General features: G+C 34.4%; 5 protein-coding genes across 6 annotated transcripts; 2 read left to right on the forward strand and 3 right to left on the reverse strand.

The window, feature by feature from the left end:
* Positions 1-15,401: 15,401 nt before the first annotated feature.
* LOC116004224 (NAC domain-containing protein 60-like) lies at positions 15,402-20,501 on the forward strand. Of its 2 annotated transcripts, XM_031244188.1 has the most exons (6): positions 15,402-15,768; positions 16,377-16,633; positions 16,912-17,178; positions 17,896-18,771; positions 18,856-19,123; positions 20,415-20,501. In XM_031244188.1, the coding sequence occupies exons 1-4, from the start codon at positions 15,480-15,482 to the stop codon at positions 18,358-18,360; spliced, it is 1,278 nt and encodes a 425-aa protein (XP_031100048.1). In that variant the 5' UTR covers positions 15,402-15,479; the 3' UTR covers positions 18,361-18,771; positions 18,856-19,123; positions 20,415-20,501. The 2 variants fall into 2 exon arrangements, with proteins under 2 accessions (XP_031100048.1, XP_031100047.1); XM_031244187.1 differs by lacking the exon at positions 20,415-20,501 and having other exon boundaries at positions 18,856-19,624.
* LOC116003884 (secoisolariciresinol dehydrogenase-like) lies at positions 18,734-19,243 on the forward strand. Its single transcript, XM_031243824.1, has 2 exons — positions 18,734-18,771; positions 18,856-19,243. The coding sequence occupies exons 1-2, from the start codon at positions 18,734-18,736 to the stop codon at positions 19,241-19,243; spliced, it is 426 nt and encodes a 141-aa protein (XP_031099684.1).
* On the reverse strand, positions 19,987-21,546 carry LOC116003885. Its single transcript, XM_031243825.1, has 2 exons — positions 21,342-21,546; positions 19,987-20,789 (listed from the first exon to the last, which is right to left on the reverse strand). Exons 1-2 carry the CDS (start codon positions 21,544-21,546, stop codon positions 19,987-19,989), a joined length of 1,008 nt encoding a protein of 335 aa, XP_031099685.1.
* Positions 21,547-23,156: 1,610 nt separating this feature from the next.
* LOC116003886 lies at positions 23,157-25,815 on the reverse strand. Its single transcript, XM_031243826.1, has 5 exons — positions 25,634-25,815; positions 24,892-25,538; positions 24,613-24,798; positions 23,332-24,525; positions 23,157-23,227 (listed from the first exon to the last, which is right to left on the reverse strand). The coding sequence occupies exons 1-5, from the start codon at positions 25,813-25,815 to the stop codon at positions 23,157-23,159; spliced, it is 2,280 nt and encodes a 759-aa protein (XP_031099686.1).
* A 5,015-nt stretch (positions 25,816-30,830) lies between these two features.
* Positions 30,831-44,576, reverse strand: LOC116003887 (replication protein A 70 kDa DNA-binding subunit-like). Its single transcript, XM_031243828.1, has 9 exons — positions 44,415-44,576; positions 32,655-32,711; positions 32,445-32,568; positions 32,266-32,362; positions 32,060-32,187; positions 31,585-31,672; positions 31,367-31,505; positions 31,001-31,288; positions 30,831-30,878 (listed from the first exon to the last, which is right to left on the reverse strand). The coding sequence occupies exons 1-9, from the start codon at positions 44,574-44,576 to the stop codon at positions 30,831-30,833; spliced, it is 1,131 nt and encodes a 376-aa protein (XP_031099688.1).
* Between the last annotated feature and the right edge of the window lie 27,513 nt (positions 44,577-72,089).

Raw genomic sequence — 72,089 nt, forward strand, 5'->3', positions numbered from 1 at the left:
TGAGGTAGCAACAATCATTGAATCATTCATAAGGGAGTTGGTCTTGTACTACTTAAAGAAGAAGATCTATAACTTGGGAAAATTTGCTAATTTGCTTGATGCCATTTGCAAGATTGATAATTGAAGAGGAAGACTTGGCTGGTATAGCTTTTTTTCTAATTTTGTATCTATCTCTTTTTTGTTACATGGCTATTGATTTGTGTATTAATTTTGAGAATGCTAGCTGATTTTATGTCTGGATGTTCTTTGATAAGAAGGAACTGACATGTGATTTTTTTTTCTTGTGATATTTTTTCATCCATACTCTTGAGGAGATTGGCGTGGTCAATCGCCGTTGTTGTATGTTTTAGTCAGTTTCCAAAGTGGTATACCTTCATTGTTAAGATAGGCATAAAAGTGTATAAGCAAATATTATTAGCTAACAATACTAAAATGGTATTATCATTTAGACCTTGGATTTTTGGTCCAACTTGTGTTTTCATTGAAATTGTTTTGTTTATAGTTATGTTAAGCACAAGGAGATCATTCTTCGAGAAGTTATTAGGTGATGAAGCCTTTCTTATGCAATAGTTTTTTTTTCCTGTAGACATGTATGTAATCCAATGCTAAGGCATTAACTTTTGGGCCATGTGGTGTTTAATCTAGTACTAAGGTATTAAGTATCATTTGTTATCTTTTCTAGCTTAACAAATTGGAAATTCAATAGTGTCAAGGCCTCTTTAGTTCAAATAGCCAATATTTGTGAATAATTGTATTATCGTTTCTGTAGTGTATGGAAAGAAATTGGTGTTCTGTTCATGATGTTATCTCTGACATAGTTTCTCCTTTCTCTATAGTAATGCAAGTGATGCACTTGACAAGGTAAGGTTTTTGAGTGTTGTTGAGCCTTCTCTACTTGGAGATGCTATAGTGTGCTTGATATTCGTATCAAAGCAAACCCAGACAATGGGACCATTACCATAATGTATGTGTTTTATAATACTTTCAATAAATAGATGTTTCATTCTATTTCCATTTGTAGTGATACTAGTATAGGAATGACAAGATAAGATCTCATGCACAGAGTGATAGAGTGGTACCAAAAAGTTTTTGAAAGCTCTTATGGTACTTTTGCTTATCAAATAAGTTTATGGTTGTTGAAATATTATATTAACTTTTATAGAGATCTTTTAAAGATATCTTTAGTAGCATTACTTTGTTTAGGTTGTAGCTTTTACTAAAAGCCCCATGTCAGACAAGTGTTGGAAAAATAGCATAAAATGGTATTTTAAGTGGCTATTTTGTGGTACAAATTTATGTGGGGTCCACTTCTGATTTGGGTCGAGTAAAAGTAGATTCGGGTTCTTCATAGTTAGACAAAGAGATTGATATATTGTACGCTCAAAACGGATAATAAGTGAATGAGAAATTGATTCTCAAAATTGACACATTTGAGTTGGAAAAATGAAGGGAAAAAGCTTTACAATAGCTTTAGTCCCACATTGGTTTGGGAAGTGGGTTTGCACCACTATCTATACAAGAGTCTCTCTAAAGCTTATTAAATTGTATAGCATAGAGGTTCTCTCTTGCGCAATTCCAAAAGATTGACTCATGTATGCCGGCACACAGTTATGCCACATTTTTGTATATATTTTCCAACACAGAGCTACTAATGATTCATGTAATGGTAGCACGATTCGACCTCACACCTCGGGGTAAAATGATTCGGCCTTCTGTAGCATGAATCATGAACCAGAATAGTTCGGCTCGCGGCTAACGTTCTTGTTCGGCCTTCTAGTGTCTTAATGGCTCGGGCTAACAATTCGTTCTCTCGGCTACCTATTAGGACGGCTCAGGTTTGGGAGAATGGTTAACCCCTCGTTGTCTCGTCTCGTCTCATGTACGATTCGGGTAGTGACCGTTCAGAGTCTTAATTCATCTGCTATGGAATTAATTCTGGAATTAATTTCGAATTAATTCCAAACTTAAATTATAGAATTAATTATCAGATAATGGTCTGCTGTTACAGTGGTTATATGACTGATATTATTATCAGATTAATGTCATATTAAATGTTATTTAATCTTTCAACTCCTATATAATTTGATTGTAGAGTAGCATATTTATATACAGACAACGAAAATCTATTTTCTCTCTCGAAACTCTGCTTCAACTCCTCTCTTTGCCAAACTGTGTTCATCCCTTGCTCTAGTTTGCTGAGTTCTTTTGTTTTTGTGCTCAAACATAGAACAGTAATATGTTTTATCCTAAGAAACCTAGGCTACAACGCTCCTAGCACTTTTGGGAGGTAGCAAATAAGGTTTTAAGGAAAGAGTGATTCGCTGGACTCATATTAACCACCTACCATAAAACCCTTTCGTTTCTTGTGCTGGTTACTATCCCAGTAATATTATTTTCGTAGTAATATTTCCTAACAACAAGCAATATGTTTATGAAACTGTTGTTGATAACAAAAAGCTCATATAAGATTAGGGAAGAGACTGACCCTGAAAAATTTCTGCGCAGAGGAACACAAATTACTCTCTATTTAAGGGTATTTATCTTCTTTATTTGACCGCTTTTTGACATGGGTAGTTTTTTTAATCAAATTTTCACATTCTAAAGATTGTATCTTTCATTAGTATATCAATTATCATGAATTTATATCATTAAAAAATATATTAATGAGTAACATTTTATAGTCAACTCAGTGCCCAATAGAAGTGAAGTCATAATGATTTTTTCTCATGAGTGCTAAATATGAGTTTGTTAACTAACTTTGATTGCAAGGAGTCAGTTTTCTTATAAGATTGATAATATCATAAATGATGCAAGTTTATAGCTCAGTAATTTGTATAGGAGAATGACAAGTATGAATTTGCAGAACCAAAGAAAATCCAAGATTTAGTGAAGATTTACTCACAATTTGTTTCATTCCCCATCTACATGACCTAGCAAGAGAAATCAAGAACTTTTGAGATAAGAAACTATTTCCACCCTGAGTAATTCTGTGACTTAAAACCAAGAGTTTGAATTTAGATGCAAGGTTTAGGCGTTCATTTTCAGAACTAATTGGCAAGTGGAAGAAGAGGAGGAATCTAAGGAAGGAGAGGAGAATACTGAGGTTATCCAAAAGTAACACTCTGAATCATACTTATTTTTCTAGTTACCCTAGTGTTTTTGTGAAGCTACCAAGTATGTGTGCTTTTCTATTGCATGTAACTGTTGAAGGCATGACTCTGGTTAAACAAGCAGAAGATGCTACAAGCAATTAAAAGGTTTGCATTTGTAATCCCTCTTTATAACATTCTCTGTGAACTTTGCACAGGATGTAAGTTTGGAACTGTCAAATTAAATTATCTGGTGTACTAGAATGGTGTGTATAGTTGTCTATTAAATGGTTGAGGAGAATAATTGGAACATTTGAATCTCTTATACATACTCCCTATTTCTTATACATATTAAATGACTTTGAACAATTATTTTTCAATGTAGGTATGGGATGAAGCAAGTGGCCATCAATCACTCTTCACGGGAGAATGAAAAGCAATATTCATCCTCTAGTTATGATTTTATGAATATAGTTTTTGCATGATACCATCTCATTTATATTTTTCATATCCAATATCAACAACTTCCTAGATTATAATATAGTCTTATTATTCCATGTACCAGTGTGGTACAGTTGCCTTCTTTTTGTTATAATTTGGTAGACCTAGAGTGAATTTTGGGCCGGGAATCTTTCTTGTGATCTTTGATATTTTCTATACCTTTGACAGGAGTATTGCTTTTGATTGTGTTTATTTTTATTATTATTAATGGGTTTGTAAATTACAATTTTTAAAGTAGGTACTAGATGAATGAAGTGATTATTAATTTTCATCGAGAGTGCATGAAATCGTCATATTGAATGAACTACTATGTTGTTTTATATTTTTCATCTAAAAATACTTTTCAATTATGTTTGCGGTTCAATTAATATGTAGACGGTTGTACATGAATATTGTTTGATACTAATTGACAAATATTTGTTATAATTGATTTTCTTTTCAACTGAATGCGCATACAGAATTTGTTTGTGGTTGCAATGCAAATTTGAATGTAGATGTTACAAGAAAAAATATAATTTAATAAGGATCATAAAAATAAAAAGTAAAATACAATGATAATTTTAAATGTAGTTAAAAATGACACTATTGACTCGTTGTGCCGATTAACACTCCCACATGGATGATGGGAGTGGGTTCGAGCCTCAATGGAGGCAACTGTTGACTCGTTGTGCTTCAGTAGGTTGAGAAAGTAGCTATGAACAGATACTACATTGTAACAGAGTCAGTAGTACTCAAAAAAAATGACACTATTATTATGTAAGAAAATAATTTTAAAATAAAGGCATATTTTAGAGGCGGTTTTATAACAACTGCTAATATTTAAAGTTAAAATTTAAATAAAATATTTAGCAGCGGTTATGCAAGTGTTGCTAAACTCTAAACAAAAATAACCAATTATTCATGGCGGTTATAAAATCGCCGCTAAATGCATTAAAAACTACCGGCAAATAATTGATAATGCTAATTCCCGCGGTTGTAAAAAATTTCCGCTAAAACCTTTGCGACACACTATTTAGTCATGGTTAGATAACCGTCGGGAAACACAATCGCGGCGCCACTAAATGCATTTAAAACCGTCGAGAGATAACTTATTTGGTGTAGTGTTGGTAGGGTTTATAGGAGACAATCTCATCACTTGAGGTTATGGTGGCTTTGACTTTCTTACCACTGCCACCGTCGTGTCTATTTTCTCGTCATTACTAATATAGTATAATAATGCGGAAGCGAATAATTGAAAATTGAGAATTATAGAAGTTAAATAATAGAAATGACAAATAAAGAAATTACTAAATTGGGAAATATAATATATATATATATATATATATATATATACTCTCTTTGTCCCATTTTACCTGTCCTATTTACTATTCATTGGTCAAACCATCTCTTCCTTCTTTGCTTATTTTCTTTAGTAATTATTTATTATTTTTAAATTTAATTTTTTGTGTTTAATAGTACTTTTAATGTAGTTTCTAAATATATAAATTTTATATATTAATGCTAAACTTAATAATATGAAAAATTGGATTAAAAATTACTTTAGTCAAGCCTCGTTAAACGAACCAGACAACCATTTTGGGACGGAGGTAGTATATATATATATATTATCTACGTGAGAAAGAAAGCAATAGATAAGGATGAATTGAAATTGATGCAAATGAGACTGAATTGAAGTACCTTCCGTCATACGAATTGTGTACAGTCGCTCCTTCAGGCGCAGCGTCTTCGCCAAAGATTTGTCCATGTAGAGCGAATCAAGCTCGGGCCATAAACCTGACGTAGTTGTCTCACCTACCACCTCACGTAGAACCGATTTAGACTGGCACAATTGAATGGTTGAACGTGCCTTGTCATCTAAATCTTCTCAATCTTCATCTGTCATTGTAGTCGGTTTCTTCTTCTTCCCAACTAGCGCTTTTTTCAAACTGTTCTAGGTTAGAACGGCTTCCATCTGAACCTTCCAGATAGAAAAGCTAATTTTCCCGTCGAACTTCTCGATATCGAACTTCGTAACAGTCGACATCTTTGAAAATAATTCTCAATTAAACCGCTCTGATACCACTTGTTCGGAAGCGGAATAATGCGGAAGCGAATAATCGAAAATTGAGAATTATAGAAGTTAAATAATAGGGAAATAATAGAAATAACAAATAAGGAAATTACTAAATTGGGAAATATAAAAAATATATATATTAATCTCTTAATAGAGAATAACAAGAATATATATATATATATATATATATATATATATATATATATATATATATATATATATTATCTACGTGAGAAAGAAAGCAATAGATAAGGATGAATTGAATTGATGCATAACAAAGCAATTCCCTAAGCCTATTTATAGAGAGAAAAACAAGGAGAACATGCGCAACGTAGACCACAAGAAAGGACAAACGTGTAGGCAGTTGCGGAAGTGGCTTTACATGGATGATGGAGCATGTTGCATGGTGAGTAGTCTTCATGCAATTTGAGCCACACAATTTGCGACACATTCTAACACCCCCTTTTTGGCATTATCAGCTACAATATTATGCACATTATCACCCAAGGCGTGGACCATTTCACAGAGGTCTAGGACCCTTTCAACCTTTTCAAGAAAAATTTCTGGATTTTGGCAAGGATAAGCTAGTTTTCATGGGTCATATCCACCTTCTCTTTAGTGACACTGATTTTTTCCTTCAACTCATCCAAGGTGCTCATTTTCTCTTGTTGAAGGTTGTCTTCTCTCCTAGGGTATCCAACTCATTCTCTATAACATAGATTTTATTCATGAAGGATTCGCAGAGCTCCCACATGTGTTCAAGTATCTGTCTTGCCCATCTGAGAGTATGGTTGGCATCCACATGTTGTTGGGACTATGATGAGATTAACTCCTTGAATACTTGACTTTGAGCGTTTACCAACTTGTGAGTTTCACTAGTGCTGACAACTTGAGCATTAAAGCACATTTTCATCTTTTTGAAGAATGATTTTTGCTCTTTAAGAAACTGTTTCATCAGAGCCAGAGTTTCCGAGTGTTGAGCTGTGTTTGGATCTCGAATTGGTACCTGCATATGCTCAACAAATTCAAGTAAAAAGTCATCCATGTGTGGTGCTTCTACTGGATCAACTCCTTCGTGAACTGGTAGTGACCAAATTGGCAAAATGTCAATTCCAATAGTTACTTTAGGTAACTGTTTGGTCACATCTTCTACAGCAGCTCCTCATGCATTCACTGGACTCTTTGGATGAGTCTCAGTAGCCAACTTCTTGTTCATGTGGAAGATGTGATCAATTTTCCTCTTGACATCCAACCTCTTGGTCCATTTGGGCAAGTTTTCTACTTTGAATTCACCACCTTGGTAAGGTTTGTAGGGGATAATCTCACCACTCGAGGTTATGGTGGTTTTGACATTCTTGCCATTGCCACCCCGTGTCCCTTTCCTCGTCCTTCCCTATTTTTGGCATCATCCGTGTGACACCCCGTAATAATTTATTCTGGCATTCTTCCCGTAATTATTTCCAAAAGGAAATTATTATTCTTCTAAAGCTTAAATCCTTCAATTGAGAATAATTCTTAAGAAAAATAATACTTTTGCCAAAAGTCCAATTCTTATAAGGTTGGATATATATATTCCTTAAGGAATTTTAACCCACTACCTTATGAACTTCAATTAATCCCTTATTGTTGGTTAAATCTTATAGCCCAATATAAATTAATATTTGAATTCATATAGACCTTATATAATTCAAAGGCCCATTTATATATGTGAATATATGTATACTAGTTTTACACATGCATTGTGCGAATGGGTTAATGCCCAATGTTTATATTTAAATAAATATTTGAAAGTATATCAATGCAAAATTATATAGGAGAAGTTTATACATAGGTAATTGAGTGTCGAATTTTTTTATTTAAATATGTAACTCAAAGTATATGAATATGAAATAATATAGAAAATTCATTATAATTGTCACTAAAATAAATGTTTGCAACCTGTAAAATCGATAGTCTAAATGCTTGGGTCTAAAAATTATAGTCTAAATAAATACTACTTTTGGTTTGAATTCCTCTAAGTATTCTTAATTCTCTTTTCAGTAACATTGTCATTGCTTTCATCTTCGCTATTTGTCATCTTCCTTTTTGTTGGTAGTGTGTTATTTGCAATTAGGTTACTATTGGTAGCATAGATGACAACGTCATGTAATGAGATTATGATGTAGGAAGTTATGGATTTTCCTTTAGGTGTTCTGCTCGGGGTTCATTTGGTTCAACCATTATTGTTGAATGAGTTATTGTGGATAAATAAATCCCTAGTTTAAGGAATAAGATTAAATTAGGTAGTAAAAATTTGAACATTTTAAATATGATATAGTTCAAAGATATTACGAGGTGGTTTCCCGCTTCAATTTGTTGGGTTATTTGAGTACTCTCATTGTCAACAAATCCCCCAAGTAGTTAATGTGATTGGCTTCAAACTATTCTTTTTTATTTTTTTTCATTGTATTAATAAAATAATTGGTAAATAAATATATAATATTATTTTGTATTATAACTTTGATATTTAATTACAAGATAGTGTAAAAAGAACATAATGGACAATGTAATGAATATCAATTGATGAACTATATTTGAATGTAAAGAATCTTTGCATTGGAGAAAATAAAGACAATATAATTAATGAAATTATTTTTCTTACTTAATTTATTGATAATGAATACTTGTTTTTAAAAAAATTAAAAAAAAATGCATTGTATGGTAGACACATAATTTTAAATTAAATAAATGCATATGTATCATTTTTTTTGTAACTAATAGTTTATTTAATTCAATAAGAGTAAAATAAAGTGATTCCGCTTCAATTTGTTGAGTTATTTGAATACTTTATTTGTCAACCAATCCCCAAGTAGTTAATATAATTAGTTTGAAACTATTTCTTTTTATTTTTTTCATGGTATTAATAAAATACTTGGTAAATAAATATATATCATTATTTTGTATTATAACTTTGGTATTTAATTACAAGGTTGTGTAGAAAGAGGATAATGGACAATGTAGTGAATATCAATTGATGAATTTGATGAATGCAAAGAATTTTTGCATTTGAAAAATAAAGACAATATAACTAATGAAATTATTTCTCTTATTTAATTTAATTTTTTTGATAATGAATAATTTTTTCAAATAAAAGAATTGTAGACACATAATTTTAAATTAAAGAAATACATTGTAGCATTTTTTGTTGTAGCTACTAATATATTTAATTTAATAAGAGTAAAATAGAGTGAGAAACTTAATTATGCTAAATTTGATTGGGATAAGGTTCGAACTTAAGACCTTTTTCTTATAAAAATTAATGGGTAAGTTAAAAGTTAACGGAATATTAACGGAAAATATTTAATGAAAAATTTAACGGATAATCATATAATTAAGGATAAATTAGGAAATCTCAAGGAAAAATATAAATCTAAACAATCTGAACCATCCATTTGATTTAATAATTTGACCGTCATTTTTTCTACTCATTATAGGCCTAACTCTTTTTGGCTTTTATTAGTATATATATAGTAGGATACATTAGAAAATCTCAAGGATATTTAATAATTTGACCATCATTTTTTCTACACATTATATGCCTAACTCTTTTTTACTCTTATTAGTATAGTAGATATTTGCCTTATCTTATCCACTTACTATATACACCTAGCAAGACCTAAAATATCACAAAGTCATCCACCCATTCTCTCTTCATTTTCACGCCACCCACCATGACCATCTCTACCAAATAATCATCTCTTCTCACACTCAAGAAACCAAGCCAAGATTCATACTTTATGTTTTACAAAGTTTGACTATGGTAAGTATTCACCTTTGTATCTCATTTTCCTTCTCTTATTCCACTATTCTCATGTTTTCTTCTACCTTTTCATGTTGGGTTTTGGGGTCCTATGATGATCAAGACATGAAAAATGTGCTAGGATAAGCTTTGAGGAGACCTTGGTTGAATAGATAGCTTCAAGAGGTAACCCTATGTCCAATAAAACATATTTCCACTCTTGTATATGATATGGTGTGTATTTCTTGTGAATCTTGAGTATATTGTGGTTGAATACCCTTGCTATTGTGTCTTGAAATTGAGGCTTTTGTTGTATTGTTGTTGTACCATTTCTTCTATTCTTGAAGTCATGTTGATGTGGAGTATTTATTTTAGAAAATCTGAGTGTTGATGTCTGATTTGCCTACTGTGTATGAATTCGTTGATTCATGTCTCGCCTTCTATTTTGGCTTAGCGGAACTGACCCACAGGACTAGCACGCCTGTGAGCCAGCCTCGCAAGGCTAGCCATGGTAATGAGTGGCGAAAGTTCCACTTCCGCTACCCCTGTTATTTTGTTCACGCGGTATAGTTTGGCGTGTGGTTCCGTTGGTTCTGTGATGGTTCTATTCTAGTCCTGATATGATCAGTATGTTATGGTTTGTCTACTGTTCCGTATTGTTCTATTTCAATATCTTGAGAACTCCTTATCTTTGCTTGTTGAGTATTATTCATTCTTGGATCCTTTTTTTTTTTTTTAATTTTTATAATCTCTATGATTTGTGAGTATTGAAAATTCATGCCTCTTTATTGATATTCATGTTCTATTGAGTATTTGTTACCCGTGATGTTTTTGTATAAATTCCTTTGAGCCTAGTATATTCCCTTGGAATTTTTTATCATGATTTGAGTATTGAGTTACTACACTTGCTCTACTTTGTATATGTATCTCTTGGAAATTATATATTGAGTTACTACACTTGTTCTACTTTGTATATGTATTCTCTTGGAAATCACATATATGTATATATATATATATATATATATATATGTATGTATGTATGTATGTATGTATGTATGTATGTATGTATGTATGTATGCATGCATGCATGCATGTATGTATGTATGTATGTATTCTTGAATTGATTGATATGTACCTCGTTGATTGAATCCTTTTTTGAGACTATTCTGTTGGTTTTGGACCGTGTGGGGTTTACTTGTGACACTATGATATTGGTTGAGATTGGCCATGCGTTCGTTTGTGTGGGAAGCTCCGTACAAGTCGATGGTGTGGAAAGTCTCGATCAATCATTGTGCATTGATCCGGTTGTGTGGGAAGCTCNCCTTTTTCTTATAAAAATTAATGGGTAAGTTAAAAGTTAACGGAATATTAACGGAAAATATTTAATGAAAAATTTAACGGATAATCATATAATTAAGGATAAATTAGGAAATCTCAAGGAAAAATATAAATCTAAACAATCTGAACCATCCATTTGATTTAATAATTTGACCGTCATTTTTTCTACTCATTATAGGCCTAACTCTTTTTGGCTTTTATTAGTATATATATAGTAGGATACATTAGAAAATCTCAAGGATATTTAATAATTTGACCATCATTTTTTCTACACATTATATGCCTAACTCTTTTTTACTCTTATTAGTATAGTAGATATTTGCCTTATCTTATCCACTTACTATATACACCTAGCAAGACCTAAAATATCACAAAGTCATCCACCCATTCTCTCTTCATTTTCACGCCACCCACCATGACCATCTCTACCAAATAATCATCTCTTCTCACACTCAAGAAACCAAGCCAAGATTCATACTTTATGTTTTACAAAGTTTGACTATGGTAAGTATTCACCTTTGTATCTCATTTTCCTTCTCTTATTCCACTATTCTCATGTTTTCTTCTACCTTTTCATGTTGGGTTTTGGGGTCCTATGATGATCAAGACATGAAAAATGTGCTAGGATAAGCTTTGAGGAGACCTTGGTTGAATAGATAGCTTCAAGAGGTAACCCTATGTCCAATAAAACATATTTCCACTCTTGTATATGATATGGTGTGTATTTCTTGTGAATCTTGAGTATATTGTGGTTGAATACCCTTGCTATTGTGTCTTGAAATTGAGGCTTTTGTTGTATTGTTGTTGTACCATTTCTTCTATTCTTGAAGTCATGTTGATGTGGAGTATTTATTTTAGAAAATCTGAGTGTTGATGTCTGATTTGCCTACTGTGTATGAATTCGTTGATTCATGTCTCGCCTTCTATTTTGGCTTAGCGGAACTGACCCACAGGACTAGCACGCCTGTGAGCCAGCCTCGCAAGGCTAGCCATGGTAATGAGTGGCGAAAGTTCCACTTCCGCTACCCCTGTTATTTTGTTCACGCGGTATAGTTTGGCGTGTGGTTCCGTTGGTTCTGTGATGGTTCTATTCTAGTCCTGATATGATCAGTATGTTATGGTTTGTCTACTGTTCCGTATTGTTCTATTTCAATATCTTGAGAACTCCTTATCTTTGCTTGTTGAGTATTATTCATTCTTGGATCCTTTTTTTTTTTTTTAATTTTTATAATCTCTATGATTTGTGAGTATTGAAAATTCATGCCTCTTTATTGATATTCATGTTCTATTGAGTATTTGTTACCCGTGATGTTTTTGTATAAATTCCTTTGAGCCTAGTATATTCCCTTGGAATTTTTTATCATGATTTGAGTATTGAGTTACTACACTTGCTCTACTTTGTATATGTATCTCTTGGAAATTATATATTGAGTTACTACACTTGTTCTACTTTGTATATGTATTCTCTTGGAAATCACATATATGTATATATATATATATATATATATATATGTATGTATGTATGTATGTATGTATGTATGTATGTATGTATGTATGTATGCATGCATGCATGCATGTATGTATGTATGTATATATATATACATACATACATACATGCCTGCATGCATGCATACATACATACATACCTACATACATACATACATGCCTGCATGCATGCATACATACATACATACCTACATACATACATACATGCCTGCATGCATGCATACATACATACATACCTACATACATACATACATGCCTGCATGCATGCATACATACATACATACCTACATACATACATACATGCCTGCATGCATGCATACATACATACATACCTACATACATACATACATGCCTGCATGCATGCATACATACATACATACCTACATACATACATACATGCCTGCATGCATGCATACATACATACATACCTACATACATACATACATGCCTGCATGCATGCATACATACATACATACCTACATACATACATACATGCCTGCATGCATGCATACATACATACATACCTACATACATACATACATGCCTGCATGCATGCATACATACATACATACCTACATACATACAGACATCCATACATCCCTACATACATACATATATATCTATATATCTATATATATATATATATGTATGTATGTATGTATGTATGTATGTATGTATGTATGTATGTATGTATGCATGCATGCATGCATGTATGTATGTATGTATGTATTCTTGAATTGATTGATATGTACCTCGTTGATTGAATCCTTTTTTGAGACTATTCTGTTGGTTTTGGACCGTGTGGGGTTTACTTGTGACACTATGATATTGGTTGAGATTGGCCATGCGTTCGTTTGTGTGGGAAGCTCCGTACAAGTCGATGGTGTGGAAAGTCTCGATCAATCATTGTGCATTGATCCGGTTGTGTGGGAAGCTCCGAATTACCTTTGTTTGTTGTGGGCACCTGGTAGAAACGTATCGGGTCAAAGTAACTCTTTTTTCTTTGTTTATTTTCTTTAATATTTTTTTAGTTATTTTTAAATTTGATTTTTGTGTTTAATAGTACTTTTAAATTTTTAATATAGTTTCTAAATATATAAATTTTGTATACTAATACTAAAGTTAATATTATGAAAAATTGAATTAAAAATAACTTCAATCAAGCATTATTAACCGATTCAGACACATAAAATAAGACGGAGGGGTAATAAATACATACATTTTAAAAAATAGAGGGCCCCACTTGCATGCAACTCTACTAGAAGGCACGTAGTCTGTCATCCCACGTCACTCTCACGTGGCCCACAAAAGCGTCCTCCGTGCGGCTTCATCGGCACCGCTGTCGATTCCCATCTCCTCCTCTTCCCAAAGCAGCCGAAAGTAAAGAGAATACATCAGCACCAAAAAGAAAACCCAACCCTGCTTTGCTTTTTCTTCAACAACCAATGTATCTACACACAATATATATATAGAGAATAGAAAAGCAGGAAAGCAGAAAAGTAGAAAAGCAGAAGAAAAAGAGAGAGAGAAGGCTGCCGGACACTGTTTTTGACTAGGGTGAAGGGAAGGGAAACATGGCGGATGGAGGAGATATATCTTTGTCAAGGCAAAACGAAGAAGATAATAGCATGGAGAGAATATCAGGAAGAAATAATGACCATAATAACAATAACGACGAAACTAACGGCAAAATAGAAATATCTTTAGCGACGGCGTCGTCGATGTTTCCGGGGTTCCGGTTTTCGCCGACGGACGAGGAGTTGATATCGTATTACCTCAAGAAGAAACTGGAAGCGTTCGATGAGTGCGTGGAAGTCATCCCTGAGGTCGAGATTTGGCGGCATGAGCCTTGGGACTTGCCAGGTTCTCTTTTCCCTTTCCTAATTTCAGTTTCGTATTGCAGTTATGGAATATGTTCATGGATAATGAAATAACGAAATACAACTCTACTTGGAATAGGAATAATGAAATAATAAATCTATTTTGCTTTCATAGTTCCAGTGGTTCGGTTTTTTTTTTTTTTTTTTTTTTTTTTTTTTTTTTTTNTGATATTCATGTTCTATTGAGTATTTGTTACCCGTGATGTTTTTGTATAAATTCCTTTGAGCCTAGTATATTCCCTTGGAATTTTTTATCATGATTTGAGTATTGAGTTACTACACTTGCTCTACTTTGTATATGTATCTCTTGGAAATTATATATTGAGTTACTACACTTGTTCTACTTTGTATATGTATTCTCTTGGAAATCACATATATGTATATATATATATATATATATATATATGTATGTATGTATGTATGTATGTATGTATGTATGTATGTATGTATGTATGCATGCATGCATGCATGTATGTATGTATGTATGTATTCTTGAATTGATTGATATGTACCTCGTTGATTGAATCCTTTTTTGAGACTATTCTGTTGGTTTTGGACCGTGTGGGGTTTACTTGTGACACTATGATATTGGTTGAGATTGGCCATGCGTTCGTTTGTGTGGGAAGCTCCGTACAAGTCGATGGTGTGGAAAGTCTCGATCAATCATTGTGCATTGATCCGGTTGTGTGGGAAGCTCCGAATTACCTTTGTTTGTTGTGGGCACCTGGTAGAAACGTATCGGGTCAAAGTAACTCTTTTTTCTTTGTTTATTTTCTTTAATATTTTTTTAGTTATTTTTAAATTTGATTTTTGTGTTTAATAGTACTTTTAAATTTTTAATATAGTTTCTAAATATATAAATTTTGTATACTAATACTAAAGTTAATATTATGAAAAATTGAATTAAAAATAACTTCAATCAAGCATTATTAACCGATTCAGACACATAAAATAAGACGGAGGGGTAATAAATACATACATTTTAAAAAATAGAGGGCCCCACTTGCATGCAACTCTACTAGAAGGCACGTAGTCTGTCATCCCACGTCACTCTCACGTGGCCCACAAAAGCGTCCTCCGTGCGGCTTCATCGGCACCGCTGTCGATTCCCATCTCCTCCTCTTCCCAAAGCAGCCGAAAGTAAAGAGAATACATCAGCACCAAAAAGAAAACCCAACCCTGCTTTGCTTTTTCTTCAACAACCAATGTATCTACACACAATATATATATAGAGAATAGAAAAGCAGGAAAGCAGAAAAGTAGAAAAGCAGAAGAAAAAGAGAGAGAGAAGGCTGCCGGACACTGTTTTTGACTAGGGTGAAGGGAAGGGAAACATGGCGGATGGAGGAGATATATCTTTGTCAAGGCAAAACGAAGAAGATAATAGCATGGAGAGAATATCAGGAAGAAATAATGACCATAATAACAATAACGACGAAACTAACGGCAAAATAGAAATATCTTTAGCGACGGCGTCGTCGATGTTTCCGGGGTTCCGGTTTTCGCCGACGGACGAGGAGTTGATATCGTATTACCTCAAGAAGAAACTGGAAGCGTTCGATGAGTGCGTGGAAGTCATCCCTGAGGTCGAGATTTGGCGGCATGAGCCTTGGGACTTGCCAGGTTCTCTTTTCCCTTTCCTAATTTCAGTTTCGTATTGCAGTTATGGAATATGTTCATGGATAATGAAATAACGAAATACAACTCTACTTGGAATAGGAATAATGAAATAATAAATCTATTTTGCTTTCATAGTTCCAGTGGTTCGGTTTTTTTTTTTTTTTTTTTTTTTTTTTTTTTTTTTTTAATTAGTAAAATGTACATCCTGGTTTCTGTTCACTTTTCATATGAAGAAATTAATATCTACATTGGATTTGGATGTTCATTATTCAATCAACAATCTAAGTTGTATGGATGCCAGTAGTGCTATTTCATGTGAAGTTATAGATATATGTACTTTGGATTTGTTGTTTGTTCAATCAACAATCTTAAGTTGTATGGATGCTAGTAGTGCTATTTCATATCAAGTTACAGATAACCACTTTGAATTTGTATGTGCAATCAACAAACTAGGTTGTATGGATGCTAGTAGTGCTATCTCATATGAAGTTATAAGTATCTACTTTGGATTTTCATGTACAATCAACAATCTAAGTTGTATGGATGAGCTAGTAATGCTATGAATCTTTATTGGGTTCATTCACTGATTTGTTATGTTCCTGAGAATGCAGCCAAGTCAGTGGTGCAATCAGATAATGAGTGGTTTTTCTTTTCGCCTCGTGGAAGGAAGTACCCAAATGGATCACAGAGTAGGAGGGCAACTGAATCTGGGTACTGGAAGGCCACAGGAAAGGAAAGGAATGTAAAGTCTGGTTCAAAGGTGATTGGGACTAAAAGGACCCTAGTGTTCCACGCTGGTCGTGCGCCTAAAGGACAGAGGACACAATGGATAATGCATGAGTATTGCATTGGTGAAAAAGAATATCAGGTAGTACACACACATTTCTGATGGAAGCTACACTAGTATAAGCTTGGGTAACAAATTTTTGCCAGTTGATGAACTTTCTGTTTAGGTTTATATCCCATCTATGAGTGAGTTTTCTTGTTGGAAGGGAGATTTATTCCTTATTTGATGCACCTCTCCTATCATTCAGTCTATTTTCACTCTAGCTACTGTGTGCCTATTTAGTTACATTGCAGTAATACTTCACATGGTTAATGCTCGTTAAGTCTGTTGAACATATCCATTTCATTTGTTGTACACAGGATTCCATGGTTGTCTGCCGGCTTCGGAAGAATAATGAATTTCATTTGAATGACACCCTGGGAAATTCAAGGAATCAATCCATTGTGAATACTAGCAACAACGCCTTTTCTGAACTAGAATACACTGGCAGTTTGGGAGGACTGAATGCTGTAGATAGCTGCTCAAAGGAGTGTAGCAATAGTTTAAATTCTCATTCAGTTGAGCAAATTGACCCTGGATTCGATTGTGATTTGGTTAATGAGAGTGGTTCTTCCAGTCACCAGAAGGTTCTTCTTTTCCCTGACTTTTTTTTAGGCAAATCTGTTCACATATATGGCCTTGTTTGGTAACATAGCTGATAAGCCAATTTTGGCTGGTTTGATTGGTTAATAGGCTATTTAAGTGTTTGGTAAAATGGCTTATTGCGTTAGCTTATTGGGGCAATAAGCGAAAATCTGAAAAACTAAGAAGAGTAGAGTTTTTGGTTAGCTAATTGGCCTTAATTATGAAATGACCATTTTATCCTTGTCATCCCTAACATTTATCTCTCTTGTTGTTGTTCATTTGCCTTGCCCCTTTTTCTTTTTGTTTTAGTAACAAAAATAATAATGTTTTTCTTTCTTTTTGATTTCACTCATCCTTGTAATCCACAACAACAACAGCAAACAAATAAATAAAAATTCTAAAAGTAATTTAAGAGTTAATAAATCAGCACAATATGTTCATGCCCTTATAGATCATTTTACATACAATCAGCTAAAAGTAAACAATTAATTTACCACACTTTTTTACAACCATTTAATACTATCAGCTTGTCAAACCAGTTAACTTAATTTGCTATCAGCTATTTTGCCAAACACCCCCATAGTGTTTTTGTTAGTGTTCCTTTTCTGATTGTTTCTTTGATAATTTTTCCTCGAGAGCCCAGTATCCTTGTTTCTTAGTTGTATCTTCTGGAATTTGTTGAACAGAATAGTGCGCTTTGCCTGAATGTTTAATTTCAGGATGATGGCAATGCAGAGGACTGGTTTGCAGATATAATGAGAGATGACATAGTTAAACTAGATGATACTTCATTAAACACCTCTCTTGATGTCTTGTCAGTAAGCAACAAGAAGCCTGGACCAGATATAAAGCCAAAGCAACCAGCTCAAGGTTTGATACCCCATGTGCTTCCATTTCAAGGCACAGCAAATCGGAGACTAAGACTAAGAAGAGACAGAGTAGCATTCTTTGAGACATCATGGTATGAAGCATATCAAATCAAGAATGCGAATATCCATCCAAAGAAGATATCCCAATCAGATAAGAAGCAATTTTCAAGACGTTTTATTAGCCTGCTGTCTAGCCAAAGGCTGAAAAGCTTGTCTATTTACATTGTTCTAGTTAGCCTTGTATTACTATTTCTGTTTTTCTTTTCATTAGAAGGATCCTACCCAGTAAAATGGTTTAGAGGCTTTCTCCTTTAAAGAACAGGACTTTAATTAGTACCAAACTGGAAATGTCTATCATCACTAGTCAAGGATTGGTAGGATTAAGTTTTAACTATGGTCAAACAAGATTCATTATGTGACCTGTACTTTATTGTTGTGCCCTAGTAAATATTTTATCTACATATGATAGGTCCCTTGGAATATTTTCCATATTGATGCCACAATAATTTAAGAAAATATGTAGACATATTACTTGCTTTTGTGTAGCTATCCTCCTACTTGACAGATGAAAGCAATAAAGGCAGGAACCAACTGTTTGTCTGTATTGGGAGACTTACATGTAGTTCTTTGACTTTTAGAGGTTAGAAAAAGGGAGTGTTGAAGGTCCATCTCAAGAGATTAAAGAAAAATGGTGAGCAGTTTGCTCCTTTCTACTGCTGCTAAGAGGTATATATAATTCTATTCCATTTTTGGGTAATTTCCATACTACACTGAACAGTTCATCATATTTCATAACTTGTTGGCTCATAGGTTGGAAGGAAAAGTAGCAATAATTATTGGTGGCATTGGATCTAGGATCACACAGCTATTCTCTGAACATGGTGCCAAAGTCCTAATAGCTGACACCCGAGATTATGAAAGCCAATCTATCTGCAAAGATTTAGGTCCTGGTAATGCATTCTTTGTTCATTGTGATGTCACAAGCGAATCAGATGTCCAAAATGCAGTGAACAAAGCATTCTCTACACATGGAAGGCTTGATATAATGGTCAACAATGCTGGTATCATGGGAGACAAGGTATTGGACATTCTTGATTGCGAAGTAACTGATTTTATTAATGTCTTTCATGTTAACACCCTTGGTGCATTTCTATTAATGTCCTTCATGTTAACACCCTTGGTGCATTTCTGGAACTGATTTTATTAATGCCTTTCATGTTAACACCCTTGGTGCATTTCTGGAACTGATTTTATTAATGCATTTCATGTTAACACCCTTGGTGCATTTCTATTAATGTCTTTCATGTTAACACCCTTGGTGCATTTCTGGAACCAAGCACGCTGCTCGTGCGATGAAACCCGTGCAAAGGGCGAGCATTATTTTGGCTTAAAGGTTATCTGGCTTACGGACATTATTCTATTTTTGTTTATTTTACTATACATGCTTATCATATTTTTAAGCTATGTTTATATTGTATTTATTTTTGAGCTATGCTTATATTGTACTTATTTTTAGACTTTTTTACTTCTGTACGAAAACTTGTCCAGAAAAATAGTCTTAAATCTTAATTAACAAAAACTTTCTAATCTATGATCTCATATGCCATAAGGTAAAGAGAGAATTCATTGTATATTTTTAGCAAATCATGGAGCAATTAATTGCCACGTCCTCTGCTGAATTCGTTTTGAGGACAAATGATTATAGACTAAGGGGGCGTTTGGTTCACGGAATCTTGAATTACCCCAGGTAATAGGATCACCTCCAGGAAGGTAATGTGAGATTTTGGAATGTAAGATTACCTGATGTGTTTGGTTTCGATTGTGGAATATAATATTACTAGCAGTTGGCCTGTGCGATGCACGGTATGAAAATATATCGAGTGAAAATGAAATACTGGCGAAAACGAAAAGAAGATAAAATAATATTAATAATGAAAGAATTTATAAATTATTAAAGACCTCTTTGTAAACTATATTAGTAGTAGAATTACAATCTTGTTTTGATTCATCACATACTAAAATCTTCAGTTCGTCTGGTTGACTAACTCTTGATGCGGCAACATATAATTGGCCATGTACAAAAACTGGTTTTTTCAGTATCAAGCCAACATTGGAAAGTGTCTGCCCTTGACTCTTGTTAATAGTCATTGCATATGACAACGTAAGTGGAAATTGTCTTCTGTTGAACTTGAAAAGTAATCTCGGGTCCGATGAGGTGATAGCCATTCTAGCAATTAATACCTTAGTCTCAGCATTAGGATTTGCTAATATGCTTCCTTCAACAACATGATTACCTAATCTTGTTACCACCAACCTAGTTCCATTGCATAAACCAAGATTATGATCAATGTTCTTCATTAACATTACAGGTGACCCCACTTTCAAAGTCAGAGAATGATTTGGAAGGCTGGATGCTCTTATGGTATTTAGGAATTCTGGTGTATGCACATCGGCAAGAACAGAATTAGAACCATCGCCTTTACACGTTGTGTCGGGACTCAAATATGTCTTTCCTTCCCCCTCAGTTAAGTTAGACATATACTGGTTGACCTCATTGACCACCTCTAACGTTGGTGCTAGTATTACATTGTTCTTAAAACAACTTCCATCACTGCTTGCACCAATAAAGTTTGGGAAGGTACTTTTCACAATAGAGGAAATATGATCACCATTTGACTTTAATAACAATTGAGTGGGGATATCAAAATCAGCGTAACCATTAATATCTACCCCAATACCATCACCTATTGAAATTAGCCAATTAGCAAATTCTTCAACTTTGTCTTGATTCAATCGAGGTTACATTGTAGTTAATCTCAAATTTTTTGTTAGGCGAATAACTCTACAATGTCTCCAAAGATATGAAGAATTAATTGTTGCAGAAACAATGTCCTGTCTTGAACCCTTTGGCACCACTGGTAATATTTGCCTAAAGTCTCTACTTAAATCCACTGTCTTCCCGCCAAAAGTCTTGTTTTGACTTTCATTGTTAACAAATCTTAACAAATCTCTCATTGTTTTATCCAACGCCTCAAAACAATGTTTGTGTATCATCGGTGCTTCATCCCAAATTATTAGTTTTGCATGAACGATGAGTTCAGCTAATTGAATGCCTTGATTTATATTGCACGTAGAATCTTCATTGACAGAGATTGGTATTGAAAACCTTGAATGTGCAGTCCTGCTACCCGGAAGAAGTAAAGATGCTATCCCACTCGATGCCACATTGATAACAATTTCGCCTTTTGCTCTAATATAAGAAGAGAGCGCACGTCACAAAAATGTCTTTCCTGTACCACCATACCCATAAACAAAAAACAGTCCACCATTGTTGGAATCAATATCGTTGATAACGACATCATATATTGCTTTTTGTTCTTCTGTAAGTCTCTCCTTAAGCCGTTGACTCTCCTCATTTTCCCTAGCACGGTCATATGCTAACTTTTCCCACAACAACCTGTTTTCCACATGAACATGGCTTGCTTCATTAATTACCGGCATGTTTGGAAAATCTCTCAAAGTCTTGTTATAGACTAATAAAAGCTTTGACACTTTGATGAGTGCGATTTTCATACTTTATTTTATAATGTTTAATTTAATAATTGTTATTATCGAGTTTTTTACTTAATCTTATTAAATTGTTACACTTTTTATCTGTGAAATAATATTTATAAATAATAATAATAATAATAATAATAATAATAATGGTAGTAATTGTTTAGTCCATTACGTACTAATTATTTGTTAATAATGAGTTAGGCTAATTCTATTTGGGTTCTAACTTTCAAGTGATTATTAAGCTTTTAAATAAAAGTGTTTATTATATTTATATTAATAAAAAGAATTACTTTGCGATCGTATTCTTCATAGAAGCCCTTTTTGCGGTAAACCAGAGCTCTGAATGGCGTAGGTTTCAACAAACTCAGTCTTCCCTGGATACCCGATCGACTAGCTAGAACTCTGAACGGAAATCTTCAATGACCGCAGCAATTTTAGGGAGGAAGCCTTGAGCCTGAAGAGTATAAATATATCATCAATTCAAGTCCGGACCAATTCCGGAGGCGAGCCGGTTCCGTTCGGCAATTGCTCTCGGCGACAAAGAGTCTGATCGACGGCGGAATTCATTCGTCGGTGGCGATTTGTCGGCAGCAACAAATTGGTGAATCGGTGGCGGTAGATTAATCTCTGGCTTCAGCGAATTACCTCCAGCATTGCAGAATATTCTGGTTCTTTTTAATCCCCTTAGTCTTTTGAAATTCGTCTCTGTAATCGTGATTGACAATTCAATTCGTTGTGTAAATTGTGTTGCAATGGTTAAGGGTGATGATAATTACAAATCAAAAGCTTTAAGTATTATTTTAAGTGTGATGCATGCTTAGCTAGTAGAGTAGACAATTGCTTTTCCCAGGTTCTGAAGCTATAAAACTCTAATTTTATTTGCCATCTACTATGGATTAAAATGAGTTGTTAATTTCTTTATTCTAGGAACGTGATGAATATACCATGAGCATTTTGTAGTAGTTTGAGTTTTAAATTTGCCAATCACATTAAGTTTTATCCTATGTTTTTACACTGAGATTAATTGTGTTGGAGTCTGGCCAATTTTAGCATAGGTTAATCTTTTGAGGGAATTAATTGAGTAAACACCATGCCTATTAATTCCAAGCTCTGTAGGATAAAAATAATAAATAATTTGATTGTCTTATTTTGGTTAAAGCACGTGATTTCCTTTGGACGCCATACGAAGTTATCATATTAATGAAAGAACGAACCTTTTTTTTTTTTTTTTTTCAAAAAAAAAATCTGCAAGATAAGTAATGGTAATTGATTCATGTTCCTAGTCTTTTTCTCCTGCTTTGGTTTCGTGATTATTCAATTGTTGTTATTTTATTGTTTTCCCTGCTAGTTACTTAATTACCTGCTACCTCGTTTTTGTTAGTTTTTAATTATTTTATTTCTCCGTTGTTTTATTAGTTTCGGCTTTATTTTATTGCTTTCAAGTTAATTATTTGCAAGTTATTCAATTGCATTGTTACAATTCCCTGTGGGTTCGACCCTTGCATTTTGCGCACTATTACTACAATTGATTCGTGCACTTGCGAGGACATATATTAAAATTGTCCATCAGTTTTTGCTTCCATTAGCGCAAAATTCATTTTCTCTTCATCAGTTAGAAATATATCTGTAACAAAAGATAAGTCCATTAAATTAAATTATACAAAAAAATTAGTACATAAACCTTTAATAGTTGCATAATAATAACTTGCAAGTTTAATAATCTCCTACGGGTATGTTGAGCATCATCAGCCAGATGTGTCCACACCTTCTCCCATACAATTTCAGGACGTGCCATTGTATTTGACAATAATAGAGTAACAAACAACTTTCTTAGTGAGTGGGGAGTTGCAAAATGGCTAGCTTCCAATATTGCATCAATATATTCAGTATCATCTTGTAATAATCCCCGCGCATAACATGCCTCCTTAAAAGTATTGTACTGTACTCCATTATATGACCTTATGTCAGAAAAGCTTGTTGGGCCCCTGACTATGTTCAACAAATATCGTAGATAATATAATTCCCCAGTACCCGGTGGAACATAAAAGATACAGCCAATAGAAAAACCTCTTTTACGTGGATGCCATTGACGAATATTTTTCTTCCACACAAATTTATTAGGCATCTCAATATAGGTTAGCAATTTAGCTTCTTGGAAAGTTTTGTTTGCCTCAAACCATTGTGTGAACATGCTTTGCCCCAAAGTTTCTTTGTTCAATACTGTCTCAACATCTTCATCATCCTGAAAGAAGACCGTTTGGCTATCTGGTAAATGGAAACTAAGCCTCTCAACTGGCGGATTTCTACATTGAATCTCAAAACTTAGTAGGCGCCAAGTAGCCTCAGATGCAGAAACGTATCTACAATCATAGTACATGTAGATCTCATCCACTAATGGTACACCATCTGCATTTGATGTTGTTTTATAAAATTCAGCAGTGACGCGATCATTTCCCTTGTTCACATACTTGAATAAGTATTTGATAGATCTAGATTGGTTGCACCACTCCACATTCATATATGCCTTGTATCTCAAAAGCAAGTATCTGTTATAGGGTACCACATATCTGTTATCCAACTGAATACCATTCTTGGTAATTGTTTTCCCATCATCCCGTCTTCTATATATTGGGTAACCATCTGCATCAAAATTTGAGTTTTCCACAAATTTTTTGGGAAAATGTTTAGAACATCGTCCATTTACCATGCGTGGAGATGTCTTTTTAGCAACACCACAAGGACCATGTAACATAAACTCCTCGACTGCTTGATGGTACTTAGGATCTAATTCTTTGCTCGGGATTTCAGCGGAGATTATTGAGTCAACTGTAGTTTGACATGGAATACTTGTGTTCAAACCAAGAAAAAGAAGTATATGATCATGAGGTAATCCCCGTTTCTGAAATTCAATTGTGTAGATCACTGTCATAACAAAAAAATAATTGTAAATTAAGAGGATAGTACAATAATTTTTAACATAAAAAAAACTTAAGTGTATTTTTTTCTTACATGCTTTTACCGGACCAAATAATTGCCCAGCCTTGAATTCTTTAATTAATGAATCAAGCTTCATTTTGAAAATTCGTGCAACAATATCTGGTCTATTCTCGGCTCTCAAACCTCTTAGTTGAACATATCGTTGAATTTCCGGCCACTTTGGGTTACATGTGAATGTAATGGATAAGCTTGGATACCCTATCCAACGACATATAGCCATAGCATCTTGATAATTTTGTATCATATATCTTGCACCACCAGTAAAACTTGATGGTAAAATAACTCTCTTACCTTGCGTTGAAGGGTCTATATCTCCTCTAAACAATGCATCAGACAAACCTTTGTACACTTCACAACACAATGCCTTTTGATTGTTACGGATGAATAGTAGACGACCTGCTTCCACCATTGTGTACCCATCAACTAAAAATTGTTGTAACAGTCTCCTTGCATGCAATAAGGTTGAAAGTTGACTTCGCCTTTCATGTATTTTAAAAGCAAAATACTCTCTTGGGGATATACGTTGCCTGCTACCACCCACTTCGTTAGTATTTGTACAAAATTGTATATCATCCCTATATCCATCTTCTCCAAAAGGAAACAATAAAGGATACTGCAATGGTAAGTACGCAGGGTTGAGCTCATTAATCCTCTTAAGCAATCCTGACTTACACTCAACTATAATGTCTCGCATACCCATGTTCGGGTCTAAATTGCCAACTATCAATGCAGCAACCTCGAAGACTGTAGGTAGATTATATGTCCTTGCATCTTTGGACCTCTTTCCTATTAGTCTCATCCTTATTTCAGTTCTAGGATTTTTTTGAATCTCACTTCTGGCCATTCGAAACGACTTAACCAAAACATTATGCTCGTCTAAAGCTGCCTTTATATCATTAACAACCTCTATCTCTATTGATGAACTAACAATGTCATTCCTATATAATTCAAAAAAAAATTGATATATATTACAAAAAGTATTTAAATTAACAAAAATAATATTTACTAATAAGTACAAAAGGGTGAATATTACCTTATTGATGTAAGACGGTTGTTAACTTCATTTTCCGTGTCATGGATATACAATTGTGCAAACTTTGGTGTAGCACCATCCACAGGTTGCAAGCTTCCAATTAAGTGAAAGTTTTGGCCATTCAGACGATACACAGGTGGACCACCACCTTGATTTACTGTTCTATCAACTCTTCCACCCATTGATGTAAAACAAAACATATTGTTATATGAGCGAATAATTTGCAAGAAGTGGTCTCCTTTCTCACCGACCTTAAAAAAAAATCCAAAATTTGTTGTGGAGGTTTGTTCTCAAGTGGTAATTTAATCTTACCATTGGTACAACATAATGAATGCTTAGTAAATCCGTTAGAGTTCCGTGCACCTACACGCTCTTCGTACCAAAATAAGGCACCACAATGTTGGCATGAATCACAAGGATCCCCAAAATCGGCATAAGTCACTACAACAAAAATATAAACTAAATTTTTAGCAACGCATGTTCAATAATTATTTGAATAATATATTAGTGGCAAAACTGCAAATGTAATGAAAATGAAGTAAGAACTAACCAATTGATTCATTATTTGTTAAATCTTGTTCCTCCATGGCTTCGTTGAAGTTATTGTTTAAGATTCTAAACTCCATTGTAGAAGACCTCATTGCATTGGTTATAGTACTGCTTGTACTTTGGAAGGAGGAATCTAATTTCATATATTCTGTAAGAATGTAGGTAACAAACTTACTCTTAAAACAAATTTTAAGATATTTAATAATAAAAACAATAAGTAAAAAAATTGTATATATGACAAAATTAGGGTTAAATTTGAAAAACACTATTATTTGTAATACCTCGTTCTTGATTCATATTAAGTGTCACGGGGATATCCTGCAACGGTGTCCTGTTTTTGTCAATCAAAATATTGCTCAACCTTGATGGTCCTAAAATAAAGTCTTTTATGTCAGATTAAAACATTTAAAAATTTGCTAACATTGGTACATAACATTTTAAAATTTGATAATAATCTACTAACCTTCAGTTAATACGCTCAAAAATTTGATAATAATCTACTAACCTTCAGTTAATACGCTCAACGGGGTAACTATAATCTACTAACCTTCAGTTAATACGCTCAACGGGGTAACTAAGGATGATTGAAAAACTCCAAATAATTGATTTGGAGTTTGAATTGAAGATAACCAATTATGTTTTGGACCAATGACATTCTCATCTTGTATCGAATTTTCATTTTCTACATAACAAATATAAATTCAAATTAGATTTAGATATACCATGACAAAAGTACATAGCAAAATTTTAACAAAATCAAATTATTAAATTCAACAAAAACTAACATACTAAAGATTTAATTGATATAACAATTTAGTAACCACAAAATTTAGAATACAACACAACAAATAATATTAATTTAACATCTATATAAATATACCTATACATACATACATATATATATATATATATGTATGTATGTATATATACATATATTTATGTATGTATAAGTACATATATAATTTTATATATGACAAAAGTAAATTCAATTCGAAAAACACTATTATTTGTAATACCTCGTTTTTGATTCATATTAGGTGTCACGGGGATATCCTGCAACGGTGTCCTGTTTTTGTCAAGTGTCACGGGGATATCCTGCAACGGTGTCCTGTTTTTGTCAATCGTCACGGGGATATCCTGCAACGGTGTCCTGTTTTTGTCAATCAAAATATTGCTCAACCTTGATGGTCCTAAAATAAAGTCTTTTATGTCAGATTAAACATTTAAAAATTTACTAACATTGGTACATAACATTTTAAAATTTGATAATAATCTACTAACCTTCAGTTAATACGCTCAACGGCGTAACTAAGGATGATTGAAAAACTCCAAATAATTGATTTGGAGTTTGAATTGAAGATAACCGATTATGTTTTGGACCAATGACATTCTCATCTTGTATCGAATTTTCATTTTCTGCATAACAAATATAAATTCAAATTAGATTTAGATATACCATGACAAAAATACATAGCAAAATTTTAACAAAATCAAATTATACCTATACTAAATTAATAACCACAAAATTAATATAATATAAAAATTTAGTAACCAGAAAATTTAGAATACTACACAACAAATAATCTGAATTTAGCATCTATATATATAGATATATACCTATACATACATACATACGTACGTACGTACGTACGTATGTACATACATACATATATATATATATATATATATATATATAAAACAAAAAAAAAACGGATATGCTAGGATCGTATTCCAGAACCCTTTACTAGACTGTAGTTTCCCTATGCTCTTTGCTCGCTGCTCTCTGATCTCAAATCTCACCTTCCTACTCTCAATCTTTGGATCATATTCCAGATCCGTCTACTATGATCTATACTCCTTCGGCTCTCGGCTCTCTGCTCTCTGATCTCAACTCTCACCGACCGGAATATTCACTTTCCTAACACCCTCAAGCTCTCACCTAACTACACTTTCCTACTCCAAAGATTAGAGGCGACACAATCCTTGATTCGGAAAATCACAGTCCTACGAAAATGGCTACTATCGTCGCGGATTCAAACTACGATGGAGTGCAAGGGTAAGGTTACTCTGTTAGAAATCAAATTTGTAGCAACAACTCTGTGTATTTAGGGTTTGTTATAGTCGAAATCAAGTATGATTTTATCAAAATTGTTCATTCATTGCTGACCCTCTCTCAAACTAAACTGTAAATATAGAAATCAAATTTGTAGGAACAAAATCTGTGTATTTAGGGTCTGTTATAGTCGACCTCAAGTTTGGGTGAGTTAATTTCTCAAAGTTCACTATTGTTTTAATTTTTTGGAAATCTCACTAATTCATTGAAACATTGGACGCAATCCAGTGAGTTTTTCTACTTATTGACCACCTTGAAACGATTTAGGGTTTCGGAATGGAAGATATTGTTGGTTTGTATTAAAATTAGATTCACACTGAGAACTTAATCGTTGGTTTTTTGGTTGTATACTATATGCAGATTAATGGAAGAAAACAAATAGCCCGAAAAAAGATAAGTACCTTTCATTTGATATGTTTAGCTTCAATCTAAATCTGTTTACTACATTCATATTTAACCCTAACCTTAATGAGAACTTGTTATCTTTTGCAGGTGAAGAAACTCATCAAACTATAATGGAAAAAGTTAAGTATTCTTTAAGCTAAAAAGAACATATTTACTGAGATATCTTTTAACTACTGCAACTGTAAATCACATTACTGTATGTACAACTGAGATATATACATTGAGTTACATGATTCTCTGAATGTCCTTTCCTTTTCGCTCCTACAACTGTAGATCTTGTCAATTTCTTCATGTCTTTAAGGTAGAGTATGGAGAGTGTATTATCTGAAAGTTGTTATTGTTTCCTCATAGTGGCTTTTATAAATTGTAAAGGTTCAGAGCAATTATGATTGACAATAGCTATTACTTTTTTCATTGGAAATCCAACAGTTTTGGTGTACTAATTACTCATTTTTTATTGAATATGACTTGATACCAATGTAAAAATGATTACAAATACATCACATGTACATCTTAATGCCTGTATGACCAATATATTGCATTACGACATGATTGTCACAGTTGTGCTAACTCACTATGGATTAAAAAAAACTCACAATTGCTTAAGTATAAGTTGAATCAAGACTACCTTTTTAGTACTTTATTTAGTCATCTTTTTTTTTTATTTACTAACTTGTCTAAATAAAATTACTTTCAATACAATCTGACACAGGTAGTCTATATTTGTGTCTCTAATTTAACATACTATAATACAAATCATGTATAAAAACATTCTTGATACTTAATGTAATTGTGTCTTTCATTTACTTTAATTACTTTACAACATACAACTCACCTGACATGTAAACTTTCATTTAAAACTGACAGTCTAATTCTGTCTTTAATTAAGGACACCATCATGCAAATCATTTGACTATAAAGGAGGTATTTTAGTGTAATTGAAACTAACTTTCTATTCTTATGTTTTGACAGTCTCAATCTATGAGGATTAAGGAACATAATCTGGCCTCAACTGTAATGCTTTCAAGGAGAAGAATGTGGCTATCCAGATAAGCATACTTTCTATTCATGCTTATAAAATTACTGCAATACATTTTCAAAACATGATAAAAACTGTAAAAAAACAAAAGTGTAAATCTATCCATAAGTATAAGAATTTCATGTGTAGTTGCTGCATCAATTACATAGTTGAAATAGCCCTGTGAATATCTATGTACAATTGCTGCCTAAATTACATAGTTCAAATAGCCCTATGAATACCTATGTACAATTGCTGCCTATTGAATATTGATTATAGATGTGCCTAGTGCAATTTTTTGACTTCTGCTCCAATTGTTTGCCTTCTGCTACAATTGTTTGCCTTCTGCTACAACTTGAGTTCAAAAATTGCCTTCAATTATAACCGCAAACCTTGAACTTGAAACTGAGCACTTTTTAATCATCAAGTACCTGAAAAATCACAAATCTATACAAAAAATAACACTAAGCAGTATACTTACTGATTACTTAGATAAAATCACATTCATTAAGGCAAGTAATTCTAGGCAGGATCAGAAAACTAATAGCATAGTGCAATAAAACAACAAACAGATTGTTAACCCTAAACTATTAGGGTTACAAATTCAAGGGCCACAATAAATTGTCCAAAAAAACAACCACATACTAATCCAACATCAACACTGCCATAGTAACTATTGTCCAAACTATTCAATGTTCACCAGTAGGTTCTTTCAAATTCTCCATTTTCACTACAATCTCTTTCTTTTTCTTTGATGGTTGTGTACTTGAGAATTCATCCAGCAGGCTTCGCTTCACTGCTTCGGTTTCATTCACAACTACATCCTACTTTCCAGGAGTAGCACCAATTGGACTTTCTATAGGATCATTTGAAAAAAAACCCTGAACAGATAACAAATAAGCATATAGTGCTAGTGATACTTAAAAGGCTGTTTGATTGAAATAATCTATATAAATACCTCATCTGAGTCGGAGTCATCCTGTGTTAGTTGTAGCTTGGAAGAAAATTCATCATCGTTATGCTGGATTAGCCCAGGACAGTAGGTTTCAAACATTTTAGGAAGGTGTTTGACTTGCAGTACTGGAACTGCACTATTTAGGTTATCAAATTGATCACTTCTCACAGAAATCTTCAAAAACAGACCTCTCCCTTTTAAATTCCTGATGTCTTTAGGAATCTTGGTTATTACCTAAGACATAAAAACAAAGACTATTAGTGGTTAAGGCATTTTACTAATCTATTATATAGGCATCTAACTTAAGTTCAAAATTAGGGAACTCACAGATGGCTGCATAGCCTTCAATTCATCTGCCTTTAAACACAACAACTCAAGAACTTCACGGTCCCATAAAAGGAGTGGAGCTGTCCCTTTAACATCAACTACACGAATTTTAAGCTTATATCTTAGGTTACCTTTAATAAACCGACCACCACATTTCCCACAATCATACATTCCAGAGTTGAATTCCAACTTCTTATTACAGTTTTGTTTAGGGCAAGAGTCGTAATACCAATCATTGGGATCAGACTCAATACCTATAATCTTGCATGGTACCCAAAATTCACTAGTCTGCCATGAAAAAAAATAGATTTCTAATTAAATATGTTTTATAAGTACATAACTACACTGGATTATTAAGAAATATACCTCTCTTTTAGAAAAGATCTCAGATAATGTTGTGATCTGCATTTTTGTACTGCTTAAGTCCTCTCCACTTGTAGTACCATAACTGAAAGTAGAATTCGATGTAATGCTCTTCAAAGGTGTTTGCTGCTGCATACATAGACTGAATACAGAAATATGAATCTGCTGTTCTCAGGTTTTAGAGATATGTAACATTGATATGTTAAAGAAATGCATCATACCTATCTCTGAATTCCACAAACTCCAAAGTGTTTTGGTTGAATAGTAAATTTGTAGCATCATAAGAACTACAAATTTTTACTTCTCCAGCTACACAAATATAAATTACAAAATCATAATGATTAACAAATACTCATGTATTTTTCAAAAAAAAAAAAACAAATACTCATGTATTGCAGGAACAAATGAGTACAATACTGGAAATGAGTTCTTTGATTGCAGGAACAGAAAATTCACAAAGAAACTTAGGTAAGAGCTTTATATTAGTAGGAACAAACTATTATCTACTAAAATCAGTTTAAACAAATACTCAGATTTACTATAGTCTGTTTACACTACTGCAGATGCAGATACTCAGGCAGGAACATGAGGTAGATATTCCAGCAACACAAAGCTCTTAAAGAAACAACAACCATAACTGAGGAAGACATTCAAAAAAGCACTATCAAGGTAACTGTTATGTAAAATTTCACTTACATTTTTCGACCAGCTTAATCCGACCCATCTGAATTAGAACAACCACTGGATCCAAAAGATCACTTTTAAAAAAAGGCATCACTTTCTCTACATGGTCATCCCAGACAGTGCATTTCACTTGATTACCCCTGCATGAATTTTTTTTTTTAAATTGATGCATATTTTCAATTTGTAAAATAAAACATTTCAGTTTTGTGTAACCTTACTTCAAATCTTCAATCAGAAAATCTATCAACTGAGAGGGTCTCCCGTTAATCATCTTCTCCAATGGAGAGTATATTTCAACTACACGGCCAATGACATCTAGAAAAAAAAAGTAGTATTAGATCAGTAGTATTTAGTACTGAACCAAAAGCATGAACAAATTGACTATTTTCTAACTTACCAACCAAAATATTTGCATCTAGTGTGTTCAGAATTTCAAATGGCTGTAGTCTATACATATTCCTTGGAAAATCACATCCTTTATAATCTTTGACCAATGTTTCAGAATAAAATTTCATCATGTACTGACCATGACATGTCTTATAGCAATACTAATGAGCAACTACCAGAAAATTTTTTATACAGTACACATTTCCCTCTACAAAATCACAAAATCATTCTTCGGAGAAACACTCTTTCCTGGAATATGCATGTGAATGTAGGAACCCTATAAATACAAAACAAAATACTGTATATTAAACAAAGATTATAGGAATGTTTCTACTGCATTTTTTACAATTTACAATGTTTTAGACATCAAAAAAAGAACAGATTACCGCTTCATCATGAAGACACACTCTCTTGACTTGATTTGATCTCCTCCTCTACTGTGCCAAACATTGTAGGTGCGCACGGCCCTCAATCTGATTGCAACTGAAGTATGGTCCTTATGCAACTCTTCAACTAAGACATACATCGGAGCCATAGCGTTTATGAAATTAGATTTGTAGCTTTGCTTGTAAATATCGATCTGATAATCTCTATTGTATATATATTGGTAGCCCTAGGGTTATGTAATTATAATGCGCATCAATATCCGAAGAGTCACACCTATCATTGGAAAGCTAAAGAGTTGTATTCATAAATAACTTAGGTTCAAATTTAAAATGTAACCAAATGATTCAATACAGAACACAGCCGCAATAATATTAATGTTCTCGGATTCCCATGAAAATGCCCAAAACAGTGTAGTTTTCAGTGGGCGGGAAACCAAAATTTTTTTTATTTACCAAAAACTTGTCTCTTTATATATATATATATATATATATATATATATTTATTTGTGTGCCTTTATTGTGTGTATTTTTATTTATTTATATGTATGAATGTATTGATGCTTAATATTAAAAAAATAAATATATAAATATACACTCATGTATATTTGATTATATAAACATATATTTATTTTATATATGTTATTATTATTATTATTATTATTATTATTATTATTATATATAAGGATTAGTTAACAAGGGCAAAGTTGTAATAATCCAAGGTAATCTTAGATTACCTAAAAAAACGGGGGTAATCACATTACCTTGAAACATTACCGCCACATCAGCTTTGAGGTAATATAACATTACCAAGTAATCTCATAACTTGAAACAAACAAGGTAATATAGCATTACTAGACTCAGATTACCTAGGTAATCTCAGATTACCCGAACCAAATGGCCCTTAAAGGTTAAAATTTTTTAATTTTAATTTTATTTGTGTAAAATTTCTTAATTAGTCTTTGTAAATATTTAAGCAATGTAAAAAATTATTTGATTTTGTTAAAATTAAAGTGTTTTTAAGGCGGTATGTTTTTTTTTTCTTTAAAAGGGAAAAGGTTTAAATAAGTCCCTAAACTTTACATCAAAAGTCAATTAGACACTTAAAATTTTGAAAGCGTCAATTAAATCCTATTCAAGGTGGCGTTTCTGGTCGCTTTCTTCGGTCGCCGAATTATGTTGTCGGTCGTCGGATTCTGTAGTCGGAATTTAAATGATATAAAACGCCATTTAGCGGTTATTGAGTTTCATTGCCTTAGTTTGACATGTTAAGTGTTTAATTAACCATTTTAAAAGTTTATGTGCTTAATTAACTTTTTTTGTAAAGTTTAAGAGTGTATTTGACCCTTTTTCCCTTTTTAAATAAATACTCGGTAGCTTTTAAGCGATGTGATTATAATTTTGGCATGTACTATCTTTAATAAACTACCTTATATTGATATGCATTTTAATGGGCATGATGTCTCTTGATCAAGGTTGTGTAGATAAAATGTTGCTAGCATTCAAGACGACAATATATTCACTATAGCATTGTGGATCCTAGATTGAAGTGTTGTGTTGACCTTTAGATTTTAACGAGTTTTACATGTTTTTCCATTTCTTGTGTTGTGTGTTTATATATTTAAGACAAAATTTATGTTCATAGGTACATAATTTTACAACACAAAACACATAATATATTGTATGTTTTTCTTTTAAGACTATTGACTATGTTATAATGTAGCAACTTACAGCATAAAGAGCCAACGCTCCCACTAGGGATCAAACCTATGACCTCTCACTTGGGAGCGCCACAGCTATGTCGTTTGACCACAATGTCTTTGGCAAATATCTACTATACTAATAAGAGTCATAGAGAGTTAGACCTAAAATGGGTAGAAAAAATGGCGGTCAAATTATTTAATCAAATGGATGATTCAGATAAATTATTTAATCAAATAGATGGTTAAGATATATAATTCGGATTAATATTATTAATAGAGATTACCTAATTTAACCTTACTTTAGTGATTATCCGTTAAGTTTTCCTTTAAATATTCTCTTCTCCGTTAATATTCCGTTAACTTTTAACTTACCCATTAATTTTTATAAGAAAGGTCTTAGGTTCAAACATCATCTCAATCAAATTTGACATAATTAAGTTTCTCACTCTATTTTACTCTTATTAAATTAAATAAATTAGTAGCTACAACAAAAAATGATACATATGTATTTCTTTAATTTAGAATTATGTGTCTACAATACTTTTATTTGAAAAAATTATTCACTATCAAAAAATTAAATTAAATAAGAGAAATAATTTCATTAGTTATATTGTCTTTATTTTCTCTCAGGCAAATATTTTTTACATTCAAATTTATCCATTGATATTCATTACATTGTCCATTATCTTATTTTTACAATATCTTGTAATTAAATATCAAAGTTATAGTACAAAATAATGTTATATATTTATTTACCAAGTATTTTATTAATACTATGAATTTTTTTTTTAAAAAATAATTTGAAACTAATTATATTAACTACTTGGGGATTGGTTGACAAAGAGAGTACTCAAATAACCCAACAAATTGAAGCGGAATCACTCTGATCTATTTTACTCTTATTGAATTAAATAAATTAGTAGTTACACCAAAAAATGATACATATTTATTTCTTTAATACGATGAAAAAATAAAAAAGAATAGTTTGAAACCAATCATATTAACTACTTGGGGATTTGTTGACAGTGAAAGTATTCAAATAACCCATTACCCAGCAAATTGAAGCGAGAAACTACCTTTTAATATCTTTGGAATACATAATATTTTAAATTTTTAAATTTTTATTAATTTATTTAATCTTTTTTCTTAAACTAGGGATTTCTTTATCCACAATAACTCATTCAATAATAATGGTTGAATCAAATGAACCCCAAGTAGAACACCTAAAGGAAAGTCCATAGCTCCTATATCATAATCTCATTGCATGACGTTGTCATCTATGTTACCAACAATAACCGAATTGCAAATAACACACTACCAACAAAAAGGAAGAGAACAAATAGTAAAGATGAAGACAATGACAATGTTACTCAAAAGAGAATTAAGAACACTTAAAAAAAATTCAAATTAAAAGTAGTATTTATTTAGACTATCATTTTTAGACCAAATATTTAGACTATCGATTTTACAAGGTTGCAAACATTTATTTTAGTAATAATTATAATGAATTTTCTATATTATCTTGGATTCATATACTTTGAGTTAGATATTTAAATAAAAAAATTCGACATTCAATTACCCATGTATAAACTTCTCCTATATAATCTTGCATTGATATACTTTTAAATATTTATTTAAATATAAACATTGGGCATTAACCATTCGCGCAATGCGCGTATAAAACAAGTATAAATATATATATTGTATGTTAAATAACTATTATGTTGTTTCAGTTACAAAATTCATATTTGTAAGGTATAAAATTTCATAACACAAGATATATATACATGTTTTATAACAATACACATATACATGCTTTATAGTAAAAAAAATAATTGTAAATTGAATTGAATAACCAAACGGTTGCCATTAAAATTAAATAAATTATTGTTCAAAACCCGCATTGTACAAGAACAATTGTTATGCCGTGGACCCAGGTGCACCAAGGTGCACTTGGGTTCTTAAACGACGCCGTTTAGTTGCTGGGGATAACGGTGCTGTTAGTGGCACCGTTATCCCCAGCCAATCAGATTTTTTTAAATATATAAACCATATACCATTCTGCGCTTCTTCACCATTTCAACGACGATTCCTCCGCAAGTTACACTCTCCCTTCCTCCGCAAGAGCATTTCGCCGTTTTCCGCCATTATCACTCGCGCACTCGTTCGCCGGAAGTTTTTGCAACAACACTCATCAGCAGTCTTCATCGTATCATTGAAGCATTTTGAAAACAGGTATTTCTTCGCATTTTTATATTATGGGATTTTAGTTCAAAAATTTCACGTTTTATTCAATATTTTGTGATTCTAATTAGTTTAACAAGTTTCTGTGGAATAGATTTCTGTTGTATGTAACATACAATGTTAATATTTCAAAAATGAGATTATAATTTTGTGACCTAGAGTTTAATCTCTGTGAATGTGAGGTTTTCAAACTGTGAATATGGAGTATATGAAGTGTGAAAATAGAGTTTTGAATGTCTAAATGCATAACATTGATAAATATAGTTACTAAACAAATTGCCCCTGAAATGTGTGAATATGGAGTGTTCAAACTGTGAATATAGAGTACTGGTTCTGTGAATGTAGTGTTTTGAGTGTGTGAATGCATAACAGTGTTGATATAAGTACTAAACATATTGCCCCTTAAATGTGTGAATCTAGAGTTTTCAAAATGTGAATACAGAGTATATGGTCTGTGAATGTAGTGTTATGAATGTATGAATGTAGAACAGATAGTAATTATATTACTAAACAAATATCACTGAAATGTGTGAATGTGTTGTTTTCTAACTGTGAATATAGAGTATAGGAACTGTGAATATAGAGTTTTGAATGTGTGAATGCATAACAGTGTTGATATAATTAATAAACATATAGTCCTGTGGTGTTTCCAGATTGTGACAGATTGTGAATATGTAGTATAGGTTATGTGAATATATAGTTTTCAATGTGTGAATCTATAGCCTTGTGGTGTTCTGTTTTTACTACATATATCTTTGTATTTGTTAATATATATTTATGTATTTGGATACATACATACAGTTAGAGTTTTGATGGAAATGATATTCTTTTAGTAGAGCGTAGCTGGATTTATTTGGCATTCCCCATCCCCCCTCTACTAACAGATTATATTTTCATCAAATATAAAATTTTTGTTAACCTTGTTATACTTGAGGTTGCATTTTATTTCTAAACTATTCATTGGTAGAATTGGCAGAAATGGAGAAAACAAATCCTAGCCGTGTAAACAAAGAGGCAAGGAAGACAAGAGCTATTCTTAGCTCTCAAGCAGCAGAGGCAGAAAGTTCGGACTCGTCTATACAAGCCAAAGTAAGAACAAAACAACGAAATGACAGGCCATCTGCCGCTGAAAAAAAAAAACAGGAAAGAGGAAAGCAGTGGAACAAGGGGAAGGCAGTCGGGCTGAAAGAGCAACAAAGAGAAAATCTACAAGAAAAAATCCATGAACAAATGAGCATGAAAATGTAGAGAAACAACAAAAAACGTGGAATACAAGGATGAGCCCGAAGATTGTGGCTGAGTTTGTGCAACAGCTGACTGATGAACAGAAAATGGCTGTGGAAGAGATAGGATTTGGAGGGATATTACACCTCCAACTAACAAAGAGTGAAGGCCCTTGATGTTGCGAGTTTAGTGGTGATGGTACGTGAAGGTGGAAGTGGTAAAACGAAGAGTTAAACTCCCCGAGTGTCGTGTCTCTCAAGGATGACAAATGGGAATCGAATTGGTGTGTTGGCATCTAAGAGGTTGAAGAGAAAGAGTTACCGGAGTGCTAAGGGTTGGATTCATTTGTAAGAGGGAAAGGTTGATAAAGGTTGTGTGAAATAAATAAAAGTAAAGTGGAGATTGGGGCTTTAGGCTTTTCCATGTGGTTTATCTTTGGATGGTTTTGCGAGTGCAAGTTGCAGAATAAACTAGGGAGTTCGTGGCACATCACACTTTGGCCTCCCACATCCTCATTCGGTTGGGGCATTTCATCGAACACTTTGTCTACCACTCCTCTCGGATCTTGTCCTTTCGGACTAAGAGCGGAGATGTGGGTGAGTTAGACTCGTGAGTGGCCGCTATCGCGCACACACTCACTTCCTTTGGGTTTGCTACCTAATGTGGCCACAAAAGGCACAAAGCTTGAAGAACATCATCCACACAAGTTCAACATCCAACAAACAAGCAATTCACAAATCAAAGCAATAATATTAAACATCCACATAGATCTACCATGGGGCCACCAATCCCCTATCTAATCTACTCTATCATACTAGAGAAACAAGAAAGAGAAAGGAAAATTCAAAGAAACAAGTATTGAATTAGAAAATGAAGAGAATGGTTACCAACCTTTTGAGAAGGGGATCTTTACAACCTTGATCTTGAAAATCCAATCTTCTCTCTTACCCCTTGATCTATTCTAAAACTTATGAAAGAAAGGAATTTTCTCCCAAGAGAGGATAAAACCCTCTAAATCTATTCTACCCTATTCTATCAATTTTCTGATCTAGTCTCTTCTTCTTTGGGTTTAGGGCAAAAGGGATTTATATAGGTGACAAAAAGGGGACAAATTCCCAAAATTGCCCTTGGCCCGACCACGCTTGCTCACACGCGTGTGAGTGGCGTGGTGGCTCTCTAGAATAACTCCACGCTCAGCCACACGCGTGTGAGGCTGCGTGGGACGCTACTGCATTTCTGCTTGTTTGTCTTTTGCTCTATTTTAGCTTCAAATCCCTCTCCAACCTGTGAAATACTTCAAAACTCTTTCTAGAAATGTTGTTAGAAGATTTTAATCGCATTTGAGCTAAAATGCATGCAATTGTTGTAATCAGATGCTAAAACGATGCGATTTTAATCTAATAAAGACCCCTTATAAGTGCTATCCTTGGTGCTTATCAAAGTTTCCACACTTAAACCTTGCTTGTCCTCAAGCAAGCATACTTTCCTAAACACTAATCATATAAGCACCCATGATAGTTCTTTCTCTCACGGTTAATCGATCAAGTGATGTGTAGGTGTTCGGAGTTGAGCGGGTGAAATCCCCTACACTATCTACCAAGACTGCTAAACTCGTGCCAACCAAATGTGAAAAATATGCTAAGGAAGTCAAGGTCTCGAGAGATGGATAATTTATGAGAAGATTTTTGTTTACACCTTTCAAACATGCAAGTTACAAAGGAGTTTTCACCTTGTATTTTCTAGGGGCCTCAAGCCGATCCGACTAGTGGGACCGATGCTCACCCTTCAGCCAATTTCCATCCTAACGCCAAAGCCTCTTTACATTATATAAGTGAGGGCAGGGACATGGACCACTCATCGCCATGGCTTGGGCGATCACTTTATTTTCTCGCTTCCTAGGATAACGTCATCAGGCTACCCGACTTCACATGGAGATCCATGCTTTTTCGAAGACAGTGCAATGGGTGCCTGAATCCTAGCGAAGTGGCTCACCTCCTCTCTATTTTCTCATCTTTCAAGATCTATTCGGGGTAACCGACTTCACATGGAGATCCATGCTTTTTCGAAGACAGTGTAATGGTTACCCCTTATCCAGACAAGATGGCTCACCTCACTTTTATCTCAAGGAATGGCCTTAAGCCTTTATTCACGTTTCACCATATCAACCCCTCATGCATTTTCTAGGGATTAGGGATTGTTTTCACTCAAAGCTCACTTAGGCTCTCCTTTTGCCCCATGTCCTGCTAAGATTAATTCAGTTTCCAGGCTTCGCTATTCTTATCTTTCTAAAACTCAAAGGATTCACACTCCCACTTCGAGAGATCCTTGACTGGGGTCCAAACAAAATACAAGGTGAAAGCATGCAAGCACTCATCAAAAATTTTCAATTTGGGTCGGAAAGTGCAAATTGGTGTAAAGTGAAGCTTCCAAAGCATATTTAAGACATTCAATCCTTGGCACAAGGTTAGGAGCCCTCCTAGATAGTATTGGCAATAACACACCCTCTAGGTTCCTATACCTTATCACTTAATCAATCAACTGTTTCAAGAAGTATACAACCTTTCCACACTTAAAAATAAACATCGTCCTCGATGTTTCTATAAGGAACGGAGGAAAAAAAAAAGATATATGTTTAAGGGTTCTATACACGCTCCTTTTCCACACTTAAAAGTGTGAATTGGACTAAAACAGTTCTAACAAACAGACTATATCCGACACAACAATTTTATGCAGCTCTTCATTTGCGATTCTAGAAAATAAAGCAAACCAAAACAGGGCATTGAATCAGGATAAAAGAAATACTTACAATTTGTATCCTTATCAAAATTTTGCAATCTATGTTTGCACTTCAAACACGGTCAGAGTAAAGGTAATAAATTAGGAATTGAAATTGTACCTTTCAAGATTGGTCTGTCATGGTGGTTGGTGGAGTGGTCCCTTCTTCTCCTTATTTGTGGGTTGCCTCCCATAAGCGTCACGTTTAACGTCTTTGGCTAGACGAAACGTGCAAGATAAAACATAAAAAGAAATATAGCTAAAAACAAAAGTAAAGATATTGTCCACAATCAATTGTTTAGAATTATCAGATCACAAGTTATCATCATCAAAATTTGTCTTTTCTTTTCTTCAGTTTCTTCCTCCCTTCATGTTCTCTTGATTTCCTTGATCTCTCTCGAAATCTCATCCAGCTTTTGCATTTGCTCCAAGTGCAATTGGTATTGGAAATTTTGGAGGGATCTCCAATCAGTGACTGGGTGAACCAGCTCGGAATGTTGAAGCTAGAGGAGTTGGGGTTTTGCTCTTCAGGTTGTGGTGGAGGTACAGAAAGTCCGGGCTCTCTTGGTGCTGGAGAATACATTGAAGAATCCAACGGCGAATACATTTCCAGGAGAGACGGGGAATTGAATGACATCGGAGAAGTAGTGAATCCTGGGGATGTCATGGGCGTGTTAGCATGATCTTCCGCCATCTCCTCATCTACCCTCGTTCGCGCTAGTTGTCTCAAGTGAAGTTTTGCGACGTCTTCGGGAGATAAAGGAACTATATATGTGCGCTCCTGGAAGCCGATGTTCAAACCAATGCATTTTCATTTGATGACCTAGAGAGACGCATAGCCTCGTCACCAAGGGGCCTATAAAGATTGCCCTGGCTGACTCTTGCTGTTGTGCAACAAGCAAGTTCCTACAAATCGAACTCATATTCACTGAGTTCCCGGTGTCCATACTCCATAGCATGAACAGTTCCGCCTTTGATACTCGGTCATATGTCTCAGGCCTCCCTTCCCATGAATGAGCAATAACCTTCCATAAAACCTTTAAGTCCTCTCTTACGATCTGGGAGACTCTTACCCTCGACCCTTCCCATTCGACTCCTTGTCTTGCGATTATCGACCAATATTTTCTCGGAATGTCCCTGTCTCCAAAGGCATGCCTTAATCTCCTGTACCAGTTCTTCGACTGGTCTTCCTCATTGTAGAATCTAAGGAGAACACCCAAACGGTTGGCCGATATGTTATTGTCTTGGTTGAAGAGTGTAAACTTAATGGTATGGCTGTAGAGATCTCCAGCCACTCCGTCAACTTTCAACCTTGCAATAAACTCATGCACTAGAGGGATAAAAGTATCTTATCTCCAGCTTAACAAATTGTTCCAATATGGCTTTGCGATCAGCCTCTCCAGTCCATATTTGCACTCATAATCCTCCAATACTGTCAAGTCTACATATCTCCATTGCACAATAGGGAGATTCAACAACTGCCTGTACCGCCCTAGCATGGTTGCTGTCATCAGTAAAATTTGAGTCCCGGTGGGTACTTCAATATAGCGAGTGTTAGCGCCTCTTGCACTGTTTTCTTCTGCCGGGGCTTTCCCTCTTTGGAGCCTTTGAGCAATCTGTTGTGCAAGGTCATATGGCGAAGACATCTTCCCTATATCATGGGTAATCAAAGCAACACAAGGAAAAACACTTGCCAATCTTAAATATTGATTATGAACAATATTGCACATATCTAAAGAAAAGATCACAAAAATTCATTGCATGCAACATCATTTTGATATCCTTCAGTAATTCTATCCTATACATGCAAGAACTAGCTCATTCTATTCCATACTCATTTCATAGTCAAAAGGTCAACATATGGTCAACTTCATCTTCTACCTTTAGACTAGCTCAAGGTTGAAAAATAGAAGCATCATGAAAGTTAAAATTGGACCACATAACTAGTAGAATATAGCAATGTAGTGCCTATAGAGTAGGAAAGTTGCAAACTTTACCCACCATGCTTACTATATCAACAAGGATCTCATCATGACAAGAGGATACCCAAATCAAGCAATTTCAATATCTAGTCACAAAGAGATGTTAAAACACGAAATTTCTAGTTTATAGAAGCAATGTAGGCTCAATACAAGTCTATCAAGTCATCCCATAACAATATATCTCAAGAAAAATGTCATACAAGAAAAACCCATGGAGATATTCTTCAAAATAGAACAAGTTCTTTATTAAACAAGTAAATAGCAAAGAAGAGTATGTTCTTACCTTGGAAATGACTTAAGATCTTTGATATAAGTTGAGAGACTTGGAAAGAAATGCTTAGAAAGTGTATATTTTCAGCTTGGGAGAGTTCTTGCTCGTGGTGGGGAAGAAATGAAGCAAGGAAAGGGTTTTAAACCACTTCGCGCGAAAATCCGCGAAAAGTCTGGTGCCCGTCCACGCACGCTACCACGCGTGGTGGTAGGCGTGGGAGCTCTCTGGTTTATTCCCACGCCTGCTCACACGCGTGTGAGCGGCGTGGCAACTCTCTGGAAGTTTTCCACGCCTAGCCACACGCGTGGTGGTGGCGTGGAAGGCGTGCTGTGCGAAAGCTTACCTTGGTTTCCCTTTCTTCCTTTGCTAGTGACGATGTTTGTCAATTGATTGCGGGCAACTTATAACTCTCGTGTGTATAATCTGTACTTGTTAGCTCAACCAAGGTTATAGAAACTTTATTGAAATAAAACAAGAAGAAGACATACTACAGAAAACAAGAAAAACTTTTAGAAAAAGTAAGATAACATTGGGACTGCCTCCCAAGTGCGCCATGGTTTTACGTCTCCGGGCCAGACGTAAAGTGGCCTATCCTTCAAGGCACACAGATTTTGGGACCGGACCAAGCGTCCCGTGAACTTTTGCTTCAAGGAAGTTCCCAAGATGGGAAACATCTTTGAATACCCACAAAGATAAAGGAATAACAACATGCATGATTGGAAAAATTTTAGCATTAAACACCCTCCTTAACTCTTCTAGGATGGTGTCTATTCCCTTTTCTTTTTCCTCTCTTCTCCCCCTAAAGATTTTCTCGTCTCTTTCAAACCATATCTCCTCACACCCTTCCTCAATTTCGAGTGTGGTCAACTCTCTCCACTCATCTTTTTCTATAAGATTGATCATGAAGGACCTATTATTCCCTACCCTTTCTTCCTCACACTCCGTTTCTTCATCACTCCACTCTATTTGATTAGAAAAATCACTCACACTCTTACATGAATAGAATGAAGCATCATCCTCTTCCCTCACCATCTCATTTTCACCCAAAGCAAAGGATTCATCTTCCGAGAAGTTAAAGCAATCATATTCATATTTAAACAAAAGAGAATCTTTATAATCATTAATAGACATATCAAAATTTTCCATGGAATCATCCTCCCGAAATTTAAAACAATCATAATCACATATGATGGAAGTATTAAGGCGAAGGGAGTCATCCACAAGGGTGTTTTCAAAAAGAGCACAAGGATTTTCAAGACTATTATCACGAAGAAGATTAGGAATTTTACCATATTTTGGCTCTTCATCTTCCCATACTATTTCGATGTTCTCATCCTCACTCTCCATCTCTACCTCCCTTTGATTTTCCAATTCGAAAATTGGGACTTTTTCAAGCACCGGGGCGTAACAATCCTCCACTCCTTCGAAACTCTCCTCTCCCTTAGCATTTTGCTCGTTTTCGACCTCTTGTACAATCCTTGGATGGGATTCCAAAGTGGGGTTGTCATCCATGACGGTGGAGTTAGCTTGGGGCTCATTCATCTTCATGAGCTCCTCCATCATAAACAACATCTTCGTTTCAACTTCTTCTAGTGGAAGTCCTTCTTTCCGGAGGGTAGCGAGATAGTCCTTTAGTTTGCTCTTGATTTCGGCTTTTAGTTTGGCCGTATCCTCCTTGGCCATCCTTGTGAATTCATCAATTTTTGCTTTAAGAATTTCAATTTCATCGGTGGCCGGTGGGATATAATCGCAAGGATCTATTTGGGTATTATATGGGTAAGAGGGTAGTGTTTCAAAGGAATAGGTAGTATTGTTTTCTTTGTGGTTTTGTGATGGAGGTGGGTAGTAAGTGTTTAGTTGGGAATTGGGAAATGAATTTGACTTGGGAGTATAGCTTGGGTCAAGTTGTTGCATCATTTGCGCAAGCTTACTCTCTATGTTTTGGGATATTTCCTTGGAGCTTAATGAGTCAATTTCTTGTGAATTTGGTGGTTGTGAAGGGTAAGTTTCTTGGACTTGTGGAGATGGTGTTTCATAAGGTCGTAGGTGATGATTGGGTGTATGGATTGGATAGTGATATGAAGGTGGTAATTGATATGTTAGTGGAATTGGGTAATGGTATGGATGTGGGTAGTGGTATGTTGGTGGAGGGTAAGTGTAGGTGGAATGGGGGAAATAGGGATATGGTTGGGATTGAGGATTTGTATAGGATTGTCCTCCATGGTGTGGGTAATCATGGGGATTCATTTTAGAACTTATTGGCAAGCTTCAAGTGGTTTGATTAAAGAGAATTTCCTACACAATAGCTTAGCCAACAACAAATAATTTTGCAACTAAAAGTAGTTGCTAGTGAGCACAAGATATTCAAGATAATATAAGCTCACTTCTTCAAGCAAATAACAAAAATAATAAAATAAAATAAACAAAAAGAAAGCAATTCAAGAACTCTTAAAATTCTACTTCTGCGATGTAAACACTATTCGAAACCGATTGCCATCCCCGGCAACGGCGCCATTTTTTGATGTTGCGAGTTTTTAGTGGTGATGGTACGTGAAGGTGGAAGTGGTAAAACGAATAGTTAAACTCCCCGAGTGTCGTGTCTCTCAAGGATGACGAATGAGAATCGAATTGATGTGTTGGCATCTAAGAGGTTGAAGAGAAAGAGTTACGGGAGTGTGTTGGCATCTAAGAGGTTGAAGAGAAAGAGTTACGGGAGTGCTAAGGGATCTAAGAGGTTGAAGAGAAAGAGTTACGGGAGTGCTAAGGGTTGGATTCAGTTGAAGAGAAAGAGTTACGGGAGTGCTAAGGGTTGGATTCATTTGTAAGAGGGGAATTACGGGAGTGCTAAGGGTTGGATTCATTTGTAAGAGGGGAAGGTTGATAAAGGTTGGGGTTGGATTCATTTGTAAGAGGGGAAGGTTGATAAAGGTTGTGTGAAATAAATAAAAGTAAAGTGGAGATTGGGGCTTTAGGCTTTTCCATGTGGTTTATCTTTGGATGGTTTTGCGAGTGCAAGTTGCGGAATAGACTAGGGAGTTCGTGGCACATCACCAAGTGGCGTCACACTTTGGCCTCCCACATCCTCATTCGGTTGGGGCATTTCATCGAACACTTTGTCTACCACTCCTCTCGGATCTTGTCCTTTCGGACTAAGAGCGGAGATGTGGGTGAGTTAGACTCATGAGTGGCCGCTATCGCGCACACACTCACTTCCTTTGGGTTTGCTACCTAATGTGGCCACAAAAGGCACAAAGCTTGAAGAACATCATCCACACAAGTTCAACATCCAACAAACAAGCAATTCACAAATCAAAGCAATAATATTAAACATCCACATAGATCTACCATGGGGCCACCAATCCCCTATCTAATCTACTCTATCATACTAGAGAAACAAGAAAGAGAAAGGAAAATTCAAAGAAACAAGTATTGAATTAGAAAATGAAGAGAATGGTTACCAACCTTTTGAGAAGGGGATCTTTACAACCTTGATCTTGAAAATCCAATCTTCTCTCTTGCCCCTTGATCTATTCTAAAACTTATGAAAGAAAGGAATTTTCTCCCAAGAGGGGAGAAAACCCTCTAAATCTATTCTACCCTATTCTATCAATTTTCTGATCTAGTCTCCTCTTCTTTGGGTTTAGGGCAAAAGGGATTTATATAGGTGACAAAAAGGGGACAAATTCCCAAAATTGCCCTTGGCTCGACCACGCTTGCTCACACGCGTGTGAGTGGCGTGGTGGCTCTCTGGAATAACTCCACGCTCAGCCACACGCGTGTGAGGCTGCGTGGGACGCTACTACATTTCGGCTTGTTTGTCTTTTGCTCTATCTTAGCTTCAAATCCCTCTCTAACCTGTGAAATACTTCAAAACTCTTTCTAGAAATGTTAGAAGATTTTAATCGCATTTGAGCTAAAATGCATGCAATTGTTGTAATCGGATGCTAAAACGATGCGCTTTTAATCTAATAAAGACCCCTTATAAGTGCTATCCTTGGTGCTTATCAGCCCTCTAATGAAGTACTTGCTTAGACTGTTTGATGTTTATCGCTCTGCTATCCGGCTTGAAGGCGGTGAATTGCTGCTTATTGAAGAGGATGATGTTCAAAGAACATTGGGGATCCCACAAGGGAGCGAAGTGGTTGAGGAGGCCACAAGATTTGAGCATATGGCAGAAGATGGTGCTACTGGAGCATATGCCAACCTCGTGACCTTATGGAGGGAGCGATGGGGAATTGATGGTAAATCCCCAATCACAACATCAATGCTGGAGCAGATTCTGAAAAGAGGAGACCATGGCGATATGTTTAAACGCGACTTTGTCTTGTTTATAGTATCGGCGATGCTGCGTGGCCACCAAGACAGGTGTTGCAACTTTAGGATTTTAAAATCCTTGATACACCTTGACCAGATCAAGAACTACAATTGGTGTGCCTATACGCACAAGTCTATGGTTGACTCCATTAAGTCATTTCAAAGGAATGAAAAGCAGTTCTTCACTGGACCGGTTGCAATCATCCTAGTAAGTTCACTTTATTTTGAATTTTCATTACTATTTTTATAAAATAATGACTTATTTGTTTGTAAATAATGACTTATTTATACTTATTGAAATGTGTGAATGTGTTTTATTCAATCTGTGAATTTAGTGTACTGAATATGTGAATATAGAGTACTTAATGTGTGAATCTGTGATATAATTACTGAACAAGTATCACTGAAATGTGTGAATATGAACTTTTCAAACTGTGAATATAGTGTATTGAAGTTGTGAATATATGGACATGAATGTGTGAATCTAGAATAGATAGTAATATAATTACTGAAATCTATGAATTTAGTCTTTTCAGATTGTGAATATAGAGTATTGAAACTGTGAATATATGGACACGAATGTGTGAATGTAGAACAGATAACAAGTATCACTGAAATGTGTGAATATGAACTTTTCAAACTGTGAATATAGTGTGTTGAATTTGTGAATATATGGACATGAATGTGTGAATCTAGAACAGATAGTAATATAATTACTGAAATCTATGAATTTAGTCTTTTTAGATTGTGAATATAGAGTATTGAAGATGTGAATATATGGACATGAATGTGTGAATGTAGAACAGATAGTAATATAATTACTGAAAAGTGTGAATGTGGAGTTTTCAATCTGTGAATATAGTGTATTGAATATGTGAATATACTGTACTGAATGTGTGAATGTGTGAATGTGTGAATATGGACTTTTCAAACTGTGAATAAACTTCAGTTCTAACTCCCTGTCTTATGCAGCTTGTGTACTTTGACCGAGTACAGTTCAAGGGGATGAGAGTGAATAGAACATACCCAACCATTGTTGGGTGGAGTGCTGAACTTGCCAGAAAAAGGGTTAAAGAGGAAAACAAAGCAGGGTCGTTTGGAAGGGGGACGGTGCTCCCCAGAATATCAAAACCTACTGATGTTGCTGCTGCCACCTCCAGGCAGAATGATCAACCTCCTGTTGCTGCTGATCCAGCATTGAATGTCCCATCATCAAGTGTAGATAGGGTGGAAGGGATCCTACAAAAACTGGCTTCGACAGTAGGACAGTTTGGTGAGGCTATGGCTGAGATTGGAAAGCAAGGAGCACCCGTAAATGTGATGAGGAAGACATTTTCGGGCTTATCTAACATGCTAAATGTTGCCAGCACCATAGAAGCCACTTCAACCCCAACATCCTCCCAGCTAGACGACATCTTCTTTGGTAGTGAAAGCTTCACTACGGCTGTGGATGCCCTTGTCGAAGCCTTTGAAAAGACAAGGAAACAAATAGACCCTAATGCCCCTTCTTTTGACTTGGGGCTATCTCAAGCAACACAGCCATCGGACCAAGTAGATGCTCCGAGCTTTGATTTGGGGCTGACTCCATCACCACCACCAGCACAGCAACAGGAGAGGGATTTGGGGCTGACTCCACCACCACCACCAGCACAGCAGCAAGAGAGTGATTTGGGGCTGACTCCAACACCACCACCAGCACAGCAGCAACAGAAGGACAAGGAGCAGCAACAAGCGAAGGAGAAAGAGAAGGAGAAAGAGCAAGAGACAGAGGGTGCTGCGGGGGAACCGGGGATTGATGCCTTGGTGGATAGAATTGCAGGGGAAGCCACAAAAGATGCAACTTTTTCAACCCCTGGTGTGGTTAGAGTTCCTTTTCAAAGGGCTGATTCCCCTGTTGATGAATTTGATAGGTAATGGAATACTTTTACTTAGTAGACTCTAGAACTTAGACTACAAAGAATGATCTTAGTACTATGTTTTTGTCAATCTATAAAATGGCTGTAAAGTTAGCAATGAAGCCCTAAAATGTTGTGAATGTGGACAATAAAAAATGTGAATGTTTAGTATGCAATATGTGAATATAAAATTATGAAGCTGTAAATCTGTAACAGAGGTGACCTACTTATAGTGAATCTGAAGTCCTAAGATGTGTGAATATGGTGTTTAAGAACTGTGAATATGGAATATATAAACTGTGAATATACAACATTAAAGCTGTGAATCTGTAAAACAAAGGGAATTAGTTAACAAATTGTGAATATAGATATAACAGATAGTGAATATACAGTTAACAATTTGTGAACATAGGGATCTAAAGTTGCGAAGAAAGCATTGGGACACCTAAAACTAAACACCTTTAGGCTAAACCTCCAAAATTCTAAATTGTGAATATAGATCTCACAGCCTGTGAACATAGAGATAACAAGGTGTGAATATATGGCTCTATATTTGGTAAACATAAGCTTCTGTTTTTGTTGACTAAATACTTTTATTATGTGAACACAGTGCATTAGCGGAGAGTGAATCTGATGTCGAGGATGTCATTGCTAGAAAGAGGCCTCAACGAAAGTTCAAGAACATCCCCCTAAACCTACGGTCTCCATTTTGGAATGAACATGGGATGAAAATCAGAAATGCCACTGTCCCAGATAAACTCCTCTCGAACTATGCATTTGTAGAAGTTTCTGATGAACATCCTAAAGAGTATGTTCCATCTAAATATTTATTAATTACTTACATTAATGTGAATTAGGTAAATTTTCTATTTTTTTTTTAATTTTAATTTTTTTTGTGCCTTTTGTAGTGAATTACTTTTCAGCTTTGGTGACATTGAGATCACTAGGGATCACTTCATCTCGCTCAGTGTTGGCCAAGTTGAAAATATCTTCTTAGATGTATGGGCATTGAGGCTCTCAATGCTTGACAAAGAGCGTGCACCCGGGCAACCGAAGAGGGTGTTTTTCAGCACAATTGCCTACGTAAGTCCTTTTTGAATTTGTAAACAAGTATACTTTTTAAAATATTGGTAGAACTGTGTTAGCTTGGTTACAGATTCACACATTCATACTAGTATATTCACAGTTTCTATACTCTAAATTCACAATTTGAAACCTATACATTCACACATTACAGGGTACAAGTTGTTGGACGGTGTTAACTATTTTAAAGATTCACATATTCTATACTCTATATTCACAGTTTATATACCCCACATTCACACACAAAAGCATAAAAATTTGTGAACTTAAAATTATTTATCCGTATTTTTGACTTAAAAAAGTATTCAAATTGAGAACTTTGTTTGTTTTTTTTTTTATCTTAGTTACAACTAGATCCCACCCACGAATGGATGAAATGTCTCCCGATGGAAAAAAAGAAACAAAACTTCTATGAACGGATGACATATGAAATTGAGCGCCTACAAAATTTGGACATAACTGATGCGGACCTGGTAAGTTTATCAACAACACTCAGTTTTATCTAGTCACATTCAAGACATTCATGACACTGCTTTTATTTTCCTTTTTTGAACTTAGGTATTCTTTCCAGTGCTTCGTCACGGGCACTATTTTCTCATTTACATCAATGTTAAAGCCTCAAAACTTGAAATAATTGACAACAAGTCCTTAGTCCGTGGTGTTACCATGAAGGACAAGTATGGAGATTGCACAACCCTCTTGGTAAGTTGATCAACAACTTGAGCTCCTTTTCAGTTGCTACATGTATGTGAATGTGTACTTTTCAAACCGTGAATATATAGTATATAAAGTGTGAATATAGAGTTATCAAAGTGTGAATGTATAGCAGATGTAATATAATCACTGAAAATCTAACACTGAAATGTGTGAATGTGGTATTTTCAATCTGTGAATGTAGAGTAGATAATCTGTGAATATACTGTTATGAATGTGTGAATGTGTAACAGTGGTAGACTTAAATATTTATGTCCAGGTTACAACTTTAAAAGAATACCTAGCACTGGGGTCATCCGCCCTATTCTGGAAGGTGGATGAGCTAACCGAAGAGGTTGTTGACATGAGTTGGAAAGAATCAGAAAATTATATTGATTGCGGACTATTTGTAATGAGGCATATGGAAACATATAATGGGACATTGAAGAAATGGAACCCGAGATTCAGAAAGAAAGCAAGCTTAAATGTAAGTACACAAATACTAGCTTTGAATAATTTCTTCTCTTTTTTTTTTCCTAGCATTGCAATAAAGTATTTATTTGATCTTGTATATTTGTAGGAAGACTTCTTAATTGGATTGAGGGCCAGGTACGCCGCAACAATCATAAGGTGGCGTGCCAACACATTGAAAAACATTGTGATCAAGAAAACCAAACTCTTGTACAACAAGAAATGAACAGCTTGTACTCAAATGTGAATATGCAATAGTCCCTTGTATTTCTGTAGAACTATATTGTAATCCTTTTTTGTACAAGTTTTAATTTTGTTACATATTCACACCCCCATGGCTTTATATTCATAATTTCAAAACACCACATTCACACTTCTCTAACTATAAATTGACCATTAACCATAATAATCTTAACTTTGTTAACCTCCTATACTATATATTCACAATTTTTAAATAAGGTATTAACAGTTTTAAAACTAAACATTCACAACTTAATAAATCCAAATTCACAATTTCAATAATTATATTACTATCTGTTCTACATTCACACATTAATGTCTTTATATTCACAGCTTCAATACTCTATATTCACAGTCTGAAAAGTCCTCATTCNTGTTAGCTTGGTTACAGATTCACACATTCATACTAGTATATTCACAGTTTCTATACTCTAAATTCACAATTTGAAACCTATACATTCACACATTACAGGGTACAAGTTGTTGGACGGTGTTAACTATTTTAAAGATTCACATATTCTATACTCTATATTCACAGTTTATATACCCCACATTCACACACAAAAGCATAAAAATTTGTGAACTTAAAATTATTTATCCGTATTTTTGACTTAAAAAAGTATTCAAATTGAGAACTTTGTTTGTTTTTTTTTTTATCTTAGTTACAACTAGATCCCACCCACGAATGGATGAAATGTCTCCCGATGGAAAAAAAGAAACAAAACTTCTATGAACGGATGACATATGAAATTGAGCGCCTACAAAATTTGGACATAACTGATGCGGACCTGGTAAGTTTATCAACAACACTCAGTTTTATCTAGTCACATTCAAGACATTCATGACACTGCTTTTATTTTCCTTTTTTGAACTTAGGTATTCTTTCCAGTGCTTCGTCACGGGCACTATTTTCTCATTTACATCAATGTTAAAGCCTCAAAACTTGAAATAATTGACAACAAGTCCTTAGTCCGTGGTGTTACCATGAAGGACAAGTATGGAGATTGCACAACCCTCTTGGTAAGTTGATCAACAACTTGAGCTCCTTTTCAGTTGCTACATGTATGTGAATGTGTACTTTTCAAACCGTGAATATATAGTATATAAAGTGTGAATATAGAGTTATCAAAGTGTGAATGTATAGCAGATGTAATATAATCACTGAAAATCTAACACTGAAATGTGTGAATGTGGTATTTTCAATCTGTGAATGTAGAGTAGATAATCTGTGAATATACTGTTATGAATGTGTGAATGTGTAACAGTGGTAGACTTAAATATTTATGTCCAGGTTACAACTTTAAAAGAATACCTAGCACTGGGGTCATCCGCCCTATTCTGGAAGGTGGATGAGCTAACCGAAGAGGTTGTTGACATGAGTTGGAAAGAATCAGAAAATTATATTGATTGCGGACTATTTGTAATGAGGCATATGGAAACATATAATGGGACATTGAAGAAATGGAACCCGAGATTCAGAAAGAAAGCAAGCTTAAATGTAAGTACACAAATACTAGCTTTGAATAATTTCTTCTCTTTTTTTTTTCCTAGCATTGCAATAAAGTATTTATTTGATCTTGTATATTTGTAGGAAGACTTCTTAATTGGATTGAGGGCCAGGTACGCCGCAACAATCATAAGGTGGCGTGCCAACACATTGAAAAACATTGTGATCAAGAAAACCAAACTCTTGTACAACAAGAAATGAACAGCTTGTACTCAAATGTGAATATGCAATAGTCCCTTGTATTTCTGTAGAACTATATTGTAATCCTTTTTTGTACAAGTTTTAATTTTGTTACATATTCACACCCCCATGGCTTTATATTCATAATTTCAAAACACCACATTCACACTTCTCTAACTATAAATTGACCATTAACCATAATAATCTTAACTTTGTTAACCTCCTATACTATATATTCACAATTTTTAAATAAGGTATTAACAGTTTTAAAACTAAACATTCACAACTTAATAAATCCAAATTCACAATTTCAATAATTATATTACTATCTGTTCTACATTCACACATTAATGTCTTTATATTCACAGCTTCAATACTCTATATTCACAGTCTGAAAAGTGCTCATATTCACACTTCCGTTTCCATATATTCACATATTCAATACATTATATTCACAGATTGAAAACTCCACATTCACACATTTCAGTGATACTTGTTCAGTAATTATATTACTATCTGTTCAACATTCACACATTCATTTCTATATATTCACATATTCTATACACTATATTCACACATTGAAAATTACAGATTCACAAATTTCAGTGATTATATTACTATCTGTTCTACATTTAAGTTTTAAAACTAAACATTCACAACTTAATAACGCTAAATTCACAATTTCAACACTCCACGAGCATCACTGAAATGTACTAATTAATAACTCCAAAGAAATTTTATAACTAAATGTTCACAAATACAAAAAATATATTGTCATCTCTTATTAACATGAACTAATTCAGAACTCCCAGAACTTCGATGTACAAGATATCCATCCCCAGCAATCTCAGATAAACTTCCCGACAAAAGAGATTGAACAACACCCTTTGTAATTGAAGCAACCTTGTTTGTAGAACTCTTTCGCCCCCTAGCTACAGCAGACTTTTTTTCAATAATACTACTTCGCCTCTTATTACGCTCACCTTTCAATCTCCGGCTTGATGGATCTTGTACAATACCACTTAAAGATGGGACATCAGACTCTTCAATATGAACATAACCAACCTCGGTTTCAACACTTTTCTTTGCACTTTCAAAAGCTTGTTCACAACGCTGTCTAAACAACTTACAACTGCAAGAAATATCCAAATTGGTAGGCTTAAAAATAACTTCATGCCTTATAATATCTTTATCAAGAAGCCAAACATGATATTTCAAATGACAGCCATCATCCAAAACACTATCTTGATGACAAGCAGCACCTTTCAAGAATTGTTCCTCAAACATATAATATATTTCAATGGTATATACCTCTCTAGCATGTGAAAGAAGTTTCACATCATCCATCATCATATTGGGCATGCCTTGAGCACACCGAAAATCCTCACCATTTTCCTTACTTCTCCATTCAGAAACAACGCTCACAAACGATGAGTAGAAATCACAAAGCCCTGCTGTCTTTGTTAGCTTCCTAGAAATTGAATGGTTTGTGGTCTCACTCCTTTGTGAGGATAAAATGCCACTAGAAAAGTAATCCTTGATAAATGCCGGGCACCATTTTTCCCTACAACTGTACAATTTTTCTAACCACGGATTCTTATGACACTTATAGTCAATCACCATCCTGAAAATCATAAAATCAAAAAAGGAAAAAATATTCACAATTTTAGAAACTATATTCACAATCTGATAACTCTATATTAACAAATACACTTCTCTACATTCACAGTTTTTAAGATCTATGAACTCAAGTCTGATAAACATTCACACATTCATAACTCTACATTCACAAACCCTATACTATACATTCACAGTTTCAAACGTCCACATTCACACATTTCAGTAATACTTTGTTCAGTAATTATATTACTATCTGATCTGCATTCACACATTCATGTCTCTATATTCACATATTCAATACTCTATATTCACAGTTTGAAAAGTTCATATTCACACATTTCAGTGATACTTGTTCAGTAGTTATATTACTATCTGTTCTACATTCACACATTTAGTACTCTAGATTCACAGCTTCTATACTGTATATTCACAAATCAATAAGTCATTATTTTACAAAAATAGTAATGAAAATTCAAACTCAAAGTGAATGAGTAAAATACAATAACATACCTTGACCAATACAACTCAAACTCAGCTTCGGTGTCTGTGTACTTCAACAAACAATTAAATAGATCCATGAAATTCTTATTGTTCCTAAGTGTCTTGATGTGCTTCTTCGAGTTCTCACTGATATGCCATATGTAAAGACGATGCCGTGATGTTGTAAACACTTGAGAGATGGCAGCAGCCATGGCTGCGCATTGATCAGTCATAATGGCTTGTGCACATTTGCCACCCATAGATCTAAGAAATGCTCTAAACAACCATACAAATGACTCTATCCTTTCGTTCATCAAAAAACCACACCCAAACATAATATTCATACAATGGTGGTTCATCCCTACAAATGGACCACATATCATGTCGTACTTGTTAGTGCGATATGTTGTATCATGCACTAACAAGTCTACAAACAACGCATAGTCCCGTCTCATTTGCCCGTCCCTCCAAAAAAAAAGCTAGTTAATCTTGCATCATCATCAACTTCAAAGTCAAAAAAGAAGTCAGGCTCATTACACTGCCTCCTCCTAAATATTTCAATCAACGAATTCGAATCAGTTCCATCCAAGCTCTTCAATGAATCAGATGCCAATGAATTGTAAGCATCTCGATTGGTAAACCCAACGAGTGGAGACCCTCCTGACTAATGTTTCAAAAACCTTATCCCATCCGCCAAGGCAACCCCACTCTTCTTTAAGTCTCTTAAGTATGAAAGTTGATTATTTCCCACTCTTCTGTGCGAACGAAGTAGGTGACTCTTGTCTTTAGTGCTTAGCTTGTGGTTATGAGCTTTCTCGTGTTTTGTTACTGTCCACACCCCATTACCATCTACATCAAACTGAATATATGCGCCACACCCCGTCCTTAAATCAATCTTTGAATACGCCTTAACACCACTATTTTTCTTGGACTTACTACAAGCCTTAGAGCACAAAAATGTCTTCATCTTAACATTTTTAGTAGACCCTTGGTAGCGTTGCTTACCCTTCCTCACACTAAAACCAACTCTAAATGCATAATCGTTATACAACTCATACGCTTCATCACCATTACTTACTACAATACCCACCAAATCTTGATCAACTGCACATATGAAATATAACCTCAAGTATGGAAAAGCATACCAAAGAAAACAAATAAAAAGCAATCTAATGGAAATATATTCTCTACGTAGAGGGGGGGCGGGGAATGCCGAATAAATCCAACTACACTCTACTAAAAGAATAACATTTCCATCAAATCTCTAAAACATATTTGTAGAAGTATGTTACAGATTCACACATTGATAATTCTACATTCACAGAACCTATACTCTATATTCACAGTTAGAAAACTCCACATTCACACATTTCAGTGATATTTGTTCAGTAATATAATTACTATCTGTTCTACATTCACACATTTGTAACTCTACATTCACATACCATATACTCTGTATTCACAGCTTGAAACCTCCACATTCACACATTTCAGGGGCAATATGTTTAGAAATTATATCAACACTGTTATGCATTCACACATTCAAAACTCTATATTCACAGTTCCTATACTCTATATTCACACATCAAACACTATTACACACAACTACACATAAATCGTAAATCAATATGAAACACTAATTTTACTCTAAAAAAACAATTTTTAAAAAAAAAAACCTGGAATTGAAGTAGAATCCTCAACATTTATACAGCCTTGATCATTGCTTGTTGAGACAACAACTAAATCTGCATTCACTACAAATATAAAAAAATAAAACAAGGTATTAGGAAACAGTGTGAATCTATAGTTCTAAATGTGTGAATCTAGAACTATGTATCTGTGAATGTAGAGTTGTATAAGTGTGAATTTAAATCTTTGTATTTCTAACTGAAAACAAAGGTGTGTGAGTACAAAACTTTTTTATATATGAATGTATAGCTCTATAATTATGAATCTACAGCTATGGAAATGTGAATGTACAGCTACGTGATTGTGAACATATACCTTTGACAATCTCAAATACATGGTAAACAATCAATCGAAGCCATAAATCCTAAATTCGAAAAACACAAACATAAATCTATACAATTCATCAAACATGAATCTAAACTTAAAACCTACAATCGAAGATGAGCCATCAATGTGTAAACTTAGTTGATCTACTGCCTCTGCCATCACTGCAAATATAAAAAATACACCATAAATCCTAAATTCGAAAAACACAATCACAAATCTATACAATTCATCAAATATGAATCAAAACTTAAAACCTGCAATCGAAGATGATCCATCAACGTGCAAACTTAGCTGATCTGCCTCTGCCATTGAAGAAGAATTGCAATGGTGAATCGAATGAAAATCGCTATGATGAATCAAAGGAGAACTGCGATGATGAATCGAGCGAGAATTGCGATGATGAATGAGTGAAGAATGACAATGATAAATGAGCGAAGAATTGCGCTAATTGGTTTGCGGTAGTTGAACGAGAATCGAACAACCGCTGCTCCGTTAACGGCGTTAATGATCAAATTTTTTTTTTTAAAAACGCCTAAAACGGCGTCGTTTTAGACCCAGGTCCACCTTGCAAGGTGGACCTGGGTCCACGGCATAATTTGCCGTACAAGAACATGATCGACGATTTTTTGGACATGGGTTGGGTTTGGGTTTGGGTTTGATTTGATCATAATTAGTCCTCTTGAAAATTTTGCGTTTAGATTTTTTAAGCCAAAAAATCAAATTAAAATATACAAAAAGTGTGTTATGTTCGAATAATTGGCACCGTTTTGTTATGCCATGGACCAAAGTCTACCTTGTGAGGTGAATTCATATTTATTTTCACAATTTTAGTACTCTATGTTCACAACTTTTGAACTCTATGTTTACAATTTTTTAATTCTATATTCATAATTTTTTAACTCTATGTTCACAATTTCAGAACTCTATATTCATAATTTTAGAACTCTATGTTCACAATTTCAGAACTCTGTATTCACAATTTCATAATTGTTATGGAATAAAAGAAATAAGGTGGATGTCGAAGGAGAGAATTGAACCCAAGACTACTTGGTGCAAAAAGAAATCTTACCAGCTGAGCTATGAGCACTATTGTCATTGCTTACCTACAGTAAGTATTAGACATAAAGTCTCAACATACAATCAGTCCTCAAGTTCCCAAAAAGTGATGACTCATGCTGCTTAGATTCAAACACGCGTCCTCTAGTATACACCAAGCTCTTTCAGAGATTGACACACCAACTTAGCTAGCCTAAACAGTTGTCCTATTCTTGTATAAACTATATTTGTTTATTCCACATCCTGATGCTATATAAACCCACACCCCCTTTGTACATTATATCAATGATCATAGAAGTGAATACAAGAGATTCTCTCTTGTCCTTAGTGCATTATACTTCTGATCTCACTCTCACTATTACTATTATCATTTTATTATTAGTATTATTATTATCATTATATTAGTATTATAAATACTATAGTCCCGATCAAAATTCACAACACGTTATTAGCACGAATTGCTCCGTCCATATCCAACATCCATCTCCACCTTCGTCCGCTCTAGCTCCGGTAACCTCTAAGCAAGGGAATATTCTGAATACTAGTCGTTGGAATATGATGTCGGAGGTTTCGACCATACTCCGATGAGGTTTGCCTTATCATGTTTTAATATAATAAAATATTTGCATATGTATATATATTCATGTGAGTTATTACATATGCATAATTATTGTCTTACTTGTGATATTTTATGACTAGTAGAATACGTGAATTTATTTATCCTGATTAAAATTTCGTGTCTTTCATTTAGAGCCTTAAACTAAATTAGAATTCTTAATCATGGTTATGATTCTGAAAAGAAGAGAAAAAATATATGATAGTAAATGTTGAATATAACTTTATTTATCATCATGTAAAAATTTAAGTACATCATCTATTTCCTGAGGTTCTAACTCAGGAATGTCAGGAAATGGTAAAACCTGTGACGAACTCGCATGAAGAGTGGAAGAAAAATCTATCGAGTCCATATACATTCTCTTTTTGAAAATGTTTGTATTACACTTGACTCTGAGTTTATTTGTTGCCTCATCCAACTTCAAGTTTGGATCTTGTAGCAACATTTTCTTCTTATCTTCCAGCTCCTTCATTATTCTTTTTACCTCAGCTTCCTCCTTGATCTCACCAAATTCCTACAAAACAGTTTGTTATTTCTTCTTCAATGATATTGAATTGAGAAATAAACAGAAATTACCTGAACGTTTTTATATAACCTTTCCAAGGTTAGGAATTTCCGTTGAGGCCAGTATGAAATCCCTATTTGCCTACATCTTCTCTTAAGAGTCGACTGCCCAATTCGTAGTTTATTTGCAGCTTGAGCTGTATTCAAATGAAAATATCTTGAAAGCTTTTCTAAACTTATTGATGAAGAATCACGACGTGTTCTTTTCCTTTTTCTCCTAATAAATATATTCTTATTTCTATCTGCTACATCTATCGTAGCAGTAGTGTTATTCTCCTCTACAAATATGGTAGTATTTGGACCTATAGCTTTTGCAGCTGTAACACCTGCATTAGAAAACTATTTGTTAGCATCACTCTTATATATTAAGATGTGAATTATTGAAAAAGGTTAAAGCCTTACTGATGAACTACCTGTACTCAAAAGAGGATCGCTATCCCTTAATGGTGATAAATATACCTCATCCCAAAATGAATGATTATCAAATGTAGAATAGTGAGTAGGAGATGAGGTTGAAAGACTTGCCATTTTGAAAAATGAGAAAGGTTTAAGATCTGGAATGAGAAAGTTTAGAAATGAATAGAAGTACAGTAAACTGAAAGGCAAAGCCAAAGGTTTAAATTTATATTGAATGTCAATCAATTTGAATAGATGAAGCAATACTGTCAAAGACGATTACGATTTCCAGTAAATTCGTCAAAAAGTAAACAGTATATGGTCGGGGTACTGTCCATAATAACGACATATTGCGGTTGAAAATCTTAATTTGATATCTCGGTGTTATATACATCTGTGACAAATCAAATTGTCTATTTGATCTTATTGTTCTATAGCATGATGAGAATATGATCTATATCTAATCATCCAATTGATGATTAAATTTTGAGAGCATGAAGTATTATGGCTCGCATATTAGATATCACTATTTCATATATTATATGGTGAATGCCCTGAATATTATGTGATAATTGTTTCACAATCTGCTCTCTTATGTGGTTATTTGGCATAATAAATATTCGTTGTATACCGTAAGATTCATACCATATACATACATTTTACGTTACTTACTTTGATGTGCTATCATATCATATCATGGGATACTATAGACAACTATGCTCATATTTGGTGCATGCTATTTCCAAATATCATATGGATAAAATTGAATATGATTCATGATATTTGATGTGATATCTGATTTTTATGTGATATATGCTTGAAAGAAGCAAATGAATATATCATCATTCTTTATTGGACCCATGAAATATGAGGAACTTATCACTACAATATATGGTAGTGCAAAAATGATTAAAGGCTCCGAAAGAGCCAATATATTATTGCCTGAAAGAACAAAATTGATGATTGAGAATGCATTGTTCTCTCCAAAGTCTCACATAAACCTACTGAGTTTCAAGGATATTCGAAATAACGGATATCATGTGGAGACTATAAAAGAAGAAAATGAAGAATTCCTTCATATTATAAAGGCAATATTGGGAATGAAATATGCGATGGAAAATTCCATGGTCTTCCCTATGGATTATATTGCACAAGAATAAGTGCTATTGAAGCCAATCTTATCGTAAACGAAAGGTTTACTGATTCAAATGATTTTAAGATTTGGCATGATCGATTGAGAAAAACAATCGAGAATACAAATGGCCATACCTTGAGGAAACATAAAATATTTTGACGAGATGAATTCTCCTGTTCTGCATATTCCCAAGGGAAATTGATTATAAGGCCATTACCAACCAAAGTTGGTATTGAATCACCTGTATAATTTATGAAGATCATTTCACGGCATTAGGGGGAGATATGAACCCTAATTATTTTGAAAATTTGAATACCGAGAAATTTTATGATATGAAAGGATCTTCAAGGTGATATATATGGACATATACATCCACATTATGGACTATTTAAATACCTTATGATGCGACAACTAGATGGTCGCATGTATTTAAATACTTGATAGTCCTACTTGATGCGACAATTAGATGGTCGCATGTATGATTATTATCATCTCATAATTTGCGAGATTGCTTGCTCAGATAATAAAGTTGCAAGCAAATTTTCCTGACCATCCAATTGAATTAATCCGGATGGATAATGCTGGAAAATTTTATATCCCAAGCTTTTGATAATATCACTTGGGATTGCCTGAACTGAAGGTTTAGTAGATTATTAATTCCTGCCAAAATAGATATCTATTGATATATCTATTAATGATGTCTACAAGAGACATTCGTTGAAAAGACGATATACCCAGTGGTGCACCAAATAATTATAATACTGGGATGCGGAACGACCAGATTTGAATGTTAATGAGAAATATCCATCATCTGGTTGATTTTGAAATTGCCATGAACACTATGAATATGGGAGAAAGTTATGAAAATGTTGTCGACAACACAATTGCCTTTATAAATGCTCAATCTGGATCTAGAGTCAGGTGCAAGAAGTGCCCTGATTATTTGATATATAAATGAGCAATTAAGACATAGCTCAGCTCGCTATTGTATTCTCTATATTATGTGTACACACCATTGAATAGGTGTTGGTACGAAAGAGAATAATGATATGATATAAAGCGAAGCTTAGAGCTCATGGGTTTACAAGAAACCTATAACTGATATGATATACTCTCCCATAATGGATGGCAATAAGTTCCGCTGATTAATATCAATTGGCAGTTGATAAAAGTCATGACCACATATTGATGGGTCATTAGACAATACATGATGAATGTCATGACCGCATATTAATGAGTCATTGGACAATATATTTGAGAAATCCGTGATGGATTTGAAAATTCTCAAAATAAGAGAATGCGAAAATGGCAATATGGTCAATATATGACCTGATGACTGATTGAGTATTTTTCCTCTTGAAGAAGGAATATGAATGTGTCATTATGTACTCTTTAAAAGAGTTGCGAATGGAGTTATTATACTCGTGAAGAAGGAATAATATGTACCATTATGTGCTCAATAAAGAGTTACTAATGAACTTATTGATACTCTCAGTCAATATTGATGATATGAACATCAATGAAATACATAAAGAGCTTGATAATGTCAGCTCATGGAGATTTTGAAATAAAAGCTTGTGAAAGCTAAATATTATCTCGACTTGAAGATCGAGTATTTTCTTGAAAGGAATTCATGCACCAGTTAGCCAATATATATGATTTTGATTGGCTACTTAGATAAGCCAATATATGATGGGTTACTTGGGTACTGGCAATTATTATTTGATCCCCATGATGCCAAGTCCCAAAACTGGTTATATTATATCTTCCCCCATTGTCTTATAAAGAGACAATAAAGATGGTGTTGCACCAATGATTGATAAATGGGTATATTATGAATAATTCTGACTAGACATGATGATGTCTACATTATATCCACGTGAACTCTAGAAGAGTCACGAGATTATTATAAAGTATTCTCACCCCAGTGACAGTTGAACATATTTGTTCACAAAATCCCTCTCTTTTGAAAATTTAACATATGGGATTTGAGGGATGTCACCTTTAGGGGGAGTATTATCTTACTTATATATTATGTCCTCAAGTTTATGTTAGGGTTATGGTTGCACTTTTTTTTCCTTAGCTAAATTTTTCCCAATGGGTTTTCTTAGCTTAAGATTTTTAATGAGGCAACCGGTGCAACAAATAATCAGATATATATCATGTACTCTTTTTCCTCGACTAATTTTTTCCCACAGGGTTTTTCTAGCGAGGTTTTAATGAGGCATGAGTATGATCAGATGATGGCCAATGGGGAACGCTATTAATCAGTATGGCATCATCTCAAAGATCTTCAGAAGAAAGGTGAAATGAACAGATTCGTTCAAGAAAGAATCTAACAAACATACTCACAAAGGCATTACCGATTACTACATTCACGAAATCAGTTCGTGAAATTGATATACGATACCGTAAAGATCTTCAAGTGATATCCTTATCAAGGGGAGCATATATTGTACTCTTTTTCCCTTAACCAATGTTTTTATCCCAGTGGGTTTTTCTTTGGTAAGATTTTTAATGAGGCAATATGATGTTCTTCCTTTGGACATCCAAGGAGGAGTGTTATGGAATAAAAGAAATAAGGTGGATGTCTAAGGAGAGAATTGAACCCAAGACTACTTGGTGCAAAAAGGAATCTTACCAGCTGAGCTATGAGCACTATTGTCATTGTTTACCTGCATAAGTATTAGACATAAAGTCTCAACATACAATCAGTCCTCAAGTTCCCAAAAAGTGATGACTCATGCTGCTTAGATTCAAACACGCGTCCTCTAGTATACACCAAGCTCTTTCAGAGATTGACACACCAACTTAGCTAGCCTAAACAATTGTCCTATTCTTGTATAAACTATATTTGTTTATTCCACATCCTGATGCTATATAAACCCACATCCCCTTTGTACATTATATCAATGATCATAGAAGTGAATACAAGAGATTCTCTCTTCTCCTTAGTGCATTATACTTCTGATCTCACTCTCACTATTACTATTATCATTTTATTATTAGTATTATTATTATCATTATATTAGTATTATAAATACTATAGTCCCGATCAAAATTCACAACAATAATTCTATATTGAATTGTATAACACAATTTTTGAATCTATATAACAAAATTGTGAATATAAAGTTCAAAAATTGTGCATATTGAGTAATGTAATTTTGTATATTGAGATTTAAAATTATGAACATAAAATTTTAAAATTGTGAACATGGAATTCTAAAATTGTAAGCCCAGAGTTTTTAAATTATAAACATGAATTTGAGTTCACCTTGCAAAATGGACCCGGGTCCATAACATAATTTGCCGAACCCTTCGGGTCGATTTTAAATTGGGTGCACGTTACTAAACCCAAAAGTTTTGCTATGCCGAAAATTTTTAATAACAACGTACTTTCTATTTGAGTGAATTCGGATTTGATATGATTTGATCAAACCTAATCTGAACTTTTAAAGTTTGGTTCTAACCCGATTAAATTTTGAGTTGAACCAAATTATGCCCCGTAGCAATGATGAGCTTCATGAGTTTAGATTTTTTTTTTTAACTTAAGTTTTTCAACTTTGTCAAACTATAGGATCTACCTTTAAACCTATAAGAGCATCCCCATCTGGGGTTAATACAAGGGATCATGTCAGAGCAAATGCCATGTGGCTGGAGAGAGGGGAAGAAAGAGAATGCAAATGGTTCTTCTGCTAATACGAAATATTGGAACAGTAAAAGTGAATGTTAAAAGCAAAGCAAAGAAAGAAGCTGTGCGCGTAATGCGCATAGATGGGCGCCCATGCGGGCGTTGTGCAGTGCACGCGCCCGCACCAGGCGCGCCTGACGACTTCATATTATATATATATATATATTTTTTTTTTATTTGATTTGTTTTTATTTTTATTTCTTTATTCTCCCACTTTCTCTTTCCTAATCACACTTACAAAAACTTATCAATTACCGCGAAAAAACCCCACTGATAAGGATGCTCTAAGGAAGCAACTAAGCTAGAAACTTGAACCATTTTCTTGTCACCATGAATATAATACACACAAATAATAAATGTGCAATTTAATTGTCAATTTAAATTATTAGTTAAAACAGAATAATCTTTCAATTTAGTTTTCTTTTTAAAAAAGAAAATCATTTAGGCTGTCATTATCCTTATAAATTTAGCATTGGCAATGTGACAGAACTATTTTTATTTTATTTTATTTTAAGCTTATCTGTATTGACAAGGGAGAGAGAATTGGCTAAACTAACAATAGGAGAGAGAATTTGCTAATATGTCATGATGCACCTTTTGTGCTGCCAACCCATCTTTTGTTCACTTTTTTATTTTGATTATTTCTTTTACTATTATTTTATTATTATGTTTATAATATAATAGGAAAGTGAGATCCATTTTTTAAAGTGATAGAGATTTGCAAAGATGTATAATAAAAATGTGATAATTTTCAAATTTGATAATGTGAAAGTGAGACCCATTTTAGAAAGTAAGAAAGATTTGCAGTGATAAAGATAGTCTTAGTTCAAAATTTTTTAATAACTTTTCAACAAATTTGGAAAGAAAATTTGAAATTTGAAAAACGTGTTTGGATTTTATGGAGCCATATGGCAAATTTTATTGTGGACCTAGCAGCATGGACCAGGAAGTAAAACTACATAGTTTGAATAATTTTAGGAAAAAGATTGTGACCGGTAAGAATGGTAGATGACAAATTATGATAAAGTTTATAAATAGCCTCTCTCATCTTCGTTGCAATCTTCTCACCCGCTTTTCTCATATTTTTTTTTTTTTTTTTTTTTTTAGCCTCTCCCATATATTTTTTTTTTTTTTCGAATTTATTCTTAGAGTTTTGTTGACCATAGATCAGTCGATAGATAGAAGCAATCATAGCTCAATAACTACGAGGATCATTCAATTTCATTTAATACACATTGTAGTTTCACTATAGCACTACTAAAGTATCATTCTAATTTAACTATAGTTTCATTTTACAATATACACTCATTATGTGAGACTTCTTATTTAGTTTCATTTTACACATACGATAGTTTAATTATAACATCACTAAAGTATCATTCTAATTCAATTATAGTTTCATTTGACACACTCAATATGTTCAGTTTCATTTTATACACATTGTAATTTCATTACAATATAACTAAAATATCATTCTAATTGAGCTACAGTTTCATTTGACAACATACACTCAATATATTAGACTCTTGCTATTCAATTTAATTTTATACGCACAATAATTTCATTACAGCACCACTAAAGTATCATTCTAATTCAACTACATATTTATTTAACAATATACACTCAATGTATGAGACTTTCTAATCAGTTTTATTTTGTACGCAATATCCAAAGCACGTCGTAAACATAGAATCAGTTGAACGTAACAACTGTCATTTCTTTTATTAAAAGAAATAACATCATTTTGAACCATGGTCCAAACAGCTATATGGACCATGATCTATTGTATAACAATTGGAGCCATGGGGCATGAGCCTAAGGCCAGTTAGGTCAGGGAGTAATTAATAGGGTTCGAATCATGGAGGTTTTGAGGCTTAAATTGAATTGAGAAATAGAGTTGGGAAGAGTCAGAGTCAGAGTGTAAAGATTAAAGGGATGATATATGAAGTAAAGGAGAGGAGTAGAAAATTTGAACGCCAAAGTGTCCCAAAGTATAAAGTATAGGGTGTCAGAACACAAAAATATGAAAAAAGGCATTAAGGGCGTGTTTAGCTACGCAAAAATAGAACAAAAGAGGAAAAACACCAAGGGGGTGAGGGCGGTTTGCCCCCAGCCTGGTTGTTCTAGGTAGCCTATCTAGCTAGGTGGTTTGCCTTTGTCCGGTGGACCTTCAGGGCCATGACAAGCCAGTTGGAGAAGAGACGTCTAGCTTATGGACGGTGTTGTTTCAATCGTTATACCCTACACCACGGTGCACATAGCAATGTGCACCACGTATGTAAAACGACGTCGTTTCGGTGTTAGTAGACGCGGACGCGAATGAATCAAGGAATTCATTATCTATAGTACACATAATCATTATCTATAATACACAGAACGTTTGCCTAAAATACACATAATGTTTGCCCAGAATACACAGAATATTGACACAAAATACACAGATGTTAGTGGACGCGAATGATTCCAGAGAATTCATTATCTATAATACACATAATCATTATATAGAATACACAGAACGTTTGACTAGAATACACAGAATGTTTGCCCATAATACACAGAATATTGACGCAAAATACACAGAACTCATCCTCCTAACATTCGAATGCACAAACACATCACAACTTGTGTTAATAACATGAATACACATAATATTTACACAAAATACACAGAACTCATCCTCCTAAACATTCGAATGCACAAACACATCACAACATGTATTACTAACATGAAATCACATGTGTTACTATCATGAATACACATAACGGTTGCCTATAATACACAGAACGGTTGCCTATAATACACAGAATGATTGCTTGGAATACACAGAATATTAACATAAATACAGAGATCGGCCGAAACCGGAAACGTGATTTCTCAAAAAAACGGACGATTAGTTTACAATGCTCAAAACGACGTCGTTTAGATACGTGGTGCACATTGCTATGTGCGTGGTGCACAGTATAATTTGCCGTGTTGTTTGGCCAGTTGGTTGGTCGAGGCAATGGGCCGGTGACTGTCCTCCTGCTTCCTTGCGAGACACAACAAATTGTCAAGAAATGTGACGGTTGAGGAGGCATGTTTGTAGTTGTAGTTTGCTGAGTGCCGTGGTCCATTAATCTCCTCGTTGACTTTGCTCCCAATACCAGTATAAAAGGTCTAACCTTGTCCCTCCCAAACATCATCATCGTTGTCATCAAGACTTTCACTTGATTTTTCCCCATTTGTTAATGGTAGTAGGCTAGTATGGCTTGTTGGTTGACAACTTATAACTAACTCCCCTAGTTTGTCGTTGGACGTAGGCTAATATGGAATTTTGGTTAGCAATTTCCAACTAGTTCCACCTTGTTCGTTATTGGTCGTTGGCTAGTTTATTTTGTTAGTTGGCAACTTCCAACTAGTTTCCAAGTGAGTCAACTGGTCCGTAGATTGGACCAGTAGGCTAGGTTCCTTGGACATACATTAATTCTTTATTTTATTTATTCCATTTGTAGCTCATTTACAATATTTTCAAGAGTTTGAACCCTTATTAATATATATTATTTTCACACTTATTTCCTGATGTTAATTCGATTTTATGGTGGGCCACCCTTTAGAAACCATACGGATTGTTCTTCCAAATTTACTAACTTTTGGAATTATAAAACATAGAAACAACTTTTTGTAGGGGGAGGGGAATAGTTATACAATGGATCATGTTCCACCTCACCTTTTACGGTAGACCGTAACATAAGGTATATTTTTAATATACTAAAGGTTTATTTTTAATATATTGAATGTTTATTTTTTGAAGGTACATTTTTTTTGAATACAACTAACTCTGTTACATTATAATCTCTTTTTTGAAGGTACATTATTTGTGTACTAAAAGTACATTATTTGGTAGTACACAAATAATTGTTTCAGTACACAAATAATGGTCCATAGCATTTAAATAGTGTTAAATCCATATTCATATGTTTGGAAACCAGTGTTTAAGAAGTCGGAATTTCCTTAGAGAAAGTATGACAAGTGATCTCCTTCTACATAGAAGCCCTAAAGGATTACTTGTCATTCAAGATTCAGAGATATACTATTTATTAGAAGAAGTTTGCAGCCTTGAGACTTACACACGAGAGAGTATTTTATGCTTGAGAGGCGTCTTCTTCCATGAACTACTAACAGTTTAATCTTCGAATCCTCATCTTCTCAATACCATCATGTTTAGAGTTAATCCGCTTTATTGAGAAGACAAACTTCATTGCGCTGATTTGTGGATCGTACTTCATATAATTGTGGTGTAGTGGTGAGCAGTGTTGCAAAAATCCCGCCTAGGCGCCGATTAATCCCCGCCTAGGCGCTAGGCGCTGGTCAACCGCCTAGCGTATCACCTTAAGTGGTGCCAGCTAGACGACCGCCTAGGCCGCTCCTAGGCCGCCTAAGCACGGCCTAGGCCGCTTAAGCACGGCCTAGGCCGCTTAGGCACTGGCCATCTAGGCCTCATAGGCGCCGACTAGACCTCCGAGGCACCGACTAGGCCACCTAGTTGGCCGATTAACTATTGTTCTTCTTTTTTAATGGGTTATTTTACTCAAAACAACATCGTTTTGAGCGAAATAACTTTAAATTGTACAAACTCTAGATATGTTTTATGTTTTAGGTTAATATTTAATATTTTAGTATTAACTATTAAAATATTATATAATTTATAATTATATGTCTTTAAAAAAATTAGAAAGATTTTTAAAAATAAAGAATAAAATAAAAAATTACACTGGCGTTCGCCAGATTAGGTTGCTACTGTGTGAGGTATAACACATTGTATGATTCACTAGTTGTGTAATTAAGGCTTGAATTAGTGTTTGAAGTTAACATTTAGAATGATTCAAACGCCTAACCTTTTAGTTAGCATAACACCATTGAAACCAACTATGCTAATGATACTTTGTGAACTCTTTTATATTACTATTTATTTATTTAAGTCATTTACAAACATATGAATGCATATACATACGTACATACAAACATGTAATATATATATATATATATATATATATAAAGGCGCGCTCCCATACGAACAGCCGCCCAAGAAGGAAATGAGAGCGCTTCACAGCCGTCCACGTGTTCAGATTAACGAATGAGATGTAATTTAAAAAAAAACGACGCGGTGTCATTTTCTTAAATAACTCAAACTTTGGTGCAAGTAATTGTGTTATAAGTGCACCTAGTTTCACTTACAAGTGCACATATTTTCGCACCTATTTTCACTTACAAGTGCTAGTAATTTACCTTGTTAATATTCATGCACCTGCGTGCAACCTAGGTGCACCTAATTATAACATTAGGTGCACCTAGTTATAACATTAGTTGCACTTAATATTGATGTTCAGTGTACAATTCACTTGCACCTGCAATACCTTTTACTTGCATCTGCAATACATTTTACTTGCACTTGTGCACCTATTTTCACTTACAAGTGTAACTAATTTACCTTGTTAACATTCATGCACCTAGGTGCAACCTAGGTGCACCTAATTATAGGTGCACCTAGTTATAACATTAGGTTCACTTCGTATTGATGCTCAGTGTAAATTTGCTTGCACCTGTAATATATTTTACTTGCACTTGTGCACCTATTTTCACTTACAAGTGCAAGTAATTTACCTTGTTAACATTTATGCACATGGGTGCATCTAGGTGCACCTAGTTATAACATTAGGTGCACCTAGTTATAACGTTAGGTGCACCTAGTTATAACGTTAGGTGCAACTACATCTTGGACACGTGGCGCGCTGCGATTCGTTCTCAATTTTCTCTTGGGCGTCCCGTACGCACCTGAACGTGATAATTGTAACTTATAATACGAGTATTTATTACATAAACTATATAAAGTTATAAACATTGTATAAACTTTATAACTATTATAATTATAAAATAAAAACATTACTGTTGGTCCCGATAAGGTGGGAAAAGTCTAGAAGGGGGGTGAATAGACTTTTCAACAAATTCAAAAAATTATAACACTTTGGTAATTTCAACTCTAGGTAGCAAGCATAAAGCAAATAAACAACTTAGAGTTCGCAGCGTAATATCAGTACGTAAAGTGCTATAGTTTTTTGAATTTGTTGAAAAGTCTATTCACCCCCCCTCTAAACTTTTCCCACCCTATCGGGACCAACAACTGGTATCAGAGCAGTTGTCTATTTGAGTCAAAATTTGACTGCTAGACAGATCTCAAAACTTCAAGATGAAGAGAGACTTAGCTTAGAACTTATTATTCTCACTAGATAAATTTGATGATTGGAAAATTCGCATGCAGGTCCATTTATCTGCTTTACATGATGAGATGTGGGAAGTGATTTCTGATGGTCCAATTAAAATTATCAAAGTCAATCCATCATTAGAACAATCAAGCACTACACCATCTTACATCTCAAAACCAAAAGTTGAATGGACTCCAGAGGATAGAATACGAAACAACTTGGATAATATTGCCAAGGATATTTTGTTCAAAGCTATCGATGACGCAACTTCCCCGAAGGTCCGAAAATGAAAAACAGCGAAAGAAGTATGGGAAGTTCTCATCAAGATAGGTGAACGAGATGAACAAGAGAAAGATAATAAACTCACTATTGCATTAAAGAAATTCGAAGACTTCAAGATGCAAAGTGGCGAGACCATTGCAGATATGGAAGCAAGATTTATTAAAATCTTGGGAGAAATTGTCGATTTAGGCAAAGAGATTGATCAAAAGGAGATATCGCTCAAAATACTCCGAGGGCTACCGTCAAGTTGGGACATGAAGGTTATCGCGATGCGTGACCATAGGGATCTCAAAACGTTATCAACCGCAAGCTTTTTAGTGATCTAAAAGCTTATGAGTTCGAGATGAAGTCAAGGACGGAGGATGAACGAGAAGAACGAAACAACGCGCTAATTGCCGAACAACCGTCTGCGTCAAGGTCAGTAGAAAATAGTGAATTATTATCTGACGAAAATTTTGCCTTGTTTGTTAGGAAATTCAAGAAATTCATGAGGAAGAAGTACAACAAATTTCCTCAAGCAAACTCGACAAGAAGGCCAAGGATGGAATTACCAGATGATTCGAACTTATGCTACAACTGTAAAAAACCAGGA

This window comes from Ipomoea triloba, chromosome 14 (assembly GCF_003576645.1).
Source record: "Ipomoea triloba cultivar NCNSP0323 chromosome 14, ASM357664v1".
NCBI lineage: Eukaryota > Viridiplantae > Streptophyta > Magnoliopsida > Solanales > Convolvulaceae > Ipomoea > Ipomoea triloba.

Coding starts and splice junctions, on each gene's coding strand:
- LOC116003885 (XM_031243825.1), bottom strand. CDS start 21,546: ATGCCGGTAATTAATGAAGCAAGCCATGTTCATGTGGAAAACAGGTTG. Junction 20,790..21,341: donor TTTTGTTTATGGGTATGGTG/GTACAGGAAAGA, acceptor TAATTTCAATAG/GTGATGGTATTGGGGTAGAT.
- LOC116003884 (XM_031243824.1), top strand. CDS start 18,734: ATGGTGAGCAGTTTGCTCCTTTCTACTGCTGCTAAGAG. Junction 18,772..18,855: donor CTTTCTACTGCTGCTAAGAG/GTATATATAATT, acceptor GTTGGCTCATAG/GTTGGAAGGAAAAGTAGCAA.
- LOC116003887 (XM_031243828.1), bottom strand. CDS start 44,576: ATGGAGGAGCTCATGAAGATGAATGAGCCCCAAGCTAACTCCACCGTC. Junction 32,712..44,414: donor TGGAGGATTGTTACGCCCCG/GTGCTTGAAAAA, acceptor TTGTATTTATAG/GGTTCCTACATTCACATGCA. Junction 30,879..31,000: donor TGAAGGCTATGCAGCCATCT/GTGAGTTCCCTA, acceptor TAAAGACATCAG/GAATTTAAAAGGGAGAGGTC.
- LOC116004224 (XM_031244188.1), top strand. CDS start 15,480: ATGGCGGATGGAGGAGATATATCTTTGTCAAGGCAAAACGAAGAAGAT. Junction 15,769..16,376: donor TGAGCCTTGGGACTTGCCAG/GTTCTCTTTTCC, acceptor CTGAGAATGCAG/CCAAGTCAGTGGTGCAATCA. Junction 17,179..17,895: donor GTTCTTCCAGTCACCAGAAG/GTTCTTCTTTTC, acceptor GTTTAATTTCAG/GATGATGGCAATGCAGAGGA.
- LOC116003886 (XM_031243826.1), bottom strand. CDS start 25,815: ATGGGTGGAAGAGTTGATAGAACAGTAAATCAAGGTGGTGGTCCACCT. Junction 25,539..25,633: donor AACCGTCTTACATCAATAAG/GTAATATTCACC, acceptor TGAATTATATAG/GAATGACATTGTTAGTTCAT. Junction 24,799..24,891: donor TATAGACCCTTCAACGCAAG/GTAAGAGAGTTA, acceptor GTCGTTGGATAG/GGTATCCAAGCTTATCCATT.